This window comes from Rosa rugosa, chromosome 4 (genome assembly GCF_958449725.1).
Source record: "Rosa rugosa chromosome 4, drRosRugo1.1, whole genome shotgun sequence".
NCBI lineage: Eukaryota > Viridiplantae > Streptophyta > Magnoliopsida > Rosales > Rosaceae > Rosa > Rosa rugosa.
The window spans coordinates 39,137,318-39,194,176 of NC_084823.1; the positions used below are offsets into that span (position 1 = coordinate 39,137,318).

The window sequence follows — 56,859 nt, forward strand, 5'->3', positions numbered from 1 at the left end:
CTGTGCCAATGACCTTTTTTTTTTTTTCCCGGTTCCCTGACCATAATAGATTCAAATCAATCCTGGACAATTCCAACAGTAAAGTACTCCAATATGCAGTAGAAACCATATCAAAGAATAAAAACAGTAATCGCAATCCGATTAATGAATAAGTATTTCAATGTTACAATAGAATAAGTTACCATATCCAACTACGAAACTTCAATTCAGTGGATCATTAATACATGAAAAAGCTAAGTACTTCAGCAGCACTTGGTCCAACAGTCCGACCCGCTCCAATATGAAATCAACTACTTTTATACACATACTTCCTGAATAGAGATTGTAGCAGACCAGCAAACTGCACAAGTATGTGAATTATATGATCAAAGCAGCACTTAATAAGCTGAAGCACATACTACTACTATTAACCCTACCATACTACTACACAATTCAGTCAAGGCATGTTTGGAATCATCGCTGCATCCTGAATGAAGCTAATTTGTACATGAATGTTTGATGATCAATATAACTCGTCTTTCACCAGACACAAGTGTACAAGCTGTGCAACTTCTGAACAGGTCTAGCATAAATCATAGCATTGAACTAAACTAGAAGGACAAGAGTATGTGGCTTTTCAAGATCACAGATTAATAAAGAAGCATCAATTTTTATGCATGTTCCCATTAGCCATCTTAGTAACATGAAAAACCTCAAAAAAAAAAAAAAGAAATATATATATATATATATATATATATATCAGAGGTCTCAATAGTGAAATGAAACTTACATTTGACAAAAATGAGCCACAAAGTTCAGAGGCTCGGTACCATCGAGTTGCAACATAATCCTTCACAGATACAAAAAAGCTTAGTCTGCAGCCATTGTCGTTTATAGGCAAATGAAAAACTTCTGACAATAGACATTCTCAGATTTGTTTGGTGGCAACTTACAGTCCAAAAAATAGCAGATGGGGCATCATTGAAGATACTCGAGCAAGCCCAATGTCTCATATCTTTGATTTGCAGTCAGCATTAGTAAGGATATTTTTTTGGCTTTAAATCTTGATGAAATACATTTGCTGCAAGAAATGCAAAGCAAATGAATTAAATCACTGAAACTGCATAACACTACTATAATTAGTCCAAAATACCAACCTGTATGAATATACTTTAAACCACGAACAAGCTGGTACAGGAAAAACTGATAATGCTCAGGTGTAAGACCATCATTTGCCTTGATAACCTGGTGAAGGTATGATTCCATCAACTCAAACACAACATAGATATCTCCGAATTTTTGTAGTGAAGAAGGGAGCATAATGTGCTTTATTTCAACAGTATCAGGATGATGAAGCAGATAAAGAAGATTCATTTCTCTTAGGATCCTTGTATCATCTGAGGCATGCTCAAAGACACCATTAATCTTCTTGATCGCAACTTTTTCTCTGGTGTGGGTGTCAACCGCAGAACCCACAACACCATAACTTCCTTTCCCAATGACCTCCTGAACTTTGTACCTGCTTGCCTTTCCATATTCTGTGAAGATTTCTGACTCTAGATTGCTCTGTACAACAATCAACAACCATCATTAATTTGTAAACGGAAACAAAGAGACTCTTTCTGTACATACATGTACATTTGCAAGCATAATTAGCTATAATGGGCCACGCTCATTGTACCGCCAAAGGTACTAGTTCCAACCAAAGGAATGACATGCAGACACACCGCCAGGCGAGCTACAGCCTCAGCGTCGGATCACCTCCAGATCACCGCCGACGCGCCGCCACGCGTCGCGCCAAGATAGCATCAGAAGCTTCTGAAACTGGGAACTGAAGCATATCAATCCCACATCGAAAACAAAGAGAAGATCAACCTCTTCCTCACCTATAAAAGGTTCTCTCCTCTCTCCTCATTAATTACGCATTCAATACTTACCTACTGTTACTTTGTCAACATAAATACATTGACTAACTTAGGCATCGGAGAGTCGAAGACCGCCCAACGCGGTCTCCCTCTGACGCCCTTTGTATTTTACTTGACAGGTAGCGGAGGCTTTGAGAACACCACAAGTATCGATCCGCTCACCGGATCAGCGTTAACTAAGGTTCAGCTACCGTCGGACTTTTAGACATTAACACTTTCATTCTTATAATTTATTACTTCGATCCAGAAATGGTTTCAAAAACACATACTACTACCAAAATTAGTAAAATCTATGGTCATAAGTTCATATAACATCAGACTGAAACAAAGTTAAAAACAGAGTCAAAATAGGCTTAATTGCTAAAAATGTACATGCCTCCCCATCAAAATTTGAAGCTTTACAGAGCAAGGTTCAATTACCCTCAAAATGAAACAGGGTCAAAAAAATTAGCATAATTGGGCACAATGTCCATGCCTAAGCGATCAAAATTTGAAGCTTTGAATCTTTGATCATACCAAAAAAGAAAAAAAGTTTCAATCTTAGCTAACTTGTATCGGTCCATTTTCATAACTAAGCCAAACAAAAGCCTAAGAAATCAACTAAACCCACTATCAATATTCAACCAAACAAACAATAAGCTATTGAAAACAAACATAGAACGAAAATCAGATCAAGACCCAGATTCTGAAATGCAAAGAAGAATGAGAAAGGCACCTTCTTTTCCATAATATAAGCTTCGTTTAGTTTACTTCCTAGTTCTTAATAGGATTAAATTATGTTTAGTCCCTGTACTATGACCTTTTTTTCGTTTCAGTCCCTGACATTCTCAATTAATCTGAAAAGTCCCTAACGTCAAAATTTCCGTCTGATTGGTCCCTCCCGCGTCAAATTAGGAGTTAGTCTTAGGTGAAATGTCCATTATACCCCTCTGTTATTTCTTTTTCCTTTTTAATTTCTTTTTCTCCTTTTTTTTTCTTTTTCCGTTTTAATTTCTTTTTTTCTTTTTTCTTTTTAATTTCTTTTTCTTCTTTTTTTCTTGTTCCTTTTTATTTTATTTTTCCTTTTTTTCCTTTTTTTTTCTTTTCGTTTTGCCTACTTTCTCCTTCCTCAACCCACCAATCTCATTCCGATCAAACTCCACAACCCATCTGTTTCTCTCCCCAAATTGAACCCAAACCCAGCAAAAACCTTGCTTGGCGGTGTAGAAATGGACATCGAGCAAAAGCAAGAGGCTAGGAGCTGATCGATCACTTCTTCACCTTCTCTGAAGCCATCTCCCTCTGTTGGGATCCGCCCTTGCCTCCATCGTCGCCGACGTCATCTCCCAAACACAAGCAGATCCCAATCAGCTCGGAAATTCGCCGCTAAAGTACCACTCCCCTCTTGTTTTCACAGCCTACTTCTCTCTCTCCCACTCAAATCTCACTTTCTCTCTCCACATCAAGCCTCAATTTGGAAACTTTTCACTGAAAACCACCATTTTTTCAGACCCTGAGGTTTTTGGGTCTTGCTCAAAATGGTGATTTGGATTTTGGGTCTGGTTGAAATGATGGTTTTTGATGGTCAAGTTGACCAAAACCAGAAGTGAAGAAGAAGAATGGTGATGGAAAAGAAAAATGGCCGCCGGCGTGGAGAACAATAATTGGAGTTTCGGGTCGATCTGGATTGGTTCACCGACGTGGCGCTACCGATGCAGCAGGATACGATGGTCATTAAAAAGGAAAAAGAAAAAAGAAAAAAGGAAAAAAAAAGAAATTAAAAAGGAAAAATGAAAAATAAAAAAGGAAAAAAATTAAAAAGGAACAAGAAAAAAAAGAAAAAAAGAAATTAAAAAGAAAAAAGAAAAAAAGGAAAAAAAGAAATTAAAAAGGAAAAAGAGAAAAAGAAATAACAAAGGGGTATATTGGACATTTCACCTAAGGCTAACTCCTAATTTGACGCGGGAGGGACCAATCAGACGGAAATTTTGACGTTAGGGACTTTTCAGATTAATTGAGAATGTCAGGGACTGAAACGAAAAAAATGTCATAGTACAGGGACTAAACATAATTTAATCCTTCTTAATATAAGCTTAAAAAGTAAGAGCTCCCCATTTGAAATTTGAAATTTGAAATTTGAAATTGAAAATGAATTTGACTACAATACCTCATCATAAGGAGAGCAGTGCTAGCCTTCTTGACAGTAGCTGGCTTCAATGGTAAGATGAAACCAACCACCACCGCCCAAGAACCCAACTGAAAAATCGAATCGAAGAACCGGACTGAAGAACACAAAAGAAAAATCGGGTGAAGAAACTAATGGAACAACACAACCAAAGAACCCAGATTGAACAACCCTTAAACCCAGGCCAGGTCCCCTTCAGTTTTCCCAAACCAACCCAGATCTTCAAGTTTCCCACCCCTAACTCATAAGCTACAAATCGAATAACCTAGCTAGAGGCAGAGATGGTTCATTTTTGAGAGATGGCTTCGATCGGGGTTTGTCAAAGAGAGATGTGGCACTGGGAACAGAAGTGGAGTCGCAATACACACCTCGTGAAAACAAACAAGAAGAAATGGGAGACTGGGCGAGAGTTCTAAATACGTATTTCAGTGTATACGTGTTAGTTTTTATCAAATAGGGACACTTCGTCCGTCCCTTCTCCCCATTGTGGAGATAAAAATACATATTGGTAGTGTGTATGTGGTATTTTTATCAAATGGGGACACTTCATCTGTTCCTTTTCTAACTAAAGGGACACATATCTTCTCCTGTGCCTATTGATCACTTAAAGGCACACATCCTTCATCTGTCCCTATTTTATGTGTCCCCTTAGGCCCTTTTTCTAGCTAGTAGTGACCAATACTGCCGCTGCTATGAACACAATCAATGCCTACATCACCATGCATGCAATCGCAGACCTGATAGCCATCATCACCAAGAAGATCGCCGCTGTCACTAGACCCGACAACCACCCCATGAGAAAAAGGACCTAGCCTCCAATCCAAGGCCATCACAACCATGTTGCCATCTCCATATCCAAATAAAGCCACACCACCGACTTCCCATAATAGTCCCACCGGCCCACGAAGAGGTTGCCGGAGGTCGCCAGAGACTTTTAACCCCACCCCAAAAAATTTTATTGGGCAGCAATAAAAGTTTATTGGGTATTATTTGGAGGCAATAAAATCAGACTCCGGTCAACGATAGCTAGACTCCGATTACAGGTCGTCGGATTCCCGCAGCTGGTAATCGGAGACCGGCAAAGTCTCCAATGATTTCTCTTTCTCTCTCCAAGTGTCAAAGAGAGAGAAGACAAAACTGTCTCAAAAATAAACAAAGAAACAATTAAAAAACTTAATTGGGTATTAAGGTAAAAAATATATATAATTTACTGGGTAAGTGAGCAATCTTATAATATGTTTGAGTAAATGGGATTTTTTTTTTTTTTTGAAGCAAGGAGGTTAGCCTTTTATTGATACCAAAGTAATTACAAAGAAGAGAAATCAGCTGCTACTGCAGCCATAAGAAAACTGGGGGTTGAAAAATAAAAAGTATCTTGTACTAAATCATGCCCATGTGCAACGAGCAAGTGAGCTACCATATTAGCCTTCCGACCAATGTAAACTATCCTCACATTACCTAAATCCTCCAACATGAAGGGCAGATCGTCATATAAACGACCAAGTGCAGAACTATTGGTGACTGAAGCCGAGCTAAGTTGCCGCTGAACCTCCAAAGCATCTGTTTCCAAAATAGCTGGACTGAAACCATGTTCAGCTGCAAACCGAATTGCATGTAAGCATGCCTGCACCTCAGCATGTTCCGCTCATAGTAATCCCCCCAAACGGCCTGCTCCTCCTCCCAGCATAGCTCTATTTGAATCTCTGACCACAAAACCAAACCCCCAAGATATATCTCCATCGAAGAAAGAACCATCCATGTTAATTTTGCACATACCTACTGGGGGTGCCGCCCATGTTGCCACCCTACCTCTGTGAGTGTTGCTGAGGCTTGGAGTTGTGAAAACGAAACTCCTCAAGTCGAGACACCAACTTGATAATCACATCACATGCCCTGCTAGTCTTATCCTCCCAAGCCTGAGAATTCCGCTCTCCAAATACTCCACAGCCGGCAGAATAATTCACCCAAATCATTGAGGGATAGTCTGCTTGCACAATAGCTCAACCAAATAATAGACTCAAATTGTCTGATTGTGGATGAAAACAAACTTGTTGCAAAACCCCATTCTGTTGCAACACCTAGCCTCTTGTGTATAAGGACAATCCCTACAGATATGCAGGGTAGATTCCACCCCCTGGCCACACCACAAACAAACTTGGGAGTCCAGATCAACTCTCCTCAAAGCTAGTCGTTCTAGAGAAGGTAATATATTATGACACGCCCTCCAGATGAAAATTTTGGCTGCATTAGGAATCATTACTTTCCAAAGCTTCTTCCAAAACCCACCATTCACCATCAATTCAAACGGGCTGCGACATGGAGAAGCAAATAAAGAAAATCTATAAGCCGACCTAACTGAAAACTGACCATTACATTCCAATTTCCAAATTAATCTGTCATAAACCACTCTCGAACTAAGAGGAATATGGAGGATTGCTTCTGCCTCTTCAGAAGGGAATAATCTTCTGATGAGGCCCTCATTCCAAACTCTAGTAGAGGATAAAAGGTCACTAACCATCATAACTTCTTCCCCGGCCACGGTGTTGCTAACCGGTTTCCGACCTGGCAACTCCGACACCCAAGTAGCAGACCAAATACACCCAAGTAGCAGACCAAATATTCACTAAAGTACCATCACGCACTTGCCAATAAGAGCCTTCTGTCAACAAATCCCTTGTAGAAAATATACTTCTCCAAGAGAAAGAGGGAGAAGAATGAGGAGCAGTAGTCCAAAAAGATCCTTACGGAAAATATTTTGCCTTATACATACGAGCAATAAGTGAGGTCGGGTTGTTAATCACTCTCCAAGCTTGTTTAGCTAGCATGGCCGAGTTAAAGTTCGATAAACTCCTAAACCCTCCTCCTCCCTCCTCCTTTGGATTACATAATGCTTTCCATGTCTTCCAATGAATCTTCTTCTTATCAAGAGTTGAGCCCCACCAAAACCGAGCACACATTTGTTCCAAATCATCACAGAAATTCTTAGTCAATTGGAACAAGCTCATTGCATAGGCAGGCAGCGGTTGAGCAACAACCCTAATAAGAATATCCTTACACACCCCACTCAACATCTTCCCTTGTCAAGCCTCAAGTTTCTTGGCCAAATTATCCTTGATATACTAAAATGTAGTTGTCTTCTTTCTACCCACATAAGTGGGCAGCCCAAGGTATTTCTCATGTGAAGCAACCACCTCCACTCCCAACAACTCGGTCACTTAAACCTTCAAAGCCTCCGAAACATTACCACTGAACACGACCGAGCTTTTATTGAAATTAACCAACTGCCCGGACGCACGTCCATAAGTCTCTATAACCTCTTGTATTTCATAGCAAGCCTCCAATGATGCTTGCGCATATAACATGCTATCATCTGCGAAAAGAAGGTGAGTTACAGATTGAGCAGAATCACACACCTCTATACTTGGTAGAAGACCTTGCTCCTGCTTCTGCTGGATCAAAGCAGAAAAGCCCTCAGCCCCTAAAAGGAACAAATAGGGGGACAACGGATCACCTTGTTAGAAACCTTGACTTGGAATAACATATCCCCGAGGCTTCCCTCAAACCAAGAAAGGGTATCGAACTGAATTTACACATTGCATGACCATCTCAACCCAATCATGTGCAAACCCAAACCGGTGAAGAACTTGCTTGAGAAAAGACCACTCCATTCTATCGTAGGCCTTACTAAGATCCAATTTTAACGCCATATAACCTTCGCGTCCCTCCCTCTTGTTATGGACAAAATGTGCTATCTCATTAGCCACCAAAATATTGTCAGTTATCAGATGACCAGGAACAAAAGGACTTTGGAAAGGAGAAATTACATGAGGTAATACGAGCTTCAAGCGGTTTGCCACCACCTTGGAACAAATCTTGTAGATGACATTGCAGAGAGCAATTGGTCTCAAGTCGGACATTCTCTCTGGATTACTAACTTTCGGAATAAGACAAATATGAGTGAAATTAATTTGTCTTAAAAGCTGACCTGATTGCAAAAAGCTTTGAACTGCAAGAGTAACATCATTCCCAATCACATCCCAATAGTGTTGAAAGAACACAGGCGGTATACCATCCGGGCCTGACGATTTTTTAGGGTACATTTGAAACAAAGCACCCTTAATTCTTCCTGATTGTATGGAGCACATAATTGATTGTTCATCTCTGGACTCACACAAGGCTGTAGCACTGCAAGAGTCGTAATCACTGCCTCATGATCAAGATCCTGCGCCGCAAACATCTTGGAGAAATACGAGGTAACAATATTCTCCATACCTTTATCATCCTCACACCAACCACCCTCCTCATCATAAAGCTCCTGCAGCATATTCTTACGTTGCCTGTTCGAAGCTTTATGATGAAAAAAGTTGGTATTACGATCCCCTTCTTTGAGCTAAAATACACGAGACCGTTGACGCCAAAAGATCTCCTCCTGAGATAGCAAGACCTGGAGGCGATCCTGCAAACTCTTCTTCTCCAACTGGACAGCTTCTGAAATCTGCACATCCATTTGTTCCTCCATACGGGACCCGATACCAAGCATACTCTACTGCCTTGCTCGAAAAGTCTGCTTTTGCCAACGATCCAACCTTAAGTGAGTATGCATGATCTTTTTCATTACGCAAAACATTGGTGTTCCCTTAACATCAGTATTCCAGGCATCCTTCACAATCCCATTGCACTCAACATGTTGCACCCAATACGCCTCAAACTTGAATCGATGATGACGCAGACATTGAAGAATAGGAACTGTACTCGCCTGCGGTAGAAAAGGAGCATGGTCTGAATCGCTAGGAGGAAGATTATGTACCCTAGCATGGCCAAATAAGTCACACCAGGACGGAGTACATACAGCCCTATCCAAGCGTAGTTGCGTTTCAGAATTCCACCAAGTACACATAGGCCCATAAAACCCTAGGTCAAGCAAATCACCATATCCAAGTGCCTCACGAAACCCTCGCATTTGCCTTTCTGCCCTAACTGGTCCATCGATCTTCTCACTACTATTCAAGATCTCATTAAAGTCTCTAAGGACGACCCAAGGAAGTGAGTCTAGATCACTTAGGCTACGCAACAAATCCCATGAACGATCACGGTCCCCAGTTTGTGCATATCCATAAGATCCTATCAGCCGCCATTGCTGTTCACCAGGATTGCCAGACACCACCAGATCGATGTGATGTGCAGAGGAAGTTTGAATTTGCACATTCACATCCTCATTCCAGAACATTGCCAAACCTCCCGAGTTACCCTCACTCAACACCTCCTTATACTGTTGATAACCAAAGGCACGGTGCAGATCCATAAAATCTACCATACGACTGATCTTTGTTTCACAGAGAAACACAATTTAAGGATGATTCTAGGATATGAGATCCTACAATGCCCGCTTCGTTGTGTCATTGCAGATCCCTCTACAATTCCAACTGAGGATGTCCATGTTCCACTACTAAAAAAAATTGCAATTGCTTCGCCTTTTTACTTCGGCAACAGTTGTCGTCGCAATTGATACCCTATCGCTACGGAAAATGTTCCGTTGCGATTAAGCCTTATCATTTGCGACGGAAAATCTCTGCCGTCGTAATTTTATACGCAATTGCGACGCTTTTTCCTCTTGCCATCGCAAAGCTTATTTGTATATGTACTTTGTATATATAAAAAAAAACTGTGGCAACACATATTACTCTTGGGCTCTTGGCGCTAACCCAAATATTTTTCCCTCTTTTTTTCCTTTTGTTTTTTTTGGCCAAATTGCGTACTAACAAACAGCCCTAGTTCTTTTTCCCTTTTTTTCCCAAACATCACCCTCTCTCTCTCTCTCTCTCTCTCTCTCTCTCTCTCTCTCTCTCTCTCTCTCTCTCTCTCTCTCTCTCTCTCTCTCTCTCTCTCGCCCTAGAACTGGAACCGACGAGCTCGACGAGGTCTGCACCGCAACCTACCGCCGACACCAACGAGCTCCTCTGCCGACGTGACGAGCTCCGCGCACCGGAACCTTCCACCGAGGCCGACGAGCTCCTCCTTTACGTCGAACAGCTCCTCCTTCACCAAATAAACTGTAACACCAGCTCCTCCTTTACCCAGACACAACAGATCAATTTCTTTACGAATCTATAAGGTAAATTCCATTGTTCTTTCCATTTGTCTCTCGTTAATTCTAGAGAAACAGTTTATTGTATATGAGAGGTCAATATTTAGATTGGGAGTTCAATTTCCATATGAAACTAATTGGGCTTTCTTTCAAATTTGAGCACTAGTGGCCAATCCTCCTGGATAATCTTCATGTTTAGTAAATAGATGGATATCTTTCTCTTAGACATCGATACAATCCTCCAGAATGCCAGTTGTCTTCTCTGCTTGTCACAGAGTACTCAAGGAGGTATGGATTCAAGGATTTATGTTGTAAATTGTAGTAAATATGCACCTTTTACCCAGAACCTTGTTTCTCTTTATAGGCTTATGACTGTGCAAACAATAATAGGATGATGATGCAAAATATCACAGCAAGAACATAAGGAAACCACAGCACACACGAACACAGAATTTTATAGAGGTTTGACAAAAACTTTGCCTACGTCCTCTATGTGATCTCTCTTAAGAATCACTAGCACTATGGAGATAACAACTTGATTACAAGTACTTATTGAAATCCCTATGCTAATCCCCAACCCCTTTGCTAGATCTCTCTATCACCCTTGGCTCTCCATGCCCCTGTGTTTATATGTAGCTGAGAACTCTCTGAGATCTCTCTTTGATCTCTTCTCTGATCTGAGGACACATTATATGAGCTCCCTGCAGCCCTATTTATAGATTATAGGTGCTGGTTACAAACATATCACATTAGGATTCCTAAAACTATTAGAACAAGGAAAGAGAGCTAGCTTTTCTATTCCTAACTAGAATAGAACTTACTGTCCAGGTCTAAATCAATAGGAATAACTCTTCCTATTCCAAAACCCATTAGGATACTAGAAGAATTCCTGTGCGCACTAATCTTCATTTACCCATCTGGTTTTGCCTTGAATCCTAATCAACTTAGGCATATCAACGAGCCAAATTCACAACAATCTCCACCTTGGTGAGTTGATACCAAACTGATTGCTGCAACCTCCAGGATATCTTGTACTTCTCGAAGTAATCCTGAAACCTTCAAGAACCTTCACCTTGGCAAGACTCTTCTTGCCTCAACACACCTCTAGTGAGGAGGTGCTCCACCTCAATCTCAACATGCTGTAAGAATGAGCAGGTTCAAGTAACACTTGAACTCCTCCATGGCAATGGTCCTGATCAAACAATCTGAGACATTCTCCCTTGAATGAACTTTCTCAATTGTTATCATCCTTGAGTTGACCCAACCTTCGCTGCGATGACCATGAACATCAACATGTTTCGTCTCTGCTTGAAACACTTGATTCCTTGTCAAATTGATGACCCCATTCTTCACCACAGCAACTTGTTGAATTCCAAACTCACTCAATAACCCATTAAGCCATAATGCTTCTGCGGAAGCTTCTGTTAGTGCCATGCAATCTACTTCAGTGGTAGACAACGTCGTAGCTGATTCTTTAGTTGCTCTACAACTCACTAAACCTTCACCACAAGTCAAGACATTACTTGTTGCAGGTCTTCTCTTGTCTAAGTCTCCTGCCAAATCTGAACCCTCATGACCAGCATTGCATGCTTGTTCTTGTTGTCTTTCAAACACATATCCATGCTCCTTGGTGTCTCTCAAGTAATACAGAATCCACTTCACTGCTTGCCAGTGTCGTCTACCCGGATTCGCCATATACTTTGACACAACGCTCAATGCTTGAGCTAAACCTGGTCTTTTGCAGATTCTAGCGTACATAAGACATCCCACTACTCTTGCATAAGACACATTCATCATCTCATCTAACTCCTTCGTAGATGATCTTTGCACACTCAACTCAAAGTGTGCTACCGGTGGAGTAGACACGGGTTCATATAACAGCCATATTTTTCCCGCTTCTCTGTCCCTCCGTATCTTCACTCCTAGGATCTGTTGTGCAGCTTCTAGATCCTCTATGTCGAATTTCTTCCCTAGTTGTGCCTTTAACTTCGAAATTCTAGACATATCCTGACATGTAGTCAACACGTCACCTAAATAAAATAGCAATAGTAAAACCATACTATCCTTGAACACATGATAATAAACGCAGCTATCCGCTGGTGAGATTTGGTCATAACCGACCTTTACTTTCTGCGAGTACTCCTTGGCCAATACCCGAGCTTTGAATCTCATGGCTTCCTTATCATGCATTCCTTCCTTTTTCCTATAAACCCACTTACAGCCAACCTGATTTCTTTCTTTGGGCTTAGGAACCGACTCCTGAACCAAGTCTTTCTGTATGGACTTCTTCATCTGTTCTAACATAGCTCCCATCCAACTTTCTTGTACATCATTTGCTATAGCTTCCTGATACGTGGTTGGATCTCCTGGACTGAAACTTAGAGCATACTTGTCCAATGCTATGCTTCTCTGAAACTCCTGCCCAAGTGACTGACGAACTGAGTCGTAGGTTCGCAGTGCTAATTGCTCCACCTGAGCTTGTATTAATGACTGTTGTTGTTGCTCTAAGACTTCATGCTCGATAACCCCTTTATCATGCTCCACTTGCTCAATTTGCTCCACCTGAGCTGGAGTTTCTTCCATGATCCCTTTGGTTAGAGGAACTTCGGTTGCTTTCTCTACAACATCAGTCTTCTTTTTCACCTCACTTGTCTTAACTTCATTGAACGGCATTGTCTCCTCATCAAAAATGACATGTCTACTTAGAACCCTTTTCTTGCTGACAATATCCCATAACTTGTAGCCCTCTACTCCTTTCTCGATACCGAGAAATATGCACTTGCGTGACTTTGGCCTGAGTTTGGTTTGCTCATTGTTGGAAATATGAGCATATGCACTACTACCAAACACCCTTAAGTTAGAGTAGTCAACTGGTTCTCCAGACCATACCTCCTCTGCACACTTGAAGTCCAAGACTTTTGATGGTGACCGATTAACCAAGTAACACGCATGGTTAACTGCATCTGTCCAAAACGTGTCCGGTAATCCTGCATGCAACCGCATGCTTCTTTCTCTCTCCAATAGAGTTTTATTCATTCTTCTAGTAGCTCCGTTTTGTTGGAGATTCTCTTTCACCGTGAAGTGTCTTGTGATTCCTTCATCCTTGCAAAATTGTAAGAACCTTTTCATTCTATATTCACTGCCACCGTTACTTCTCAAATACTTGATTTTTCTGCCTGTTAGATTTTCTACTTCTGTTTTCCACTCCTTAAACTTGGTGAAAACCTCTGATTTCTTCCTCATAAAGTAGACCCAAATCTTCCTCGAAAAATCATCTAGAAAAGTAACAAAGTACTTGAAGCCTCCCATAGACCTTACTGGTGCCGGGCCCCATACATCTAAGTGAATATAATCTAGTAATCCTTTGCTTTTGTTCTCACAATTTGCTAACTTGAATGCCACCTTCTGCTTCCTAAGAGTACAATCCTTGCAGAAGTTCAGTTTGCAAACACTGATACCTTCTAGCTTACCTTTCTTGTGGAGTTCCTGCATTCCTCTTTGACTCATGTGCCCAAGGCGATGATGCCATAGCTCAGTCTTGTCTTTTACCTCAGCAGAAATTGCAACTCCACCTATTATTGTAGTCCCTTGAAGCTTGTATAAGTTGTTAGATTGAATGTCGCCCTTCATCACAACAAGTGATCCCTTGAGAACTTTGAGTCTTCCTTCTTCAGAGCAATACCTATATCCGGCCTTGTCCAAAGTACCCAAAGATATCAAGTTCTTCTTTAACTTAGGAATACGGTGGCAGTGAATATAGAATGAAAAGGTTCTTACAATTTGCTAACTTGAATGCCACCTTCTGCTTCCTAAGAGTACAATCCTTGCAGAAGTTCAATTTGCAAACACTGATACCTTCTAGCTTACCTTTCTTGTGGAGTTCCTGCATTCCTCTTTGACTCATGTGCCCAAGGCGATGATGCCATAGCTCAGTCTTGTCTTTTACCTCAGCAGAAATTGCAACTCCACCTATTATTATAGTCCCTTGAAGCTTGTATAAGTTGTTAGATTGAATGTCGCCCTTCATCACAACAAGTGATCCCTTGAGAACTTTGAGTCTTCCTTCTTCAGAGCGATACCTATATCCGGCCTTGTCCAAAGTACCCAAAGATATCAAGTTCTTCTTTAACTTAGGAATATATCTTACATTCTCCAGCATTTTAACAACTCCGTCATGCATTCTGATTTTCACTGATCCAATACCTAGGATCCTACACGATGAGTCATCTCCCCTAAAAACCTCTCCGCTGCTACTCTCCTCATATGTGTTGAACCATTCTCGGATTGCACACACGTGGAATGTACAACCAGTATCCAAAATCCAATTTCTGAAAGCATTGGAGCTGGATGTTACCACAAGGAGTTCACTGTCATCTTTATTTTGTTTGATGACTACATTGGCTGTGTTTGAACTCCCTGCCATCGCCTCTGCTCTCATCTTCCCTTCTCTGCAGTTTCTTTTCAAGTGGTCGGCAGCACCACATTTGAAGCAACCTTTCTTGTATTTTTCCTTGGATTTTGATGTACCCCTGTTACCAGATTTATCCTTCTTACTCGTCAACTGACCTGTCTCCTTGCCCTTGACATGAAGGCCTCCTTGAGAGCTTTCGGTCTCCCTACTCATCTTAAAATAAGATTGAATAGCTTCGGTAATCTCATCATACTTGAGAGAATGCTTACCGGAAACGAGTCTGGTGATGAAGTGCTCGAATGAAGCTGGTAAAGATCTTAGCAGCATAAGTGCTTTCTCCTCATCTTTATATCTCACATCCACCTTTGATAAATTGGCAACACAAATCTGAAATTTATTCAGATGATCCTGCAGATCACCGCCTTCTTCCATCCGAAGACTATAGAGTTCGTCTTTCAAGAAGAGTTTATCTGCGTCAACCTCTTTGACATTGTCCAATGTCTTACTGCTGCCCATATTCTCACCAACATGAACCTTACCTGCGTAAACCTTCTCGAGATAATCCCAGGTCTCCTTGCTGTTCATATTTTCACTGGCACTAGCCAATACATGATCAGCAAGATGTAGCTCTATAAAGCTCTTTGCCTTCTTGTCCATCTTCTGCCAAACTTTGTCTGCCATATCAGCCGCCTTATTCTCTATCCCGAGAATAGCCTCGTACAGACCTTGTAGAATCAGGACACTTCTCATCTTCCTCTGCCATAATGTGAAGTTATCCTTCCCATTCAACATAATGGGCATCACATTGCTGCCTGCGTTTGCCTTGTCATCTGCCATCTTAGAAACACCTTGAGCCTAAGCTCTGATACCACTTTGTAGTAAATATGCACCTTTTACCCAAAACCTTGTTTCTCTTTATAGGCTTATGACTGTGCAAACAATAATAGGATGATGATGCAAAATATCACAGCAAGAACATAAGGAAACCACAGCACACACGAACACAGAATTTTATAGAGGTTCGACAAAAACTTTGCCTACGTCCTCTATGTGATCTCTCTTGAGAATCACTAGCACTATGGAGATAACAACTTGATTACAAGTACTTATTGAAATCCCTATGCTAATCCCCAACCCGTTTGCTAGATCTCTCTATCACCATTGGCTCTCCCTGCCCCTGTGTTTATATGTAGCTGAGAACTCTCTGAGATCTCTCTTTGATCTCTTCTCTGATCTGAGGACACATTATATGAGCTCCCTGCAGCCCTATTTATAGATTATAGGTGCTGGTTACAAACATATCACATTAGGATTCCTAAAACTATTAGAACAAGGAAAGAGAGCTAGCTTTCCTATTCCTAACTAGAATAGAACTTACTGTCCAGGTCTAAATCAATAGGAATAACTCTTCCTATTCCAAAACCCATTAGGATACTAGAAGAATTCCTGTGCGCACTAATCTTCATTTACCCATCTGGTTTTGCCTTGAATCCTAATCAACTTAGGCATATCAACGAGCCAAATTCACAACATAAATTTGATAAATGTGTTTTTGTATGCTAGAAATGAAGTGCTTAGATTGATTTTAGTATCAGGCTTTCAATTGAGTGCGAAATTATTGTTCTTTTCGGGTGTGTATCGATTGAGAGTTTGATGAAGTTTTGATCTTTGATGTTCAGCAGTGTGTTTGCGTTGTTGTTGTTTGACAGGTTTGTAGAAGGTTGCCGGGTTTTTCACCCGCTGAAGTGTTGGATTTTGGTGCTCGCATGGGTTTGGCTTTCTAGTGAGAAGTTCATCTGGTTATCTTTTGATTGTGAATGACGTGAAGATTTGGGATTACTGTTTATATGTAATGTGATTTTGATATAATGTAAATCAAATGTTGTAGGGCACTATGAGAAGTCTGGCCTAATTCCTTGGAGAAAGTTAACTTAGTAGAGTCATCACAATCAATGCAGCGTGCAGGCCAGAGCCTTATACAAGGTTAGTAATGGTTCTTTTGTTTAAACTAGTTTAAAAGTCCTTGAGCATTATTGTTCCTGAGTAATAATGCGACATCAGATGTACCTTATCATGAAAAAACACTTACTAATAGAATTATCTTTGTAAACTCTTAGGGTGGTATCCTCTGACAAAGTTGAATATCTATGTCTTGTTGGCTTCCTGTCTTCCATTCACTCACATGTCAAATTGTCTTCTACCTTTTTTCACGTCTTTGGAAAATTAGTTGAGAAGATTCTATATGCGAAATGAAAAACTTACTAAGGTCAATTATGAATTATCTTTGTGGCCTTTGAGAGAAATGTATTTTGGCTTCCTTCCCCCATCTGCTCACCTGTCATGTGTGCCCATTGTGGATTCCTGTAGCAATGCATTTACATAGATCTGACAATATTTTCATCAGGTACACCTTTTGTGGGCTGGCAACAATGATTCTGATCAATGAGGTCAATTGTTTGGACTTGCCTAGACTAATTGTAAGATTTTTTCTTTTCTTTGTGTGGTTCAGATTGGATAATAACTAACTGTATAATATACATATAGATATAAAAATCTGTTCAAGTAATTTTTTTAATTTGTTTTTACTCTGCTGTGTATAATTTCACTGTTGCATTCCTCTTGTGATGGTTTCTATGAACATGCTCTGTAATTTCTTAAATTTAACTTTTTTCTTGTATTAGGATAGGTTGGTATTTCGACAAGGGAAGGAATGTGGATTTCAAGGGAGGACTAATAAGTTAGTTGATGGTTGCTACTCTTTCTGGCAGGTGATTTTCTTTATTATTTTCTTTTCTTTTTTCTTTTTAATTCTTGAACCTACGGATTTTCTGCATCATAGTTGAGTTAACTAAGATAAGTGACCAGGGAAGTGCATTTTCATTATTACAAAGAATACCTTCAGTTAGTGAGGAGCAAATTGTGCTACCGGATGTGGGACACTGCACTTTGGATACCTCACACACTTCTACAACATCTCGTATATCTGAAGTGGACAACAGTTCTGAAGGTACTTCATCTCAGGTTGATGACACCAGAGGTTTTAGCCAGGAAGGTAGGCTGAGTTACACAAGTTTTAGATGTTTGGCTATTTGCCTATATATGTTTGATACTGTAACAAATTGGTTTTTATAGCCATATGTTTGTTTATATGTTTCTAGTTTTACCTGCTATGAGGTTTAATATTAGTTTTCCCTTTTATTTTATGCAGGGTTGAAGGTTCCCTTTCCAGTGAATTACAATGATATTGGATATGATTTTATCAACAGAAGTGTAGAAATGAAGCCGCTTTTCCATGCCATTGCATTGCAGCGGTACATACTTTTATGCACACAGGTTAGTTTACGAATATGAACTTCACTGATTACTGATGGAAGTCTCATTTGCCTGATTAATTTGTTCAGTTCTATGGTTTTCTGCTGCACTACTAACTTTGTATAGGGAGAGAAGCCAGCTTTTTGAAAATTGTTGTCCAGGCATTAGCCATGATTAGATGGCATGCCATGATTAGATGGCATGTATTGCCACTTGTTCTTTCTTAATTCATATGTTGTATTCTCTTTTGAAAGATTTATCTGGTTACCATATTATTTGAACCTAAGCAGTTAGAATTGGCATTAGAGGCAGGCGTCAAATTGTTGGACATATCCAATTGCTAGATACTTGTAAGGGGAACCTCTATATTTTCTTAGTCCACTTCTTGGCATTGCAAGTATTTTAGTTTTGTAGTGGGGTCTTAGTCCACTTTTATCCAATTTGTTTGTGGGTTTTTGGATTTCTGATGATGGATGTCTTAATATGCAGATAGTTGTCTGTGAGAACATAAAGGAATTGCAATATGGAGGACTGGGGTAATACTGCTTTCCTTGAATCTTATTTTGATTATATAATAATGTGTTATTTACGGTTGCTTGAGCTTATTCTCTTGGTCTTTCACCAATAATAGCCCTCAAGTTTAAAACGACATAACATTTATTATGATTGTATTGCATCCTCCTTTCTCATTTATAGAAGTCTGACCTTGAACTAAGAATAAAGGGCAGAAGAAAGCTTTGTTCATTTGAAATTTATGAATGCATATTTCGTGGAGTCAGCAAGTTTGTTACATTTTTATTTTTTTACTCTTCGAGTAAGTTTAAATGTTGAAGAAGCCTAATGGTAAGAAATTATATGCAGGCATTGACGGACAGGGAGATATGAAGTTCATTTATGGGACAAAGGGTCTTGGCATCCAACATAAGGGAATAAGGGAAAGCAAGTTTATCTGGGTAAGTACTTAATTACTAACTATACTGCTCAGAACCACTTAATTGTCATATAAACATATCTTGAATCATCTAACACAAAATGTATATGTAGGGGCTCATGGTGAAGAAGAATCCGTAGCAAGAGCATATGATTTGGCAGCACTCAAGTACTGGGGAACATCAACTTCTAAAAAATTTCCGGTGTCTGAATACTTAACATTAAAAGAATACTTGGCCTCTCTAAGAAGGTATCTATTCATCTTCAATTTAATAAGCATTGAGCAGTCTACCTTAATTGTTGTAAACATTTCAAGTCGGTGACACTTTTATTTTTGTCTATTTACAGAAGAAGTAGTGACTTTTCAAATTGTGTATATAAGGTAAGCTTCATAATTAATCAATGCTTTTGTTGGGTATGTATGAACTATTCCCTGGCTCCAGTTAAACAATACAAGCTTTCTCTATTCCTGCAGAATCTAAGTATTTCCCTGTTCATTGAGTTTATATGTCTGTTTACTAATTATCTGATGGCTTTTTGTCAAACCAGTTACATATTAAACTCATTTTTGTTTTTTTGGATTCCATTCAGCTGATATGTTGATATCTATTAATTTTCATCGAGTTAAATTTCAATGAAACTAACTAATCCTTTTGTTGGGTCTGTATGTTCTGTTCCCTAGCTTGAGTTCAACAATGCAGGCTCTCTATATTCCTACTTAATCTTAGTGCTGCCCCGTTCTTACCCATCATTTTTCGAATAGCTACTTTACACATAAAAATGAGGTAGAAAATAAATCCGCAGCATCGCACGGGATTCATGACTAGTTATGTGGTAAATGATGGTGTGCTCTCCAATACAGTAAGATTGGCACATTTGCAGACTTAATACACATTGTACTTACATGGGTTGAAGAGATTTTACATTCCTCTTTCTCATACTATGAGTCTTTTGGTATGTGTTACAGGAGATGAGATGACGGTGTGTTGATCTAACTCTTATTTCTCCATCAATATGTGTGTGTTATAATATATTCTTTTTTCCAGTTTAGATTTTCTGGTCAAGATTTTGATTACTCATGTTTTCTCTTCTCATCGTGTTACATCTGCAACTTATTCTCTCCTTTTTGGATTTGGACATTAAGTACTTTGACCTTGGTCTTCCTCACCATGATACCACTGATGATAAAGTTACCGTTGAAAGTGCAGAGGCTACTCTTAATAAGGTACGTTTGCTTGATTGGTGTAGGTTGTCAGATAAGGACGTTTTGTATATGCAAACATTTACTTCCATTTTCTTGTATTTGAAAGTTGATATATACATATTATGCAGGAGGATTAGAATGGGGCTGCTCCAGCTAGAAGTGTTCTGGTGTGGATCCTAATATAAATTTGAAAGTATGCTTAGGTAGTAGCTGTGTTTGATAGTCTGGCCATCTTTTAGAAGTGAAGGTGCTGCAGTGCGTTTGTTTTGGCTTACTCTTGATTGCTGCTTGGTTATAGATGATGGATTTCATATTGTAATTTGATATTTTTCGGTTCATAATAATTGCTATAGATGGTACTAGCTTTGTTGTGCATTTCACACCATTTTTTTTTAAAATGAAATATTCTTTTGCGACGGCAAAGTATCCGTCGCAACCAATTCACCCCATTTTTTTTTAAAAATGAAATATCTTTTTGCGACGGCAAAGTACCCGTCGCAAATAGTTTAGCCATTGCGACGGCAACAGTTTTCCGTCGCAAATACTTTTTGCAACGGCATTTTACCGTCGCAAATGGATTTTGTGACGCCACCTATTGCAACGCCAACATTTCCGTCGCGAAAAGTTTTTTCAGTCGCAAAAGCAATTTTTTTTAGTAGTGTTCATGGCCAACCAAATCTAGTTACCGGAAAACCATAAGCAAACCCTAGAACGAACCCTAGGTCAAGATTCTGTCGAGTAAATGGGATTAGTGTAACTCAAATTTAGGTAAACTGATTTTCCCTTTATTTTATCATAAAATATGACTGTTTATTTTATTGTAATATTTATACCCGTCATCAAGCCAAATAGGCATTAATATTTAACCTCTGTTCATGCACGTAGTCACTTTGTGATCTCCATGATCGTTAACAAAAAATTGATTTCTCACCAAAAAGTAACACAACATAATATACCATTAGATGAACTTCTACTAAAAAAATTAGATATAGGAAAGAGGCCCATACTTTGGTCCTTCATTTATTTTTTTTTAAATAAAGGGCTGGTGTGGCTGCCCTCAAGCATTGATTAATGAAAAAACTGCCAAATACAAGGGGGAAACATTGAGCCTAAACCCCTTATTACAATAACATTTAGAGAACTTCCCGAAATAGTATCAGAAATCTCAACAAAATAATTGTATTCAAGCATGCACCAACTAGCAAAAAATGCCCTACTGGCTACTCCATTTGCTTTGACAGAGCAGTGACATAATAGAAAGATAACTCGATTACAACGAAGCATAATTACTAATATCACAGTTTTCCTGCTAAGTTGCTGCAAGAGAACAAATCTGACGACATTTAGTTTCATTCTGCCACTAGGAGGTTGTGCCCATTTAACCATGGACGGTCGCCTCACTAGGCCAGACAAGGCACTTAGAGTGCACACACAGGCATTTAGCCCGACTGGCCCAATAATAATCATGTAGAGACATATTATACGCCAAAGACGTGACAAACTAAATAACTAAATAATTAAACAGAAAACATAAATAAAACATATAGCCTAGGCAGGCCCAAAAAGAGAGCCCAAGCCCAAGCAACCATCCAGGAAAGAAAAAGACAGCAAGCTGGCGATCAAGTCTGGCCCAAAACCACCCTAAAAACCGCCAACGGACCCTCCACCACGCCGCCCCCCCCCTCCCCCCCATTACCGGACCGCCATCATCGCTCAGCCACCTCCTTCGTACCAAGGAGGAGCGTCACCCCAGATCGGATCCAAGCCACAGATAAGCTAGCGTCGTCGCCGTCACACCATTGAGAAGCGCCATGAATTGCCATCCCAGGTTTGCTCCATAAGAACCAATCCAGAATGATCAGACCCAAGCCGTGCCGCTACGAACAGCCGCCACGGAATCTGCGATCCAATCCACCGACCTGGCCAATAAGAATCGAACCAAAACCAACCAACTGCAGCGATCTCCTCCTCCCTCACCTCGCAATCTCCCCTGATCGAGTAACTCGGCCTCACATAGACTCACACGGAGTCGTCAATAACCTGTCTGACGACGATGAAGAGGCTCGCCGCCGGACAGGGATGAAACACTCTTTTTCTTCTCACAGGCTCGTCGTCACTCTTTTTTTTAATCGCTAATTTAATCACAGACTTGAGCAAATCTTTATTGTTGACTGAGACTTCAGCAAATAAAATTGGAACTATGCATTAGATAAAATTTACAAACAGTAAAAAATTAATGGCCAAAAAAACACAAGCCGGGAAAAGTAAACAAGCATGGACCAAAGCATATAAAATGACTTGTAAAGGTCTGAAACTTAACCTTTGTAAATCAATCTTTGCTTATCAACTGGAATATCACTATTTTGAGAAGCTTATTTTGAAATCCCCAATAGCCATGTCTAAGTCCACTCCCATGGAAAATTTTGGGTCGTTTGACAATTTGGGTTAACATGTTTGGATCCTCAAGAACCTTGAGAATTGTACGTTGAAATATTTCCTATTTTAACTGCATGAAATAAAACATATTTTCAAAAAAGGCCTAAAGGAAATATGGCTTTCATGAAGACCGAAAGAGTTTATTCTTACAATTATTTGTCATTTGTTGTAGCCATCACATCCGATTCTGTAATTGAAGTACGGTCGGTATATAGGAATCGGTGATTGAGAATGAGAATGACATAGGAACAATATATTTGACGAAATGGTAACTTGTTAGCCCCTAAACCCTAAACTAGTGAAATATCAAACAAGCTCAAAAAGCTCAACCATTCAAAAGACCAGGGTTTGGGATAGTAGACAACAGATAAACAACATTTCCTACAACCCTGAATTGAATTAGGTGTTGACTCATCAACATTTCAGAGCACACTCCCATTTCTCTGAGATGGAATAACAATTTAACATTGTCAACCAAAACCATCCTCTATCTTTACTGAATGTCAACTTAATGCTTATATGCAACGCATGATTACAGAAATAACTTGTAACATACTCTTTAGAATAGAAGGGGAAATCTTTACACTAGAAAAATGTAACTCTCATTACTTTGTTGAGATAGGAGGTGAATTCACATGAAACTAGTCAAACAAAAATCACTTGTTTGTTTAACTAGTTGAACTTGTTCTGTAAAAACAAGTCTCTTTCAGAAAATCGAAACAATGTAACCATACAATTGGCAACGCAACACAAACATTCTAAGCTTGCTAAATCGAGCTACATAACAACCAATCCAATCCATCGAGAGCTTATGAACACAACCTCAGGCATAGAACCTACCATTTCCAAACCATAACACTCATTAACAAACTAACTAAACCATTCCATACTTAATGAAAACAAGGTACCATTTCAAATTCCATCATACTAAAACTACTACAAAGTCTCCATTGGCATCAAATCCAAGTTCTCGAAAACCAAAAACGTAAAGCTTAAAAGCATAAGCATAGCAAAAACCTGTGGGCTTCCCCAAAATGCCCCCAGGAAATCAACGGTAAGACTTCTGGAACCTGGCACGAGCACCACGGCCACCGAAGTTCTTGGGCTCGCAGCGCCTGGGATCAGCGACGAGGAGAGTCCTGTCGCACCTGACCAGAGTGTCTTTAATCTCCTTCTTGCTCGGCTCATCCACGTACTTCTGGTAGAAAGCCACCAGGGCCTTCGCGATGCTCTGACGGATGGCGTAGATCTGAGAAGTGTGGCCTCCGCCCTTCACGCGGATGCGCATGTCGACGTCGGAGAAACGGTGTCATCCGAGGAGGAGGATGGGCTCGTAGGCCTTGAAGCGGAGGATCTCCGGCTCGACGAGCTCTCTTGGGCAGCCGTTGATCTTGATGAGGCCACGGCCGCGCTTGCAGTAGGTGACGGCCACGGCAGTCTTCTTGTTACATGTAGCCTACGACCCAGAAAATTGTCCAACGAATCTAATAGACGAGGAAATCCGACCCTAGAACAAAGCACGTGCATTGGCCGTGGACAGCTAGCTAGGGTTAGCGTTTTGATGGCTCACCACCGACTTGGTATCGGCACAAGGGGCAGACATGCTCCTTCTCGAGCCACCGGACAATGCAATCTCCATGAAAATGGTGTGAGCAGGGCAAGTGAGCAATTACCCTCGGTGGTGGCTGTGGTCTTGCTCGTCGTTGCTTCTTGGCGATGGTGCGGCGGCTTCTGCGTAGTTTCTTGCCTCCTCCAGCAATTAGGTTCTCCATACAAATAACACAAGAGGGCGTCTGTGTAGTGATAGCTTCTGCCAATTCCAAGCTACCATCATCATCAACTCTCACTTTCTCCAAACCCTCGATTGATGATATTGCATTGTCGAGAGCATCAGCGGCAGCAGATTGAATATAGGTGTGAATTACTTCCATTACGTCGAGATGAATAACAGAAATTGAGGAGGAGGAGGAGGAGGAAGCCATTAGATCATCTTGAGCCACCCGGAATAATTCTTTAATTATAGATCGTTGCTCTTCTTCCGGGATTGGCCTCTCGTTAAGAATTTTTCGTGAAAGAAACTCGGTGACTATCTCTGTATAATCACTCCTATAGTATAATAGCACCTCACGGGAGGGAGTAGTAAAGACGCATCTATTCACAAAAAGTGGTTCGTTATAAACAAGAGGAGAATCAATCTGCGCTGTGAATGCCCTTTTAAGGTAAACTCTTATTTTGATCTGAACCCGTTGTCCATCATCACTTCCTCTTGGGTTGGGTTCTCTTGTGTGCCACACTCTACTCTCATACGAATATTTGTCAAAAAAACTCATATCTTCGATGTCGCTTGAATCTAATTGAATTGGAAGGGAGAGCAGAATGAATGAACGAACATACATATATATATATAGTCTCTGGTTGCTGCGCCTAATTTATAGAAGAAGAGCGGAATCCGAGCTCGTTCTTGATATGGATTCCATTCTTGAATAGGATTCCGTTCTTGAATAGGATTATATGGTAACCAATTAAGCGTGCACCATAAGCTACTAGATACTTGCTAATTTATAGAAGTAGAGCGGAGTCCATTATTGATATGGATTTATATATGGTACCTAATTAAGCATGTACAACCAATTAAGCGAGCACCATAAGCTACTAGATACTTGCTAATTTATAGAAGTAGAGCGGAGTCCATTATTGAAATGGATTTATGGTAACTAATTAAGCGTGTACCATAAGCTATTAGATACTTTTTTTTTTCGACGGAAAAAGAAAATTACAAACAGAAACGACCCCTAAAACAACCTAAGTTAAGAAAGTCAAAAGCGAAAGCATTTTGAACAGCCCGAGGTAGAGAATGAGACCAACTGCCAACACCAACTTGATGACCAAGATTCGCCAAAGCGTCAGCAACAAAATTTACTTCTCGCCAAACATGATTAAACTGGATTGAAGTAAACTGCAGGTTGGCCAAAACTCGAATATCATGTACTAAGGTGGTAATTCTCCAAGGAGTTTGGGTGTTGTGGGTAATGGCATCAATAAGTAACTTTGAATCGCCTTCAACTTTAATATGAGTTAACTGATGAATCAAAGCAGCTTGCAAGCCAGCACGAAGAGCAAAAGCTTCAGCACAAAGAACGTCAGAGAGTCCAAGTCTTTTTGAAGAAGCCACAATAGAATTTCCTTGATCAGACCAAATAATAAACCCTGCAACAGCTTGCTTATTAGGAGAAATAGAGCCGTCAAAGTTTAGCTTAGCAAAATTAGTATAAGGAGGTTTCCAACGAATGAGATGAGAGTGTTGAGAATGGTGAACATGATGAGAAGAAGAGGTGTATTCAGTGAACATAGTGGCAGCAGCAAAAGACCCTTGAAGATAAGTTTTTGGGTTTTTGTCCATTTACCCCATTTCTAGGGATTTTTTTCCCACCCCATTAAGTTTTTTTAATTCCCTCTTACTCAATACACTCTAAGGGAGTCTTCCCTAATACCCCATTAAGATTTTTTTTTTTTGTTTTTAATTTTTTTAATACCATTTTACCCCTCACCCCTTTGTTACTTAGAGAGAGAGAGAGAGAGAGAGAAAATGGAAGAGAGAGAAACCAAAGGAGACTTCGCCGGAGCCCGTCACCGGTCGCCGCCCATCGGACCTTTCAGAAAACCTCACCGGAAATGTTTATTACCCCAATAGACATCTATTGCCCACCAATAAAGGGGCAATAGACCTCTATTGCCCCCCAATAGACGTCTATCAACCATGTATTGCCCCCCAATAGAACTTTTGGTCTATTGCCCCCCAATAGACGACTATTAGCCATGTATTGCCCCCCAATAGACGTCTATTGCCCCCCCATAGGACTTTCAGTCGCCAGAATAAGAACTAATCTTCCTAGATTTAGACAAATAAAACTTTGATTAAAGAAAAAAATGAGAATATTACATCAATTCAAAACGTCTATTGCCCCCCAATAGACCCTTAACGCACTTCTTTTGGCCCAATAAAACCTTTTTTTTTCCTTCATTTTTTCTTCCATTATGGGCCTTCTGCCCCATTTCATCAATTAATCATGCACATGCAACTTCATGTTAATCATTCATTAAAACATGAATCAACTCACCAGATGGCATAGTTCATCATTCTGTTCCTACCTCTGTTTGGTCTAGTTATATACATATATAGGTAGAGAAAGACCAAAACAAACATCATTAGTTGAAATTAAAATATGGTAGGAAGAGATGGAGATCTAGATATGGGTTTCGCAATGTCACATACACTTATGTGAAGATTATGAACCTCTTGTTGCAAGATCTCAAACTGCAAACCCAAATTAATTAGTTACATATGGAATCTGGGCTAGATGTCGAACCGCGCCGGAGCTGGAGATCGGGGAGCGAATCGACATCGGCCGGAGGTGGAGAGAGAGAGAGAGAGAGAGAGGATCGACGCCTGCCGGAGGTGGAGAGTGGACCGAATCGACGCCGGCTGGAGGTGGAGAGAGAGAGAGAGAGGATCGACGCCTGCCGGAGGTGGAGAGTGGACCGAATCGACGCCGACTGGAGGTGGAGAGAGAGAGAGAGAGAGAGAGAGAGAGAGAGAGAGAGAGAGAGAGAGAGAGAGTTTTAGATCGGGAGGAGAGAGAGAGTTTCAGATCGGGAGGAGAGAGAGAGTTTCAGATCGGGAGGAGAAAGAGAGAGGGGTTGATGTTGATGACGTCATTGTAATTCTTTAATTAGTTTGAGGGAAAAATAGTCATTTTCTATTAATTTGGGTAGGTGGGAACAAAAATCTCTTGCTGGGGTAAGTGGGATAATTTTCCCTCATTTTGAGGCTTTGGGTCAAAGACCCTAAGTTTTTTGTTTATTTCGAAAGATCAGATCATTCCTAGCGCCCCAAACACTACAGCGGATGAATAAGACTTTAGAAAAACTAGCAGAAGCACGAATAGAATGAGAAGCACAATCAGAGAGCCAAGCTAAAAACTCATTATGCCAAGTAACGGGATTAAAAGAGATGCCTGAGTGGTTCCAAACAGCAGTGGTGAAAGGACAGAGGAAAAAGAGGTGGTTAGGAGTTTCCAAGTCAGAATGACAAAAAGGACAAGAGTGATCTGAGATACTGTGGGAATAAATTTTGTCTCTAGTTTGGAGACAGCCTCGAATAAGCTGCCAAGCAAAGACTTCAAGTTTTGGCGGAATAGCAAGTTTCCACATTTTAGAAAGAAGAGGAGGAGCTTGTGAATGGGCAGGACTAGCATGGGAAAGAAGATCAAAAGCAAATTTAATGGTAAAGTTACCATGACCAGTAGGGCCCGAAACAAAATGATCATGAATGTTAAACTGGGAGATAGGGATACCAAAAATGATATTCGAGTTTCAGTGGGCAAAATGTTTTGTAAAGCATCTAAATTCCATGCTACCTTGACAAATAAAGTCTGCCACAGTATGATTTAGAATTTTAGATTCAAAGTACTTCTTTGTGATAAGAGGGATGAGATTAATAAGTGAAAAAGGGTAACACCAATTATAAAGCCAAAAATTAATATGGGAACCATTTGCAACAATCCAACGAATTCCTTCATGTAAAATAGGTATGTTTTCTAGAATTCCTTTCCAAGCAGAGGAACTAATAGCAGAGGTCATAGCTATAAAGAAAGCATTGCTTTCTTAAATACTTAGCAGGAACCAGCCTAACCCAAAGGTTGTTAGGTTGAGTCAAAATCTTCCAGCCTAATTTGGTCAAGGCCGCTTTATTAAAAATGGTTATAGCTAGAACGAAGGCCTAAACCTCCCTTAGATTTAGGTGAACAAACCTGGGACCAAGCTACAGGAGAAGCATTAGGATGACCCCAAAAAAGATCGTCGACAAATAGAATCCAACTGGGAAGCTAGATTAGAGGGACATTTGAAACAAGATAAGATATGATTAGGCATACCTGTGATATTGGCCTCCAGCAAGGTAAGTTTGCTGCCTTTAGATAGAGAATTAGATTTCCAGCCAGCTAGTTTCTTTTGAACTTTTAGCACAATGTCTTTAGTGTTCAGTGGATCTTTCCAACAAGCAATATTATTAATACCTAAATATCTGCCAATAGTGTTCTTGTGTTGAACTGCAAGAAGTTGGGATAAAGACTGTCTACAGGTAGAAGGAACATTGTAAGAAAAAAATAAAGTAGACTTATGAAAATCGATTTGCTATCCAGATGCTAAGGAGAAGTTGGTAAGCAAGGTTTTGATATTCCTGGCCGCAGTAGGAGAAGTCTTACCAAAAAGCAGACAATCATCTGCAAAAAAAAGAGGTTAGAAATCTTGACTCCTTTTGGATAAGATACTTGCTAGAGTCCATTCTTGATATGGATTATATGATAACTAATTAAACGTGCACTGTAAGCTACTAGATCCTTGCTAGTAAGGGGAAAAAAAATTGATCGAATTACAGCATCGATCGATCATCGATTGAGCAAAGATATAAAAGACGAAGTATGGCACACAACTATTCATACTTATATGATCACTTCTGGTTATCATAAGGGGTGAGCCAATTTAAACCACAATTTAGAAGATATTGATAATTGTAAATTAAACCACAATTTAAGAAATTAATAGTGCAATTTATTATGCTAGCCAGCAAAGTCTCATGCATACATTGCAATCTTTGGTACAGATAATGACAGTATAAAAGGAATAAATTAACCAAATATATATGGTCGGTCACCATATAATTAGAAGTGTAGGACATCATGGTACGTAACACCAATTATTTTGTAACTCACATTCTCCCAATCCTTAAGGTAATCCCTTGAACAAAACAAATGTTCCATTACTTAAAAGAAACTTGCAATATAGGTCTTAGTAATTTCAGTGTTTGCTATCTTCTTTCACTCCGTTTAGGCAAACAATTAACATAGATTTTTATATAAACGGACATATATGACATGTAAATCAGTGATCCTGACAGGTAGATTGTACATATAATTCTCATATCAAACTATATATTCTTCTGTAAATTACATGCATGTGGGTTTGGTTGTTACTACGGTAAAATTGAGTTTTTTACCTGTACAGGTGGCTCCAAGACATGGAGAGGTGATATAAAAGGGTGGGATCCAAAAGAATTGAAGTTGTACTAATACTATGATGGCCAAGGTTTTATGTTGGCAAGTGGTTTATACATATGGCCAGAGAGCAAGAAAGAGGCTATATATGTCCTGTTTCTACTGTCCAGTCAGAAACCCATAATGGAAAGGTTTCATTTTTCTATTTTCAACTCCCATTTCTACACCAAATGGCTAACTGAATTCATGAACTAAACAGAAATAAAGCCTCTGCTAACAACCATTCGATCCATATCTAAGAATAAACGCCTAAAAAGTAGAAAATCACTTTGATGTTTCTGAAAGCCATGGCAGAACAACAACATTAATAGAGAGCGCGCGCAAGGAATACAAATCATGAAGGAATGATCAAAGAGAGAGATCGATGCACAAAATGAAAATTTGAATGAAAAAGATTGTGGCCACTCATGCATATACGTACGTTATGCTTAACTTATAGCCGAGATAGGGACTGAAAAGGTTTCCAATTCAATAGCATTTTGGAAAAATAGATTTGCTCCTTGTAGGATATGTAAAACCAAATAAAAGAAGGATTATAAAATATACTTGTACCTACTATCAGTCTCGGCAATACTCATTCCAATCGGCAATACTCATAGATTACCAATTAAGTAATCGTTTCCGACTCCTCTAATACTTCTCATCAAATATTTAAAAACCATAAGAATATTGAGCTCGAAGAAAACTGAAGTGCAGTACCACCTAGATGGATCAAGAAAGCAGACATATATTCTCATGATAGAACCTATCTTCGGCAATAGTCACAAAGACACAGTTCTACTTGGAGAGGACAACTGACCAATGTACACAAAATCTAAATATTAATTATCAGTATATGTGTACATATATTACAGACGATGAACATCAAAATGGGTGCTAAAAACTACTTCTGGAGGCTGGAGCCAATACAAATTTGACATACACTGAGGCTTTTTTTTTTTTTTGGTAATACGGCCAAAAGAAATTTTGTTCAAGAGTAGAAGTGTAGAAGGCACCCCACCTGCATGTTGAGCTTGGATGTCTCACTATAGTGAACTTTCCATTATCTCCAGCTTATGATGAAGCTTCTTCAGACCTTAGTATCACCGTTGATAACTTAAAAGTGGTTGGGATGCAGGAGCTACCCAAAAAAATAATAATAATAAAGAACAAAGAAGATTACAAGTTAGTGTACTGGTGGGTATGAGATACCCTCATTTACAACTATTTGAACAAAAATTTACTAGTATTTGAACCAAAATTACAACATTGAGAACAAAAGTTACCATATTCATTTACACTATTTACATATAATTAAACAAAAATTACAACATTGACAACAAATTTGTTCAAAAGCTTGTAAAAATGTCGTAAGAGGTGTAATTACCATTATTAAAACTAAGATTACAACATTGACAACGAATTTGTTCAAAAACTTGTAAAATGTCGTAAGAGGTGTAATTACCATTATTAGAACTAAAATTACACAAAGTAGGACTCAAATTACAACTTTGACAACAAAATTTGTTCTCACTTTTGTAAATGCGGGTATGAGATACCCACCACTACACTAGAATTTCCCTATCAGTGTGGCCAACCAATATAAATATTATTTTGTACAAATAGTGAAAGACAATTTATTCTATGAAGAAGTAATGATATTCTTTCACCATTCAATTCTTGTACTCGCTTCTTAGGAGTCATAGTCAGAACCAAACAATATCTCACACCACATCAAGAACAAAAATCATGTCAAAATCTCCACATGGGTAGGCTATTTTAAAGCATTCCTGACATCTTTTAAAAACCTACTTAGCTACAGCAGCAACTCAAATTCACTAAACCCATCTGAAGTCTTTTAACTGGCAGAACAGAATACCCTGAAACTTTATAAAGTAAAGTTAGATGAAACCATAATAGTTGAAATAGTGTAATCCATACAAGGATTTTGAGAAAAGGAAATAAGCCGGTGACTAAGTGGCTTGGTACGTCAATTGAAGTGAAGAAGCTGATGAACTCTTGCAGAGTTTTCTCGACTTTCAAGCTTGAGATCAAGCTCAGTTTCGAGGGGGTTGGAATATTTTATGAATTTGACCCAAACCATAGTATCCCGTTCTAATTAGGAGAAGTATGCTTGCCTTTTATTCTAATTACCGATTACATTAGTAGTAATTGAAAAAACAAATAACAAAATAACTTTTCCGAAGAAGTTAAAAAGAAAAAAAAGTGTTTATTTACAAAAGAAACTAAAAACTGAAAAGATAATACATTAGCAGTTTAACAGGAGGGAAAACAAAGTGAGCCCCAGTGGATCGAACCTGGGCGCTGCCAAAGTCAACAAGTTTATCTCACCAGTGGTAATCCTGATCCCGGACCCGGAATTATTAATCGGGACGGGCCGGTACGGTTGAGGCCATTTTGAGAATTGATCCTGACAGGCCCGAACCCGATCGGTATCGGGCCGGGACAGGCCCGAAAAAAAAAAAAAAAAAAAAAAAGACAGGTTACCTGAGTTTGCAATGTGGTAAATTTCACAGTTTGCAACTTTGCATTTCTACTTTTCCATTATGTCAACAATACATTCAAATGATCATTTCAAAGAGAACAAGTAAGAGTGCAATTCCCTACAACACTTCATCATTCCATAATCCAACAAGCTGATCTTATTCAACAAAACCTAAAAGCCTAAAAGGCTAAAACTAAAGGAAAAAAAGGCCAAATCTGCATACTGCATAGTTCCACACTTGCAAATTGCAATTTCATACCAACCTGCCAAAGTACCAAACCTGCAAGCTGCAGCTAAAAGCCTAAAAGATAAACAAGAAGAAAAACATGACCAAATCTGCATAGTGCATAGTTGCATACCAATGTACAAAACCTGCAAGGCTGCAAGCTGCAAATAAAAGCTAAAGACCTAAAGTGCTAAACAAGAAGAAAAAATGACCAAATTTCCAAATATTGCATACCAAATTGGCAAATTACCAAACCTGCATACCAAACAAGACCAAATTTGCATAATCCATTACAGTCCACACAACTAAACACTTCAATTCCAAATTGTAAAAAAATTAAGTTCTTAAACACTTGAGCCATAACTGCATAAATGCATAATCTATTACAGTCCACAGTCCACACAATTAAACACTTCAATTCCAAATTGTCAAAAATTAAGTTCTTAAACACTCAAACCATAACTGAAAATGTGCAAACAACCAAATGAAATCTTCAAACATCTATCACATTACCGGCTGCCCCAAGCTTTCCCTTGCCTTTTGCTCTTGGAATTGGAGCTGGACACACATTGGTTTTGCTAGATGCAGTGCTTTCATGGTCTGCAAAATAAAAGAAAAAAGAAAGAGTGATGTAAAATGTAAATGCCTATGCACTGAAAATACTGAAAACAGTCAAAACACATGTAAAAACTAAAAAGTAGATACGTTTCTCAACTTCTTCATAAAACTCAAGGTTTTCAATTGAGCAATCATCAACAACCTCTGCAATATCATCACCTAGCAACCAGTTCTGCATGCAAATCAGTCCCTCCACTGTTTTAGGAGTTAATGAGCTCCTAAAATAGTCAATCACTCTGCCTCCTGTTGAAAAACAAGACTCTGAGGCCACTGTGGAGGTTTGAATCCCAAGAACATCCCTTGCTATTGCTGCCAAGACTGGAAACTTGCAGCCATTTATCTTCCACCAGCACAAGATATCAAAGCAATCTTCATCATCAGTTGGGTCCAATTGAGCATCCAGGTATTGATCCACTTCATGTGCTATGACTGCCTCACTGCTTTCTTCAACAACCTTCTTCCAATTATTGAGCAGCTGGCCTCTAACTCCTCCTCTGCTGCTTCTACTTGTAAGTGTGCTAGATGAAGAGCCGGGAGATTGCTGCCTTTGCAGGTGTCTACCTCCATCTACAACCAAGACATACTAAGACAAAAAAGACAGAAATTAATATATATTTGAAACCAACTAAGCAACTGAAATTCAAACAATGAACTAGTGTAATACCTGATCATATAGAGCAAATAGAAGGGTTTTAATTTCCAAGGTCCTTCTCTGCACCTCATCATCATCTAAACCTTCAGTTTGAAAGATGTGAGTAACATTCTTCAACTTGAACCTTGCATCTAATACAAGGCCAATGATGATCATGTGATTGATTTCATGAAATGAACCATAGTACTTGAACCATCTAGATCTCATGTTGGCTGCCATATCCATCAAAATTTTCTCAGTTTCTGATCCAGTAGCCATCTCAGGTTCCAAAAACATGTTGTCCGATCTATGTTTTTTTCCATGGTAATCACATCATGGAAAGTTGTGTGCACAGTAGGGTGCAATGATACACTAACCCTTAATGTGACATCATAGAACACTCTTAGAAACTCCACAAAGACCTCAGCCTTCTCCCAATCTTCCACTTCTGGAGGTCCAACCCTATTTCTATTATTCCTGCTTGGTACAAGATTTCCATCTTCATCGTACTCTTCATCTGGTTCCTTGAAGTAATTTGCAAAATTGCTATCTTCATCTTCAGCCATCACTGTAAATGCTTTCTTAAACTTCACAGCTGCTTCCAACATTAGATAGGTGCTGTTCCACCTAGTAGGGACATCCAAACACACAAGTCCCTTACAGGGAAGCTTCTCTCTCTCCACAGTCTTCTTAAAAATATCCAATCTGTTTGCAGAAGATCTCACATACTTCACTGCATTCCTAATTGCTAACACAGACTTTTGCAACCTTTTTAAGCCATGCCCCACTATTAAGTTAGTGATGTGAGCAGTGCATCTCACATGCATGTATTTTCCACTCAAAATATGTTGATAAGATGCAGATTTGTTCATTTTAGACACAAGCCACTCTAAGGCAGACTTGTTTGCAGAGGCATTATCAACTGTAATGCACATGACTTTCTCAATTCCCCACTCCACTAAACATGACTCAATAAGCTTCCCTATTGTTGACCCTTGATGATTGTGAATCACACAGAAATTAATAACCCTCTTGTGCATCTTCCAATCTATGTCAATGAAATGGGCGGTAAGCACCATGTAATTGACATTTTGAACACTAGTCCAAGTATCGGTGGTTAGACTCAACCTATACTTCCTCTAAGTCTTCTTCAAATCATTCTTTGAAGTATCATACATACTTAGAAATGTTCTACACAATTTCCTTCTAGATGGAACATCAAAAAGATCGAGGACACACTTTAACACAAAATCTGTTAAAGCCTTTCTTCTCCACAAAACTAAAAGGAAGCTCATCAATAATAATCATCTCTACATAAGCTTCTAAATAATCATCTTGACTATAAGTTACTGTGGTCAGTCTATTGCCCTTAAATTTATCACCAACAAGATTTTTCTGCGACTTTTCCATATTGGGAGGATAATATCTACAAGTCAAGTTAATGTGCCTAATCATACAAAAAGTGCCATTCTTAGAACTTTCAACAGCAAAATCACCAACCTTTCCCCTAGGACAGTAGATGCAATGAGCTCTCTTATGAACTATCTGGATGTCTTTTCCATCAGCATCTTTAGCATGTTCAATCTTATCATACTCTTTAAAATGCTCCCAAACAAAGCTACGTTTTATACCTGATTTTTCAGAAGGAGCCTCACCTACAGATGCAGCAGCTTCACTTCCAGAAGGTTGACTTGCAGCTTGTTCAAGAGTTGGATTTGCACCTTCAGGTTGGCTTGTAGCTTCGAGTAGTGCAGGAAAAGACGGTGATGTGGCTGTTGAAGAATCCTCAAGACCAGAAGCATCTAATCGAGCTCGAGCTGTTTTCTTCCCTCTAGCCATCAGCTTCTTCAAGCTGCAAGATATTGTTGAACTGAAATTGATGACTTGGAACTCGATTTGGGAATTGGTGATTTTGATGACTTGAGGTGCTGAATTGATGAGCGGTGAATTGGGGATTTAGGGTTCTAAGCTTGGAATCGAGTGAGTGGTAAATGACTGAAGGGATGAGAATTGGCGAATTGGGGATTAGGGTTGGGTTTGTGCATCTATGATGATGAAATCGTACGTTGATGAATTGGTGAAGGTGACTAGGGAATGATGGTTGAATTGAGAATTGCATAATATGGGTTTATCAAATGAGAAAGAGAGAGTGAAGAGATGGTTGAGAGAGAGAGATTGATTGACTGAGATTAAGTCTCCAGACTCGGGTATGAGACTCTGAGAGAGATGAGAGATAGAGACTGAGTAGAATATGGTGTGGTAGAGTCTATAATAGAAGTATAGGCTTAACCAAATAACTAATCACACTGAGACGTGTTAAAACCAAAAATATATATATAAAATCTATTATTTCGGTACGGGCCGGGCCCGTCCCGTTTTCTATATATAAACTGAAACCGAAGCCCGTCCCGTTTTCTCGATACGGGCCGGCCGGGACAAAACAGTAAAAAAATGACTTTTCAAACCGACCCGTCCCGGCCGGGATCGGTTGTTCGGTTTGTAGTGCCCAGCCCTAGCTGTACTACCCGTCACCCGGACGTAGAATTCTCGCAAAAAACATGAATATATACATAAAATTGTCGTCAGCCGGCCTTGGGAAACTTGGGGGATCCATATTAGCCGGCCCAAATTAAAATTAACCCCGGTAAAAGGCCGTCATCATACAGCGGGAAAATTAAAAAGTTTTCACTTTCGCGCACTCGGAGTCGGCGAACTCAAAAGTAAATTTTATTTACCAAAAAATATTCAAAACCTCTTTAAAACCCCCTCCCCCCCTTTTTCATTTCTTTGGTGGGTTTTTCAGTCTTTCTGGGTTCCAAACGCTTCGTCTTCTCGCTCTCCAGAGATCACATTGCTCATCATTCGGTTTCTGGGTAAGTTCTCTCTTCCTATATGGTTTTGTTTCTTGATTTTGATAAACCGGGTTTGCTTTATCTCATTGAATTTTGCTGTTCTTCATTGTATTGGTTTGTGTATGCGTTCACTTAAAATTTGATTCTTGATTTCTTGGGCAAATGTGCTTCATTCTTTTGCATAGTGGGTCTGTTTATTTGCCATCTTTTCTTGGTTTTCCTTTTTCTTTTTTGGTGAAAGTTCTTGGGATTTGGGGGTTTGAGGTTAGGGTTAGCATGAGGATCGTTCTGTTCTCCAGTTTTCAATTCGGGTAGTTCTTCAAAATTTGGTTTTGAACTGAATGTTCTTTTACTTTCCAGCATCATTTTCATCGTTCGATTCTGTGATCATCAAGAAAGGAATTCTAATTGTCATTGAGAAAAAAGGGTTTTGGTCTAAAAATAGTAGTTGATTGATCATTAGGAGGCTTTTTTGGTATTAATATTATGTGTCTAATTAGGGCCTTAATGATGGGATCAAAACCAGTTAAACATTCATGAGTGAATATATTGTTTCTCACCGTTTATAACCAAACTGGGTCCTTGCTAGTGTTAGAAATGAAAGCAAGAATTGACTCCTGATTGTGGTTGGAAGAGAAGGGTTCTGGTCTAAAAGTGGTATTTGATTGATCATAACGGAGTGAATTGAGTCCTAATTAGGACATTAATGACGGGATAAGACATGTTAATCATCGCTGAGTGAATGGATTCAAAATGGGTCCTTGCTATTGTTACAAATTAAAGCAAGAACTCCTAATTGTGGTTGGAGGAGAATTTCACTCCAAGCAAACCACATTTGGCTTGTTAAACTAGCTTTGAGTGATCATTACTAGGCTTTTGATTTAATACGAGTTTAATTAGGACCTAGATGAAATATGATTGAGGGGATGAGGTAGATGCGAGTGGGACTGAAATAGGGTCTTCGCCTTGCCTTTTCCTATAACCAAATTGGGTCCTTACTCGTGGTTCTTTCTTAGAGCTAGCACTGTTGCTTCTTTTGTTTTATATCTGATTGATTACTCTGGCTTTTCAGATAATTGCATTTGATTACATTTGGTTGGGACTGGAAACGAAACTTGTAGACGACATGACTTCGGAATCGACGGCGGAAGGAATTGACTCACCGACTAAGAGGAGAATCAGAGTTTATGTTTCTTCAGCTGAGGATATGGGTGGTAGGGATACTTCAAAGGAACTGGGTGGTAGACTTTTGTTACCAGATGGTCTGGACAGTGTTGTCAGTACTTCAGTAGAGGTTCGAAGGAACTTTTTGTTAGCTGACGGTCAGGAGAGGGGTGTGGGTACTGCAGTGGAGGCTAGAAAAAGAGTGAAGGATACATTAATGTCTTTTAGTACCGAGTGTTGTAGACTCATGCAAAAGGGAGACCGGAGGTTTCATGACACTGCCTATCATATTGTGAAAAACAGAGGACAGTTTGTCAATACAGACAAGATTTTTGGAAATGTCCCAGGAGTGAAAGTGGGTGACAAGTTTCGGTATAGGGTGCAACTAAGAATGATTGGTTTACATGCCCCTCTGATGAATGGGATCGATTATCGCAAGTATCGGGGTAAGCTGTATGCTACTAGTATTGTGGCTTCTGGTGATTATGAAGATGAGCTGCAGGAAAGGCATTCAATTGTTTATGTTGGTCAAGGAGCAGGTGCGAAGATTAATCAAGTGCTTGAAGGGGCTAATTTGGCTTTGGCTAATAGTATTGATCTTCAGAATCCTGTGAGAGTGATCCGGTACTTCATGTCTTTGAATAAAAAGAGGATTTTTTACTACGATGGGCTCTACAAAGTGCAAAGCTATCGGGAAGAGAGAGACCACAATGGCAAAAGTGCATACAAGTTCAAGCTCCACCGAGATGATGAAAGCTAGTCTGCTTGAATAGGCCATGCAAGTGGATGTTGCAGTACGTTCAATTTGACAAGGGATGTTGCAGTTCAATTTGATGTTGCAGTTAATATGCTATTGGATGTTGTAGTTCAATTTGTTAAGGCTGTATATGATTCATGCAATATGCTATTGGATGTTGTAGTTCAATTTGTTAAGGCTGTATATGATTCATGCAATATGCTATTGGATGTTGTAGTTCAATTTGTTAAGGCTGTACATGATTCATGCAATATGCTATTGGATGTTGTAGTTCAATTTGATAAGGCTGTATATGATTCATGCAATATGCTATTGGATGTTGTAGTTCAATTTGTTAAGGCTGTACATGATTCATGCAATATGCTATTGGATGTTAAGGCTGTATATGATTCATGCAATATGCTATTGGATGTTGTAGTTCGGTTTGATATATAATAATAATGCTGGACAGTGTCTTTTGACTTTATAACTATGTATCTTTTGTTTTTCATGTGATTGTTTATTGTGTTTCAAAAATCCATTGGAAGTTAAATAAGATCTTTTTGGTGTGGATAGAGTACTCTATATATAGATGTTGCATGTGGATCCGATGTTTGAGATGTGTCTCGCTGTTGTTGCTGCTAGACTCCCTCCCCACCAATATTCCACTCACTAGACCATAAACAACATAGTAGCTGTCAACCCTCCGGGTCTTTCTAGAGCTAGCTAGCTAGGAATGGCAGACCCTGAACTCCTTTCAAGAAGCTGCCCAAAATCCTTGATGTATCTAGCTACCCCAAGAATGATAGAGTAGGGCAACAAATAAACCCGACATCAAATACATATAAGAAGGATAAGTTTCAAATGATTCTCAAAGCAGGATTAATCCAGCCAAATACAAATGAAATTCAAATGTGTTGCTTGCCACCGCCATCTACGTGCGTGCATGTCTACTGCAGCATACATAGATATCACATCGTTGAGATTGGTGCATGCAAAAAGAGTAATGACCCACAAGTATTAATACGGCAATGACGTTTGACAATTGAGTGTTTTGACATTCAATTGTAATAAATAGTGAAATATTAACACTAACGGCAATTTATAAATTATCACCTTTTACCATAATTCATTATTTCTTTGATAAAATAGTTCTCAAACTTGTAGTAGCTAGTGAAGTGTTAACACTGATAACAACTTGATTACCATATTTTACCACAACTTGCGGTCTTATGGCTTAGACTTGGAATATTGAAACATTACTATAAATAGAACTTTGATTACTATTTTTAACCTCAATTATCATAAAATCAAGATAGAATGTCATTAAATAAGTAATTAACTCATGATCGCAATAGTTACAACAGAGAATCTCATTACACCGTTAAGAACTCAGCCTCAATTTTTTAGCACACATTTTAATTGTACATACAATTAAAAAAATCCTTGACAAAAATAGAAGAAAAAGAATCCTTGACTGGAAAAAAAAAAAAATCACTCAACCCCAACTCGGGTCTAACTCTGTAGGACTCTAACTCTATTTTTCAAAAAAAAACATAGCTCTCTGGATTTAATTAAACGCTGAAGCTCCGTGGTCATCCTCTGCCTCGGCTCCGCTGTCGCTGCCAACCTCAGGCTCCAGCTTGTCCACGAACCTAAGAAACCTCTGTTGGTGCCAATTTCGGCATCAACGAGTCAACGGAAGATCCGTTGAAATCCAAGTGTAAAGTGGTGGTGTTAATGTCTAAAAGTCCGGTGGTAGCTGAACCTTAGTTAACGCTGATCCGGTGAGCGGATCGATACTTGTGGTATTCTCAAAGCCTCCGTTACCTGTCAAGTAAAATACAAAGGGCGTCAGAGGGAGACCGCGTTGGGCGGTCTTCGACTCTCCGATGCCTAAGTTAGTCAATGTATTTATGTTGACAAAGTAACAGTAGGTAAGTATTGAATGCGTAATTAATGAGGAGAGAGGAGAGAACCTTTTATAGGTGAGGAAGAGGTTGATCTTCTCTTTGTTTTCAATGTGGGACTGATATGCTTCAGTTCCCAGTTTCAGAAGCTTCTGATGCCATCTTGGCGCGGCGCGTGGCGGCGCGTCGCCGCCGATCTGGAGGTGGTCCGACGTTGGGGCTGTAGCCCGCCTGGCGGTGTGTCTGCATGTCATTCCTTTGGTTGGAATTAGTACCTTTGGCGGTACAATGAGCGTAGCCCATTAGAGCTAAGGGTGGGAGGCCACCCAAGGCCGAACGCTCTTCTTTGGCGCCCTACCTCAGGGGTTTAACGAACAGACTTCTATTTTTCCCCTGATATGAATGGGGCTACTTAGCTGCACTCAACGCTGATCTCCCTCTCCATCCCGGAGGATAATAACTGGAGAAAGTTCACGATGGATTATTTCCTTCCCTCTCGCTCTAGTACAAACGATAGCAGCTGCAGCTAAGGCTCAAGAGAGGCGGGTAAAGAGAGGAAGAGTAAGAGTAAGAATTCGCCGACCCCCTCTTGATAGAAGATCCAGAAACTCTTAGAAGATCTGAAGTCCTATGTCCCAGCCACTTTTGGCTTTGTAATTTGCAAATGTATCTTTCGCGAATGTACTTGTATTGCTTTTGGCCGCAAAGCCACTCTATGAATGCAAATGTATTTCTTCTGCATCATACTTTTATTATATAGTAGGGAAAATCGTCCAAACAGTGTCTGAACTTTTCCAGACTATTAATTTTCATACCTAAATTTTGAAAAATATCAAAATGGTATCTGAGGATTGAAATTCGACCCAATATTCATACTTAGAAACAGTAAAAACGTTAACTCTGTTAACTTTTCAAGGGTATTTTCGTCCCTTTACTTGAACCCTAATCGTTTTCCCCCAAATCGATCTCCCAGAACCTTAATTTCGTCGAAGTTTCGTCGAAGACAGCAAGGAACTGTGGTGTGGGAGATGCCGAGGAGCTGGGCGTACGGGGTTGTCCTGCAGCGCCTCCGCTACGACGGTGGCTTCTCGCCTCGTCGAACCGGCCATAGTGATGGTGATGCACCGACGGGTTTTCTTTTCTTCTCAGGTGGTGGTGACGGCTGCTGCGAGGTAATGTGTGAACCATATCAATGCCCACCCTCAATGAACAAACTGGGCACAATCCTACAATATCTAGTATTCTGAGCAAAATGGGCATGGAAATTCCTCCCTTACATCGTCATCCCCATGAATTTCTTCAAATCCCATGAACATATCAGATCGAGATTGAAGAGTGGATTGGTAGCGCTTTGAAGCGGTGGAAAGACGAGCACTCCATGAATCACCGTCCATGATTTTAAGTCTTTGTGAATTTAATTTGGGTTTTGTTTTAATCCCTTGGCTCCGTTCTCACAGATTCAGAAAGCCAAAAGAAAAAAGAAAAAAAAAAAATCCAATTTGGGGGATAAAGGCGGAGGCTTTAAGCTGGAGAAACCGACGACGACGATGAAGGCGGTGGGTGAGGAGGTTAATTTCAGCGAAGAAGAAGAAAGGAGCGATTAAATCTCCAACCAATTTGGTTTCTGTGTATAGGTCGGTATATTGATATTTATGAGTATTTGATGAGTTGGGAAAAACTGGAAGCAAGAAGAAATGTTGGGTGAATGTGACAAATGGGCAGAGTGCAAGTGAGAATTGAAGAAGCTCAGCTTTGCTCTCTCTCTCTCTCTCTCTCAATTGTTTTTCCAAGCTCATTATAGTCATAGCCCACCAAGAAATCCCATTGAAGCAATGATCATGATGAAACACCCTCTGCACCCAGCACTCCCTAAAAGAATCTTAACTTCACTTAGTAGTCATCAAAACCTTCCTTCCCTTAAATTTACCACTCTCATCTTCAACACTGTAACCAAGACTTCCCTCCCACCCCAAAAGTCCAAAACCATGAACCTTTCTTTTCTTCACCTTTATGAAATGTGATTTCAATCAGGACCAGGATAGAAGGGAAGGGAAAAAAAAAAAATTTAAATAGCTCCTCTGCTGGGAGTCGAACCCGGGTTGATATCTAACCAAATTGTGCTACAGTGGATTGTGTTGTGTAATAAGGATCAATACTGAAAAGACAAAAATACCCTTGAAAAGTTAACAGAGTTAACTTTTTACTGTTCCTAGGTATGAATATTGGGTCGAATTTCAATCCTCAGATACCATTTTGATATTTTTCAAAATTTAGGTATGAAAATTAATAGTCTGGAAAAGTTCAGACACTGTTTGGACGATTTTCCCTATATAGTAAGGCCTCTGGTATAGGTCTCGTTACACTTCTTTTGAACACTTATTGTCAAAAAATTATCAGAAAAAAAAAAATCATCTAAAGGCCGCGAGTACAAAGCCTGAATGCATAGACTGTTGCCCCCCTAGTTTTCCTAGGTGAAGCGAATACATGAGAATGAGGCCACAGAAAAGGCCTAAATGTAAGGGAGGGCGCGAACCAAGGAAGACTATGTTTGCCCCCCAGTCCCAGAAACTGGTGGATCTGGTGGATCTTCAAATTCCCAAACACTGGGGTAATACTTCTTTAAGAACCTGCCATTGATTGGGTTGAGGTGGAGTTTGCCGTCTAAATCCTTAAGGTGAAAAGCCCCGCGCTCCAAAATTCTGTGAATTACAAAAGGTCCTTCCCAGCGCGGAGTCCATTTACCGCGGCCGGTCAACTTCTCGCCAAACGGCAAAACCGCCTTCCAAACGAGTTCACCTTCCTTGTAACTGCGGCCACGCGTCCTCTTGTCATAGGCGCAAGCGATGCGTTGCTTTTCTGTCACTAAGCTGTCCAAAGCCTCTAAGCGCTTCTCGCTAAGGTCTTCATGCTCCTGCCACATAGCCTGGACATAATCTTCACCAATCAAATGATGTTGATCCTGGACACGCAGGGATTGAACATTGAGTTCCAAAGGAAGAATTATCGTGGCCAAACATCAAAGCATAGGGCGTGGTGGCAGTAGGGTTCCACTTAGAAGTGCGATAAACCCACAGTGTTTCATGCCACTAGCGAGGGTTCTCAACAAGCATCTTCTTCAACAGAGTAATGATAATCTTGTTACTGGCCTCCGCTTGACCGTTGGATTGAGCGTAATAAGGAGTGCTATGAATAAACTGTATGCCCAATTCTTCGACGAGCTTCTCTACTTCACCACCCATAAATGCTGCCCCCTTGTCCGACACCAACACCTCTGGGATGCCAAACCTGCAGATAATATTGTGAAAGATGAATTGGTGAATGGTTCCGCCGGAGGCCTCCTTCAAAGGCTCAGCTCCCACCCACTTAGTGAAGAAGTCAGTAGCGACAATGATGAACTTGTGCTGGAGTAAAGACTGGGGGTGAATCATTCCAATCAAGTCCAGTGCCCAACCTCGCGCAGGCCAAGGTTTAATAATAGGCTGCATGGGAATATTGGGAATGTGCTGGACTGGACCATGTGCCTGGCAATCTTGGCATCCTTTCGCGAACGCGATGCAGTCCTTCAAAATACTAGGCCAATAATACCCATGTCTCCTGATGAGCCAACGCATCTTTGGACCCGCTTGATGGGCCCCACACACACCTGCATGTGCCTCTCGCATTAAGCACTTTGCTTCGCGGCCATACACACACCTGAAGTCTATGCCATCTTCGCCACGTCGTCGCAGCTCGTCACCTCTGAGGAAGTAATTTAGTGCAAGAAAACGAATCTTCCTATCTGCAGTAGGATCTAGTCGCTTGAGGTAAGCGATCAAAGGGACACGCCAGTCCACGTCTATAGGCTCTAAAACAGCTACTATTGGTTCTTCTGGTGGGTCAGGTCGCGCAAGCCACGAAGGCAATGTGCGTCGCTCGACCTTTAGGATTCGCTCGCTAACCCCATATTTCAAGGTAATGCTTGTAGCCAGTTGAGCGAGTTCATTAGCAACAAAGTTGCGCTCGCAAGGAATATGTTCTAAGTCCACGTCATCAAATTGGACCAAAAGCTCAAGAGCGCGCTTCAAATAGGGGGCGAGCAAGTAGCTGACGCACCTGAACTTCTCGCGAAGCTGGTTGATCACGAGCAAAGAGTCGCCGCGTACCTGGATGTCTCTGACTCCTAGTTCCAGCAACACCTCTAGGCCAATGATGAGGGCCTCATATTCCGCCTGGTTATTAGTGCACCAGAACTCCAACTGGAAAGAGTAGGAAAAACGATCGCCAGCTAGGTTTTCCAGAACAATCCCTGCCCCTGCTAGTGTATCTGTTCGTGAACCGTCAAAATATAACACCCAGGGTTGAAGTGAGACTATGGCCTGATATAGCATGGCGTACTCTGGTAAGCACGCCAAGTCCGGGCAATCTATAGTTTCAGCGGCGACCCCTAAATCTCTCACCGCGGGGACATCCAGCATAGAGTGGTGTGCCAGAAAGTCTGCGATGGCTTGCCCCTTTACTGCTTTCTGTGGGACATACTGTAGTGAAAATTCTGACAGAGCGAGCACCCACTTGCCAATGCGACCTCTCAGGATAGGTCGTGATAGCATATACTTGACTAGATCGGTTTGAGCAATGATGCAAGTAGTAAAGGATAACATGTAATGCCACAACTTGCATGCTGAGAAGTATAATGTAAGACACATCTTTTCCATTGGAGTGTACCTTGTTTCGCAATCTGTGAGTGTCCTACTGAGGTAAAAGATGGCATGTTCGATCGATACCTTCCTCATCATCCTGAGCGAGTAGGCTGCCCATGGAAGCCTCAGCTGCTAAAATATATAATTTTAATGGAAATTCAGCTCTAGGAGGAACAAGCACTAGCGGGCTCGCCAAATAGGCCTTGATTTTGTCGAAAGCCTCTTGATGTTTAGGTTCCCACACAAACTCATTCTGTCCCTGTAACTTCAGCAGTGAGGAAAATGGCTGGATTTTACCTGCAGAATCAGAGATGAATCGTCGCAAAAAGTTAATTTTACCAAGAAAGTGCTGTAACTCTTTCTTCGTTCGCGGGGGAGACGCGTTGGTAACCGCGTTTGCTTTATCCTCAATGACCTTTATGGCCCTTTGATGGACAATGAATCCCAGGAAATCGCCTGCCTGAACTCCAAAAACGCACTTAGCGGGGTTCATCTTGAGCTTGTGTAGTCGCATGCGCTCGAAAACTTTTATGAGATCCGTGATGTGGTCTCCTCACTTATTAGACTTCACGACTACGTCATCAATGTAAACCTCTAAAATCTTCCCAAGTATGTCGTGGAAGATCAGGTTCATGGCTCGCTGATATGTAGACCCAGCATTCTTCGACTGGAATGACCATATATTCGAAAACGCCAGCAAACCCCGGGCAACGGAACACGGTTTTGTGTCTATCCTCCTCTGCAACTGGAATTTGGTGATACCCTGCAGTTCCATCCATGAAGGACAATAATTCATGTCTCGCTACTGCATCTACCAACATATCCGCGATCGGCATGGGGTAGACATCTTTAGGTGTAGCCATATTAAGGTCTCTGTAATCCACGCAGACCCTCATCTTGCCATTCTTCTTGCGCACAGGTACTATGTTAGATAGCCACTGATTGTACTTGGCCACCCTGATAATTCCTTATTTATGCATTTTTTCGACTTCTTCTTTGACCAGAACTTGGGTCTCCGAGTTCATTCTTCGCGGCTCTTGCTTCACAGGCCTTTTATCAGGCAGTGTTGGTAGCTGGTGGCATACCAAGTCTAGGGATAGGCCTGGCATGTCCTCGTATTTTTCTGCAAAGCAGTCTTTGAATTCCAGCAATAAGTCGATGAGCCTCTGTTTCTCACTAGGCTCTAAATAAGTGCTGATAGCCACTTCCATGGGCTCATCAGTTGTTCCGAGATTGACCTTTTCAGTAGGGTCCCTAACCTTTGGAGGTGTGTCATCCAATGCCGCTGGAGCAAGCTGAATCTCCTCTTCTTCCTCTTCCTGGTCAGAGAACTCCTCGTTGACAATTTCTAAGGTCGCTACGCGGTAATAGGCCTCTTTTTCCACCAGGTACGAAGATAGTCTCTCATACAACGAGTGAAAGGCCTCTATCCCTTCCTCTGGAAGGTCGTGATCCATTAATTATTCAGAGCATTAGGCACAGCGTGGCCAGGCCTTTCCAGGTCATCCTTCGCGAGCGCGAGCCCCCACTGTGCCAATTCAGAGGCCGTCACCCCTGTGGGGCGACCCTTGTTATCGATGCCACTGACCTGCAATAGAGTGATTGGCTCCAAGTAGTACCTGGCATCTACATAATTTGTAGACACAGGGAACGGGCGAGGATCAGCTTTAATCACCTCAGCCTTATCGGTTACCCTGTTGATAGAAGCATAAAATGCGACGAATTTATAGTTTAACCCTTTACACTTTTGCTCAGTTATTTCGTTAAAAAGATCAAACTAACTTTGTTATTTTCTTATGAGGTTTGTGGAGCAACCGTGGAGAAATAGGAGCTCAATTTAGGCAAGTTAAGGCTCATATGTATAATAGTGATGCAGAAAATGAAAGATGACCATTTATACGGTCAGAAACAAGAAGGAAAGGTTGTGGAAAAATTCGTGCAAAACAGTTGCCAAGAAGCAGAAAACATAGTACTAGAAGCTGCCTTATTTTCTTCTGTATTGAGAAGCTGTTTTGAAGAACTTTCCAGTGGAATCATGAAGAAAGGCCTAGTAATATTTGAAGATCACATGTTCTACTATAACTACAAGCAAATATTTGGTCCAGAATGATAAAGAAGAAGCCGGAGGCTGTGCTCAAAGTTGGTACCTCGAGAAGACTGTTTCCATCAGCTTTCCAGGAAGCTTTTTCAAGGGCTTTTCTATTGCACTTAAAGGATGACATGCATAAATTTTCCCGCCCAGATTTGAATATTAGATGTTGTATAGCATTTTAAAATCAAGAATAATCCAGAAAGGTGGTGGAATGCATAAGTTATGATGCTGCAAAGATGAGCAGAGGATGAGGACAATCTGGAATTTCTGACAAGTCTTATCTGCTAAGCTTGTTTGAGCCGTCTTTTGGAGACTTTATTGGAGTGTCCTTTGAAAGATTATTGTTTGGACATCAATAAATGATGCTATAGGGTATTGTTGCTACAAAGTCGTTCTACAAGCCTATAAATTTGACCAAACAATAAGGAAAATCTGAAAATTTCTGACAGATTTGATTTTGAAGACTTTTCAAGACTGTTTTTGGGCAACGATTTGAGGTGATTTTTAGAAGATTTTTGCACAATTTTGAAGGCCAACATCAAAGCTTTTACCTGCCTGAAAATCACGTTCAATTCTGAGATGGAACCTAGTTAAAAGAGGGGCTAAAAAGGCTATCCTAAGTGAGGCAGATTCTTTGTATCTCTTGGCAGATTCTTTGCATCTCTTGGCAGATTGTGTGTATCTATTGGCAGATTGTTTTGAGGCTTCTTGGGGACTCTTTGCTGAGTTGTTAATGAGTTGTACACATTATATAGGAGCTGTGAAGGATATAGAATTCAAAGATTTCAGCCCAAGAAGAGGAGCTCACATTGGAGAAGTAAAAACTCAAATTAACTGCAAGAATACCCTTGAACTTGTAACTCCTATATAAAGGGCCTCCTTCCACATTTTTCACCAAAAAAACAACCACAGATATACACACACCATCTACTGCCCTAAATCAGAGACCACAGCTCCATACTCTCCCCTCATCATAGTTCATGAAATCCCTACTCCAAGGAGAAGCCGTAGCCACCATCTTCCATCAGATCATCTTCCATCATCCTGTCGTGCTCTTGATTTGAAGACGCCTCAAGCTTTCTTGGAGAATATTCAAAGTGAGATCGTGATATCTACTGGCCTCTACGGTTTATTCCTTATGTACTTTTTGATTTCAATATGTATATGTTTTTGGATTTCCAAACTATGAGCGAGTAATTTTCTTTGTTGAGAACTAGTATGAAACCCTAGTTATGTGATGGATTTTTAGCTTTTGAATCTCTTTTTCGATTACAGGGTTTTGTGAATGCTTTGTTTGGTTTTGTTTTATAAAATGTTTTATATGTTTATGTCTTAGACTGATCACCTAAAATATGAGCATGTAATTGGAGCTAGTTTTAAGATGCAATGTGTTCACGATCTTAAAACACTTAAGTAGTAAAGCCTACATGTTAGGTGAAATCAAATAAATAGAATGCATGCTAGGATGGCGTTCCTCACTAGTTTTGTACGCTAAAATCAATATTTCCAAAGAGCTTAATGTGTTTATGTGTACTTAATGAGTTAATTTGATAGGGTAGCGTTCTACACCTTGATTGCATATAAGCAAGATTAGGATGCAGTGCGTTCACGGTTCTAAGTAATTTTGGGAAAAATAAGGCTTTAGCGGCGATCCTAAAGTTCTTGATTGGTTTCATTCACATGCCTTAGTAATTGAAGATTAGGTTCAATTGTCTTTCAATTCTCTGATCATAACTAATGGTGGATTACAAAGTTCTCAACGTCCATACATCTGATTTAGAATCCCTAAAAATTGCAACGTTTTCATTCTTTTATTATTGTCTGCGCTTTCAAAACCCTAATCCCCCCTTTCATTTAGTTTTTGCGTCAACTTTATTTTTTGTTTTCTTTCTTTAGTTTTTGATAGTTTTGTTCAATTAGCGCAATTTGTGAAAGTACCCTCAATCCCCGGACTGAACGATCCATGCTTATCCTATACTAACAATTGTCTTTTGCAGGGTAATTTTGTGCGCTTAATTCAGGCGTATCACATGTTCCACATAATCAGTTCCTGGTGGAGAGTGGACGGAACACAATAGCTCTGGTGAATCCAGTCTCGGCTTAGAATAGCGCTATAAGCTGCGTAGCAATCTGCACAAAGAAAGCATAAACCCCCTCCGCGGGGCCGACCTTGATACACAGGAACAATAGGCCCAATGTCTTTGTTACAGTCCCCGCGAAGTTCTTAAGCGTGAGGGACGTAGACTGGATCTTCTCTTTCTTGATTCCAAGCAGCTGCATGGTCCTTGTAGTAATGACATTAACTGCGGCTCCGGTATCGACCATGATTTTGCTAACTTTGGAGCCGCCGATTTCCGCCGTGATATACAGAGGCCGCATGTGTTGGACCATAGCGGGTGTTGGCCTTGTAAAGCTCATGAAGAACTCTTTGTTGTTAGCATCCTCTGTTTCAAGAAACACAACCTCTTCTACAGGTGTTGTTGCCACTGAGGTAATCTGCAGAGGTTGTTCACTATCTCCCTCAGCTTCTACACATTCGTGCGCGGCGACTGGTAGTGCATACTTCGCGGGAAGCACATAAACCATGTTGCATGAGGTGTCAACCACTTCTGTCTCGTCCATATCCTCCTCAAGGTTGAGCTTGGGCTCATCAACTGGGATGTCGGTGTTAAATTGTTGAGCCAACGAGGCTACCAACGACTCTTCTATAAGGCCTCTTACCTCACACTACTTGTGTTCCTGCGTCGCGGCAACCTGCTTTGGTGAGTCCGACCTTTGTTCCCCTGCTGAGCTCTCCTTTGGGGGCGCGACTACTAGACTTTGAACTTTTTTACTTCTCCACTGCAAGGCGTCTGCGGTGTTGTCCTTGCCCCCCAGTCTCTCAAAAACTAATTACTTGGTTTCTGGCTCCTCGTGAAACAACCTGCGTCTGACACATGGCCGCCTAGTTGGCGAGCCTTCCTTCCTAGTTGGCGGAGGTGTCCACTCTTTAGTGATCCTACAGAAAACATTGGGCTTAGAAGCCCTTGACTCCAAGCTTGCTTGCTTATGAAAACTGCGGGGAGCCACCAATGGCTTAGCAGCTAGTGCCTCCATCTCCTTCTGATATTGTTCGGGAGATTTGACCAGTTGTGAAGGCTTGATCAGGCCCTAATCTAGAGCCTCTAGTATTCACTTGGCTTCTCCAAACCTGCGCTGCAGCTTCCTCTTCTTGGAAGGGTTGATCTCTACCGCCTTCCCCTTCTCCCTAGTGTACCACTTACCCTCCTTGATGGAGGAGGTAGAAGAAGGCGGAATGTATGGCTTGGTCAGGATATCTTTGTGCTTATCCCTAGCCTTTCCCTCTTGGCTCTGTTCCGCCGCGGCCGCTTTCAATTTCCTGAACAAGTTGGAATCCCTTGGGGATGGCGGTGATTCTGTCTTGTCCCTTGATTTTGGGCTAGAGGGCTGATAATTGCGCGATGGCGAAGCCCACTTGATTGGCGGGAAGGAGCCAAAATGAAACGTCTGCTCGACCTCTTCATGTGACACTTGGATGCCACACTCTTCTTTGCATCGCGAGCATAAGACCATTGGTGAGGCCTCGCTAACAGGTCTGGCCTTCTTCTTTGCTGGGAACTCATCCTTGTCTTCTTCTCGTCCTCTTGTAGTCAAGTCTAGAGTTGGTTTCCTCTGGTTCTTCTTGGTCCAATCAACATCGACCATATTGACATCGGTGTCAGGAAAAAGGTTCAGGTCTACTAGTGCTGCCGCGGTCGCCGGAGCTTCCACCTGCAAACTACCATTATTGAGCCATACCTGAATCTGATCCTTCAGCTTCACACAGTCAGCTGTGTTATGGTTCCACTCCAAAGGTCTGAAGTTATATTAGAACATGTGGTCTTCAAATGCCAGGCCTTTCTTCATAACTCCACTCCAAAGGTCTTCAAAACAGCTTCCCAAGACCAAGGTTTTAAATATCTGCGATATATCCGATATCTCCCCCGATGTCTCCTTTTTTCGACAGACCGATATATTTAGGGGGGTAAATATCTTATCTTTCACCGTTTCTGCGAAATTTCTCCGACATCGTCAAATATCCCCGATATATTAGATATTTACGATATATCCCCGATAAAGTGAAGAAATATCTGTAAAATTTGAGATAAAAATATGGCTGTTTTTTTTTTTTTTCCCTTTGGGGCTTATAGTCTTTGATTGCTGACTAGTGAGTAGTGAATATTGTTTATTTACACTCATTCGGACAAGAGGGGCAGATAGATGCTTATGTTTGTCTCTTTTTATTGATTTTAAATTATGGTGAAGCCTTAGAAAGCTGGTTCATGCCTAATTGCCTAGACAATCTCTATTGGTGATAATAATGATGATAAAAAAGCTCCAATTATTTAAAAGTAGTAATGGATGGTGACCTAATTCCCCAATCCCTAGTTCCCTACTCTTGTTGTCTGGTCCTAGCTGACTCCAGATAGTTCTGATGATGGTGGAGAGGGTGGAAGCGGAATAGGTGGTGGAGGTGAAAGACATGACTATGGAGAATCTTCTGTGGATGGAGGATTCCAATTTACATGTGAAGGTAATTTTGATCATACCACCCAAGATGAAGACCACGGAGTGAGAACAGCTGGCCATGGTGCTCAAGAGAAGACCCGATATAGGAGGAGGACAAGAGGTGCAACTGATGATCAAAGTACCCCATCTGATGTTTCTTCAATTGCCTTCAGTTGTGACTCAATCAGTTTAAGCACAGAGCGCAGTGGGATCTCAAATGAATCTCATGAAGGCAACAATCAATTTGGTTATGATGCTTATGGATATAATCAATATGGAGAAGTATATGATCAGTCATCTAGTTGGGTTCATCCTTATTATCCCCTTATAGGAGAAACAGTCGGCAGCTCTAAAGAGATCTATAACTATCATGTTCATCACTACAATTCGCACTATATGGGTCATATGTCTTGGTCTGATTATTGCATTTTCGTAGACCAGCGAGCGGCTTTTCAACCGCCTAGAGTCTCTTTTTGGATGTAGATGAAGTTGACATTCATATGTATTTATATGTAGTTCTAAATTTCTAATAAATTTATTTTTTTCAAAAACGACATTTTCTTACCATGTATCCCCGATATTTCCGACATCTCCCTTTTTCAAAGTACCGATATATACAACGATACCGATATTTAAAACCTTGCCCAAGACAGAAGAAAATAAGGCAGATTCTAATACTCTGTTTTCTGCTTCTCGGCAATTGTTTTGCACAAAAACTCTCTCCATCTTCTCTTGAGTTTTAGGACCAATGAATGATCAGAATCCATCCTTTGCATCACTACTTCATGTGAAGTGCCTTGATTGCCCCATTGTAGCTCTCTTTTCTCTTTAACTGCTTCTCAAAGTACCTAAGAAAATAACAAAGTTAAATTGATCTTTTTAAGGAATAAACTAAGCAAAAGTATAAATGTTTGAACTATAAATTCGTCGCATTTTATGCTCCTATCAAGCTGTGTTATGGTTCCACAAATTGTGGAATTTGCAATACTTTTTCCCTTTCAGCTGATATGGTCGAGGGAAAGGTCCAAAATCTGTCTTCACCATCTTCGCGGTGATCATCTCATCTAAATCTCATGCGCCTTATTAGCATCATATGTATACGTCGCGAACTCAGGTTTGGTGAAGGCTACAGATTTGAGCTTGACAGGCTCTTTAGATATTTTCAACTGCTTCAAGGCTGAGCTCTTCCTCCCCGTCAGCTCAAATGCGGAGACATCATTCTCCTCCTCATCATCTTCATCCTGGAAAACCTCTTCACCTTGATAATAGGGATCATAGGTGGCCGGTTGATAGCTTAGGGCGGCCACTGTACGGTATTTTCCAGGTACATAGGTACCTTTCTTTCTTGCGTCAGTTTCTCTGAGGAGATGCTCAAAGCTACCCACCTCTGTAATAAGCTCTCCCATTGATTGGATCATGCTGCCGTGTTGCTTCTTTCGCTGGCGTGGCTCCAAGCCCTTGATCGCCAACTTGACTAATTCTTTCTCAGGCAAGATCATACTCAGCTTGGCCTTCTGAATATGGAAGCGTTGAAGATAAGCAACTGCAGACTCAGTGGGCTGTTGGGCCATCTGAGTGAGAGAAGCGAAGTCAACCTCAGGCTCGATAGCCCTGAAAGTTTCTCGGAAGAGCTTTTCCATTGCTGGCCAATATGCCACTGATCCTAGTCGGAGCTTGGAAAACCATCTAAAAGCAGGTCCAGAAAGAGAGGTGCCAAAGATCCTGCACTTGAGGATATTATCATTCTGATACTGGCCGCATTGCACCCTAAACCTGGCCAGATGAGTTGCCGCATTCTCAATATCCTCTCCTGAAAAAGTAGAAAATATGATATTTTTGTAGCCTCTGGGAAAAGGCGCGAGCATTATATGAGGTGGGAAAGGCCCCTCATACACCCCATCAAGGTGGGCCCTAGGGTTAGCCAACCTGATCATCTCCTCAACCTCTTCGCATCTCACATACTCTGGACCAGGAGGAGGAGGTATCGCCACAGTCTGGCGAGCAATCTGTAGAGGTATAGCCTGGCTAGCAGTCGTCGTTCCTTCCCCAAGGCGAATTGTCCGGGGAATGGTAGACTGCTGAAGGGTCATAGTTGGCGCGGTCACATCTTTGACCAAAGCCATTATCTTGATCAGATTGCCAGCCTGGTCAATGCCATAATAATTCCCTGGGAGCTCTTCATAGACATTCTCTGCTCCATCACTGTCGTTTTGAGTAAACACAACAGGATTGCCTTCACCGATTTTCAGAGTTCTACTCTTTTGCGGAGCTGGTGGAGTAGCCTTGTTACCACCAATTACCAGGGCATTTTCCTTACTCTTAGCTGACGCGGCAGTAACTGTTGCAAAAGGCGTAACCGTGCTGCTGCTAGCCTTCTCCCGAGCATTTGGTGGTATATATTTACCAGATCCTGAGGATTGACCAAGTGAGCCAAGGATGGCATTAGGATCTCCTAATGCTTTATTCAGAACCTCTTTAGCCTGGTTCAACTCAGCTCTCTGCATGGCGACCTGGGTCGCGAGGTTGGAACCATCTTTGCGCATAGCCGCGATGTCGGCTGCAGTATCTTTGCTTTGGTTGTTAACAATGTTAACACCACTCAGCAGTTCCTAGTATTGTGCGTGGTTGTTGTCAGCAATCTTATCGGCATGGACTTTGGCCTCATCAACGAGGTGTCGTGCATGCTCTTTGGCCTCCTGGGCATTCTGCTTCATTCGCTGATCAAAATCGCGCAGACGCTGTTCCGTCTTCGCGATTGAAGTAGCCAAATGCCTCCGATAATTGTCACTGTTGACCGTAAGGATGCGAAGTCGCTCGTCAAGGCTAGCATCTTCTGGTATGATGAGGGCTTCGAACTCACTAGTCTAAGTTGTTTCACTAACCACAGCGGCCATAGTAGTCGTCGAAGCATTGACTACTTCACTCGTCGAGATAGTAGCCGAATTCAGCTGATTTCCTCCCTGCTCAGTTGACATGTTGGGTGATCGTGGGTTGAATGAGAACCTTTGAATCACCTGTTCGTCTGAAAGACCACGACAGTCTGCACGGGAGTGCGGGCTATAACTGGAGGTCTTGTGCTTTGGGCAGTTAGCGTAAGCCTTTTGGTAAAGTTTTGCGCTCGACTTCCCAATGGTTGTGATCATGAAGAAACGCTATGTATGTCCCACTGGGCGTGCCAAAATGTTTGGCTCCAAAACCAGTCTGGTGCAAACTATCTCTTTTGAGTGCGCGAGCGTGCCAGCACCGTGGGTATGCAGTCGTCGGGGAGTCCCTTGACCTGACTTCTTCTTAAACGATGTGGACAATGAGAGCACCAACCTTGTCACAAGGTTCTTTTCTCTACCTTTCAGAAAATGACTTCTTGCCTTATGGGTAAGGGCTTTGGTTGTGGTCTCTTGCGTTCACCGAATTGATACATAGTGTTGTAGACTAAGCAGAGCAATCACTGGGAAGTTTGGAGAAAGCACAGGATTTGCTAAAGCGGATCTTTAGCTTCGTTGGGTTGCGAGGGCGTTACCCTTGCTTCGATGGTTTGCAACTAGGTTGCAGGTAGGTTTGCTCCGGAGAGGCTTTGATAATCTGTTTGATTGATTGAAGAGTTGTGTTTGTTTCGTCCTTGAAAGCTGGTATTTATACTCTAGGGTTTCGACTGTTCCTTGCCATAGAAGGATTATTGATTGAAGTTTCGTATTCAATCTCTGCTACTTGATTCCAATAAGGGCTCGTTTTCCTTATGGATCTCAGAATGGGTGAAGCTGTAACCCAAACCCAAGTAGGCTTATTTTTGGGCCGCAGGTATCGGCCCGCTATGCTAAATCCCCTAAAGGGATCTTGCCAAAAATACTTTTGGGCTCAAACAGATGAGATGAATTTTGGACCGCATAATCAAGAAAATATTGTAATGAATGGTCTACAATTTATCTGCATACTATGCAGATCTGCATGACAGCCGAATCCTCATATATGTACACAAGATAGAGATTCAACTAATAAACTATCACTAGCACCACTCAATGGAGAACAATTAATTCAGTGTGAAAATGAAAGCCAAGGCACTATTAAACAGCGGTAACATCGATCAGTTTTCTCCCAGCAAATCTAGAGATAGCAATCTCATTTCGATCCCACCGCGAAATTTGTATCGTTATCTTTTTCTAGCCTTGCAACTACGTGCTTGATGGCCCTTGTTATGATCCATAGTCATTAGTGGCTTGTGAAAGTGTTCTATAGAACTGTAACAAATTCACAAGCTAGGGTTAGGGTCTTGATGGCTCACCCTTAAGCCCAAAATATATTAAAACTTTCATGACTCACTTTCTACAATATCTTGAATTGCTTTGAAAAATTAAAAAATGTCTAAATCATGAAAAATAAAAGACAGAATGTTTAAATATAAATTTGATGGTTGGTGCAAAAGTTAGAAATTAAAAAAAAAAAACAAAAACTGACAAAATGTTGTTAATACAGAGGCATAAAATGTTTTGAGTCACACATATGCGGAAGTACTTCCGGACCTTTTCTACGTGAAATGGACAATTTATGTGACAATATGCAGCATGGAGGCTACATGAAGGTGCTTAGATACTTACAGATTAATTCAATGAGCTTGAGAAGTAAGGTGAGCTAATGAAAGAAAACCCTAAAGTAGTGCTCTAAAGCAATCTAACATAATGCAACTCTATAGCGAACCTCCAAGTAATAACCAAGTAACTTAGGAACCTAACACTAATAGGGAAGACTCCGAACACAGTCAAGACTCTTCCTAAATTTATTGATGTTCCCAAAGGATCGCCCAACACATATGGGGCTTCTCCGTGCTCTACTAAAAGATAGATAAAAATATATATAAATAAATAATAATAAATAAAAAAACAACATTAAAGCAAGAGGCCCAACAGTCCAGCTAATTGCAGGTCGAGTAAGTAAAAGATATAGCCTGAAACAAGACAGAGGCCCACGTACAATGCCTAAAGGCAAAAGCAGCAAAAAGGGGTCCAAGCCCTAGCTGCAATCCCACCATTAGGGCTGGGCACGGGCCGGGACGGGCCGGTTATTGAGTGATCCCGAACCCGATACCGGAAATATTTTTCGGGACTGGCCGGGACGGGATTACGTTTTTTTAAAGTTGGTACCGAAGGTACCAAAACCGACCGGGATCGGGTCGGGCCCGGGCCCAATTCGGGATACCAGAATCCCTTTTTTTTTTTTTTTTTTTTTTTCCACACTCAAGTACTTTAACAGCTATCCAAAATTTCTAGATTTCAATCATTATAGGATGCAGCTGTCCTCTTAGCACTGCAACTTATAAATCTACACAATCAATTTTGCCTTAAACCAAATCAAACAATGTAAAATACTAAAAT

General features: G+C 40.7%; 2 protein-coding genes, 3 long non-coding RNA genes and 1 pseudogene across 6 annotated transcripts in view; 3 read left to right on the forward strand and 3 right to left on the reverse strand.

Moving 5' to 3' along the window:
• Positions 1-286: 286 nt before the first annotated feature.
• Positions 287-4,907, reverse strand: LOC133744795 (mitogen-activated protein kinase 9-like; annotated as a pseudogene).
• A 467-nt stretch (positions 4,908-5,374) lies between these two features.
• On the reverse strand, positions 5,375-9,382 carry LOC133744796 (uncharacterized). The gene is made up of 5 exons (XM_062172838.1): positions 8,655-9,382; positions 8,167-8,405; positions 7,781-8,074; positions 7,290-7,546; positions 5,375-5,692 (listed from the first exon to the last, which is right to left on the reverse strand). Exons 1-5 carry the CDS (start codon positions 9,380-9,382, stop codon positions 5,375-5,377), a joined length of 1,836 nt encoding a protein of 611 aa, XP_062028822.1.
• A 557-nt stretch (positions 9,383-9,939) lies between these two features.
• Positions 9,940-16,346, forward strand: LOC133742782 (uncharacterized). Of its 2 annotated transcripts, none has more exons than XR_009862730.1 (3): positions 9,940-10,180; positions 10,314-10,441; positions 16,274-16,346. It is a non-coding gene; the product is annotated as an uncharacterized LOC133742782 (long non-coding RNA). The 2 variants fall into 2 exon arrangements; XR_009862731.1 differs by having other exon boundaries at positions 10,320-10,441.
• A 907-nt stretch (positions 16,347-17,253) lies between these two features.
• On the forward strand, positions 17,254-19,562 carry LOC133706804 (uncharacterized). Its single transcript, XR_009844729.1, has 7 exons — positions 17,254-17,332; positions 17,430-17,616; positions 17,773-17,897; positions 18,366-18,412; positions 18,738-18,829; positions 18,921-19,056; positions 19,155-19,562. It is a non-coding gene; the product is annotated as an uncharacterized LOC133706804 (long non-coding RNA).
• A 17,934-nt stretch (positions 19,563-37,496) lies between these two features.
• LOC133744797 (histone-lysine N-methyltransferase, H3 lysine-9 specific SUVH5-like) lies at positions 37,497-38,294 on the forward strand. Its single transcript, XM_062172839.1, has one exon. It carries the CDS (start codon positions 37,497-37,499, stop codon positions 38,292-38,294), a length of 798 nt encoding a protein of 265 aa, XP_062028823.1.
• Positions 38,295-56,792: 18,498 nt separating this feature from the next.
• LOC133707392 (uncharacterized) overlaps positions 56,793-56,859 on the reverse strand; it is a 966-nt gene continuing 899 nt past the window's right edge. Inside the window, exon 2 of the long non-coding RNA XR_009845098.1 lies at positions 56,793-56,859. This exon is cut by the window's right edge and continues 234 nt beyond it. This is a non-coding gene — a long non-coding RNA (uncharacterized LOC133707392).

Bases quoted from the DNA above. Each gene is read 5' to 3' on its own strand.
- LOC133744797 (XM_062172839.1), top strand. From the start codon at position 37,497: ATGACTTCGGAATCGACGGCGGAAGGAATTGACTCACCGACTAAGAGG.
- LOC133744796 (XM_062172838.1), bottom strand. From the start codon at position 9,382: ATGGTAGATTTTATGGATCTGCACCGTGCCTTTGGTTATCAACAGTAT. The intron at 8,406-8,654 runs GTTGGATCGTTG...AGCTTCGAACAG, and splicing joins ATCATGCATACTCACTTAAG to GCAACGTAAGAATATGCTGC. The intron at 8,075-8,166 runs GTACCCTAAAAA...TTACTCTTGCAG, and splicing joins AAGGGTGCTTTGTTTCAAAT to TTCAAAGCTTTTTGCAATCA.